The following is a 57,251-nucleotide window of genomic DNA, read 5'->3' as shown; positions in this document are numbered from 1 at the left end:
CCTTTACTCTGACAGTTTGTTCTCTGTTACTGTGTTTTTATTTTATAAAGTTTTTTTATTTTTTTATTTCTGTATCACGTGTAAAATCAGAACAGGAGTGTATCCGACTACATCGACAGGTATCTCAACCCCACTTTGAAACGATTTAATAAATCAAATGATCCCGAGGTTTGCCCGTGTGCTCTCTGGCGACCGGTCCACACAATCTCTGACCAGATGACAGGACCCGGTTGATCGTTTGTATCTTCTGGATGTGAACATTCGAGCTATTGAAATAAACGTCAAACTAGTCGTCGCTAGAGCTTTAATATCGTCTATTTCACAACATGTGCAGTGCTTTAAAGAATAAATGATAATAATACTTAAAAAAAAACACTACATACAAGTTTACACACACTTCTAAAGGACATTCATTCATTCAAAAGATTTTAATGATTGTTATTCTTCAGAGACTGAATGATTGGAACATGCACAGAATTAATTAAAAGCAGTTAAAATTGCGAGGCACCGTCCAGTCTTAAAAGGCTGCCACGCTAGAGAGCCTCTGCTTTAAAAATAGACACCTTAGAGTTTGACTGAAGGTTGATGCTGAGGCGATTACTAGCTTGCTTGACTGAGGACAGTGTCACCCTACTAATCCATAGCAGACCTGTTTTTATAAATCCTGAGGATCATATTCATAAGGTGACTTTTTTTGACAGTGCTTTCATCCCGGCCTTGACAAAGAGACCTGCTTGTAACAGGTGCAGTCAAACACACCCTATTTATATGGGCACAGAAAACTCACCAGCCACAGTCTACTATAATTACTTATGAGAAATTAAGTGGTCATGACACAAATGTAATGATAAAACTTTTACCATCACAGTAATAATACATTTTTATATTTATACATTTGTGTATATTGGACAGGCAGATTTAGTTATTTACGCGAAACACACAATAAACTTACAAACATTCAAATTCTTCTAATTAATTTCTCAAGGACAAACTGCCCCCAGACTGGCCAGTTGGGACAAGTGTGATGAATACACTGGAGTGCTGAAGGACTGTTGTAAAAATAAAGGCTGGATTAATGAAATAAATAAGATCTATTAATAATGTTAATGAGCAAATGGAATTTAGCATGGTTATAATATAGTATAGAAAATCCAGTATACAAATACAAATATATGTTCACTGTCAGGTACCTTCACAACATGATCCACTGGGAAACCAACAAAAATAAAAACATTTTTTTGGTCAAAGTTAAAATTGGGGCAAGGCTATAAAACACATTTAATCCAATACATTTGTCTAAGGTTGATCTGAAAATAACGCTGGAGAAAACCAAATATTTTACAGATGATGACGACGACGACGATGATGAAGATGAAGAATACCATGAAGGATCCGTCTGCAAGCTCTGCGCCCACTGTGAGGTAATGCCATGCACACAGTACTGTACCTCAGTAATGTAGATAAAACATGACCAAGACGAGAGTACAGGTTCTCTTTTATTCTCTAGCTGCCTAATTGTATGTTGTATGTCCATTATTGTTGTTTATTTAAAAGTTCCCTCTGCCCCTTTATCTTTTTCAGCACTGCGACAGCTGTGACAAATGCCCATGTAAGAAGGGAGACAAGTCCGAGTACTGTGAATACTGTGAGGTGAGGAAAAAATAGTGCACAGAGTTACACAAGTCTATAGGCATTAGAATTAGAATAAATAAGTAAAATATTAAACAACAAGGATCAGAGAACAACAATATATCTAATATTGTGTCTTTGTATTGTTCTCAATTTAATTCAGACTAAAATTCAGACTAGTTTTTATCAGCAATTGCATCCTGTACAATTATTGGTTATAGGTTGGCACATTTAACACTGTACACAGCCTCACATTTTAACCTATAGCCTAAAATAACATACTGGTTAAAGGCCCATTCCTACTTTAGAATGTGGGTTAAGATAAAATCTTTATTTCTTTTCAGTCCTGCAACCTGTGTGCTATGTGCCCTGTTTGTGACACCGTGTGCCAGCCAGGTAAGCGTCCACCTGCTAGTAAATATATCTAGACGGCCTCTAACTGCACAGTCGCTTTGTTAACTTCTCACTTTTCGTCTTCAAAGGTGGTATTGTGGACTCTGTGACCGGCTCAATCTATAAGTAAGACACAGTTGCTTGACAATCTGTAGCTTCCTGTATTAATATCCCATCAGTATGTTACTTTAACTCTTATAACACTGTAGTAAGACTCTATAACCATGTTGTGCTTGCAGGACGGTTGCTGACATCTTCGATGATGATGATGATGATGATGATGATAACTAAGGCCACAATCGCCACCATGTGGTTTAAAGAACAAGATGCAGTTTGGGGTTGGGGGTCACTCGGGGTATTTAACGACTTTAGAATTTGAAAATGTGATATTTGGATACTAAATAGTTCATTTCTGCAACACTGTTTTGAATTTGATAATATTGCTTAAATTCATTCAGTAAATAAAACATGAATTTGATTTATTTAAGAGCTCACATGTTTTGTCGATGGGTTTACAGTGTAATAAACATTATAAGCTGTTATTGATGACATTTTGTCACAGCTGTGTGGTGTTAAATAAAATGATTGAAACATTTTACTGACGATAATTGTGTCACTTTTCTATCATACACCATCCAAACTGAAAAAGATATCATACACTCATGCAACTACTGTATTATCTGATGTAAACTTCAATAATAGCAAACAGGTTCATATAAATGTGCTTTTTTTCTTTTTTTTCTGCTATTTCAAGGAGAACTAAGCAAAACAACCAAACTAGTTATTTAATATATAATAATTATATTTCATACATAATGTGCACTTTCTGATATACAACAGACATATACCTTAGTGAGTAGTTTTAAAAATAATTAAGAGGTCTTAATTTAAGTGTTTAACGAACGGACTCTCAATTTATATATAGAAGTTGTGGATCATTTTGATTTAAAAGCATATTTCGAGGACTGTTTGTTTCATAGTAAAGCTCTCAATACCTGATACAGTTATTCCATTTTCACTGATGCTACTATCAGGGTCGTGTTTGAGTACCAACATGACAAAGAAACTGACAACTGACAAAGAAATATAATTTTAAAGCCCTATTAACTGCTTGTATAAAGGAAAATGTGCTTTAACTGTACATTGGCAAATATTTAAATATTACATAGGATTACATCAATTGTGTATAAAAACAGCATAGTTTATGTACATACAAGCATACAGAAAGAAATCGGGAAGCTGTACGTAATTAGTATTATTGTTATTATATTCATGTTATTAATATTAATAATAATAATAATAATAATAATAATAATAATAATCCTAAAAGTTCGAGTTTATGCTCACAATAAAATACAATACATTTTTAAAATTAAGTCTATTTTTGTCATCAGACTTCAGTGGTCCAAGTTTGTTGTTTATTATGTTGTTTATTATGTTATTTATACCTAACGAGTTTTTAATATGTAACTATATAATAAAAGCTTTTCGAAAGCGATCGATGAACTTCAATTTTGACAACTCTTAAAGCGGATGTCTATAATCCTGGAATCTCTTCATACGGGTAAACAAGCTTTGGATGCTTATTTAAAAGGTTCTGTTTGACTTATAAAACGTTTTTTATTCTCTAAGCAAATATTATTATTAAGTACTATTATTATTTTAACGTTTTATGTAATCAGTAGCAGTGCTACTTCTGAAGTCAGCTGATAAAATAGCTAGCGCTTGCTTAGAAGAAGCTAAGGCTGTATCTCAAATTGCTTGATAGTTTTAAAGGAGTGTGCTAGATAGGGTGCAATCAAAGGCTTTGTTGTCAGTAAAAGAGGGCGCCTATATAGAATGTACAGTGCTATTTGTGAGCCAACCTAGCTAACGAGTTCTCTGCAGCTGGTTCTGTGGCGTCGTGTTTTTAAAGTTCTTTATAAGTGAAACATAAATTTAACATAATTTTGCTTTGTTTAGGAGGTTGAAAATGACTCGACACGGGAAGAACTGTACAGCCGGAGCGGTTTATACCTACCATGAGAAAAAAAAGGACACAGGTTTGATTTCCACTAGCCGTAAATTCACAGTGTTCCGTACAAAACATCCACTCAAACCCTTTACATTCATCACCGATTTGTGTGGGGTGGGGATATGTTTAATTAAATGTGTTATAATTCATTTACGGATTTAAAATATGCATTTCATGGCAGTTCCTGTAGCAGCTCTTTACCTGTGATTATCCACAGTCAAGCAAGCTTTATATTGCAATGGCCTAAGAAGCTGCCATGCAAAATCTGGCACATTAAAGAATATCTAAACTTTTCTGATCAAGTAGACATGGTTAAACCCTGCTAAATTAGAGTAGTTTTCACGTCTAAATGAAACGTGTCAGAATCGTGTTGATGGTGAACAAAGGACCTAAGGGATATACAGTATATTCATATATTGTTTATACATATATATATGTATATTTGTGACCGAGCTGGTTTAGACATATTTCACAAAATCCTAACTTGAAAGAATTCAAGTTGACTTCTTGAAGAAGTCAAAGACGTTTCTTTTTTGGTTTGTTTGTCATACAGTTACATAAATGTTAACAATTCCAAGACTGACACAAGTATCATGTCCCTTACAAATGTATGTACATTTTAGACGGCAGCTATAAGCCACAGTGGTGCTCAGAACAGTGTGACCCTTTTTATTTATGTTTGCTATTGTTCCTCAAAGCTACAATGCTGTATTTTTATTTTTCTAAGCTGCATCGGGTTATGGAACGCAGAGTGTCCGCTTGGGGAAAGATGCCATCAAAGATTTTGATTGTTGCTGCCTGTCCTTACAGCCCTGCAGAGACCCTGTAGTAACGTATGCAGCTGTATTTATATACACCCTCACTAAGATCAATAATCTCAGTTTAACAAAAATGTGCTACATCGAATAAAAGAAACCAATAAAATCTACATAATAAGGAGTAGCTTAAATCATTATTGAAATGCTCTTGAACCACCCCAGTATGATTTACAGTGGGATGTTGTATTATTCGTCTAAAGCTTTTTGCTTTTATGCATTCTAAGCTGCTGTAATAACTGACTTTCCTTATGGGATTAATAAAGTAATCTAGCTACAGTATCTATCTATCTATCTATCTATCTATCTATCTATCTATCTATCTATCTATCTATCTATCTGTCTATCTGTCTATCTGTCTGTCTGAGTAAAAGTCTTAGTGTTTTTTATGGGATGAAGGAGCTGGAGATTTGCCTCACAGTCTGAGGACATGAAACTAGATGTACTTAATTCTGGTATTAATCAAACTACTTCTGAATGTTTTAGGCTGTATGTAGACTGTCATTCTGGAGTAGAGGAGCATAATCAGATACAGTGATTCCACCATAGGGTGCACCAGGTCCTGAAGATTTGTATCATGTCCAAAAGCTGTTAAACGACCAATAAGCAGTAATTGGAATTTAGGATTTCTACAAGAGCAGTCTGCTCTTAGTAATGTAGATTAGTAATATTAGTCATTATTTAGGGTGCCAACAAGTCCAAGAGCGTCAATCTCATCATGTATATTCTTCTGTCTTTAAATGTTATTTTTATGTAGTGGAGATGGGTACCTCTATGAAAGAGAAGCTATCCTGGAGTATATCCTTCATCAGAAAACAGAGATCGCTAAAAAGATGAAGGTTTGTGTGGTTAAACCCAGTGTTGCTCGTACCTCATGCTCTTTTTATTCTTTATGCTTGACTCACCTCTGATTTCCACTGTTTCTCAGGCCTATGAGAAGCAGAAACGGGCCCTGAAGAGCGAGGGCCAGCTGGAGTCGAGCTCATCGGAGAGAGAGAAAATCGAGAAGTTCAAGAAAAAAGAGGGCAGCATTGTCTCCAAACCGATCAACCCGTTTGTCTCAGGTACAAGACAAGCTGGGATACGTGGAAAATTATTTATTATTATTGTTATTATTATTATCAAGTGCTGTTGTAAATTGTGTTGTTTTCTTGCAGTATTTGGCCTAACTGAGCTTTAAATCAAGCCCAGAAAGCTTATTTTACAATAAAAGGTTTACTAGTGTACATTGGCTTCCTAAATACACCCAGCTTTATCGCTGACCTGGTCAGTGGAATGTATTTAGGCAGGGCAGAAAATCTTGTAATCTTGTCTAAACTGTTGGTCCAGCATGTTGAGTCATGACTAATTCTCATCCTCTTCTAACCGAAGGTCAGACTAAAGAAGCGCCGTCACCGAACGGCTCCGTTTCCTCCGTCGGCTCCTTCAGCTCGGCTTCGACCTCTACAGAATCCAGCTCGTCTTCGTCTCTCCCCAGCTTCTGGATTCCCAGTCTGACTCCAGAGGCCAAACCCACAATGCTCAAGAAACCAGTGAGTTTTACCCTGTCACCATCTCTGGTCTGAGATCAGCGTGTACAGTCCGGTCACCTCGTGTAGCAGATTAAGTAACATTCAACTCATATTTGCTTTGAAAGCGAGTCGTGCCGCCCGGTGCCGCTTTGGCCGGTCCAGGTGACCTTGTGACCAGGGAATTCTGGGAACAGCTAAAACGTTACGTCAGTTGAACTTGGTTCTCTCTGTTTCTCAGTCAAAGGCCGTGACGTGTCCGATGTCAGGCCGACCTCTGAAGATGAGTGACCTGATAACTGTTCGTTTCACCCCACTGGACCCGAGCCTGGACAGAGTTTCCCTTCTTACACGTCAGGTTAGTCCAGCACTCACTGCACAGAGACATTATTCTATCGATCGATCGATCTATCTATCTAGCTGTCTGTCTAGCTATCTGTTTGTCTGTCTCTGTGACCCTATTTTACAAACATAAACATGATACAATTTTAATTTTATTTTAAATTCTGTTCCATTTTCAGGACAGATACGTGTGTGCCGTAACCAAAGACACTTTGGGGAACTCTGTGCCCTCTGCAGTGCTCAAACCTTCGTAAGTTTGGCTTTATAAAAACTGATTTCTGTTTGCTGTAGTTATTACACTTTCCGTTTCTCAGCCTGTTTAATATTTCAGGGGCGTGGTGGTCACCCTGGAGTGTGTGGAGAAGCTCATACGCAAAGATATGATCAACCCGGTGTCGGGAGAGAACCTGGCAGAGAAAGACATCATCGTCCTGCAGAGGGTGAGTGTGTGTGTGTGTGTGTGTGTACAGTTAAAATTCCCTGGTGCTTCCTCAGAGATGCATCTATGAGCAGGTCAGTATGAATTCGGGGAGCAGTATTTGTGTCACAAACAAACAGATCAAACATATGCACGTTTAATTATAGTAGCTGTTTGTGCACAGATTTGCAGATTTCTTTTCTCACCTCGCTCATATCATGTGTGTGTTTGTGTCAGGGGGGCACCGGGTTCGCCGGCTCTGGAGTGCACCTCTGTGCTAAAGAAGCTCGACCCGTCATGCAAGCATGAGACAGGCTGGATACTGCTGCGAGGGTGCGAGCTGTGATTTTAAACCTTTATATATGTATGTGTCATATCACATCTCCGTGTTTTGCTTCCTTTTCCTTCTTCAGTTTGCAGTAGTGAGACTGTAGTTATTGTTTACTTTTTTAATAATATGTAACACAGATGAAATAGTGCAGCCAGCTTGTGCAGGTTCTGTTAAATGCTGTACAAATATGACACCCAGTGTTTTTGTTTTGTAAAATAAAACTGATCATGTATGTATCTACTCAGATTCTGTGACTTGATTGCTTTTTTTTTTTAAACATACATGTTCTCAGAGCTAAAGTTCATCATGATCTGCCATTAACAGAGTCCCGTAGTCTGTCAGAGTGCTGATTTTAATCATCTCCAGCTGGTCCATGATCTCGCTCATTGAGAGACGGCCATCCTGAGAATGAGAGCAGGGATGGGGGGACAGTTATGGCAGGGATATAATAAAACAGTGAAGAAAATAGACGATCCAAACCGTCTGAATGTAGGTGTAGTGTTAAACGTAGCAGATTTCTTTAAACTAGTTATGAGATTGTAATGAACTGTCATTAACATTCAATTATTGTAATTATTATTCAGGATTTCTCGAAAGTAATGATGCAGTCTGATACTTCACATTTAAAGGAAAAGTTTAGCCAAATTAATGCTCAACAGTGATGTACTTTCCATTTCTTATACAGACAGTTAGATTTTGTAATACAGAGGAACCTCGATTTAACAGACTAAAAGGGGGAGCACTGGTCAGTAGCAAATGCGAGGTGTTTTCCTAGAGGGTGTGAAAATATATTACACGACACGTGTGCAGTAGCCGACCGCATCTTTTCACTACCACGAGGCAAGTTCATATGCGGATCAGCTTTGTGCACGGAGAGCCACACCCTGATCAGCATTATCCCTTAACTCTCCATCAATCAGCCACCCGAGCGGCAAACAATATTTAACTGCAGAATTTAACAGATTGTTTATTGTTCCACATTCGTTTGATTGCGCTGATGGAAATAAACAGTCAGGCGTAAAAAAACACACACGCACACACGTGGCTTTATTTGGTTTCACAGAGAAATGTTCCACCAGTAAACTGTGACAATACTGACGGTCTTTATCCTCATACCTCCTCCGCTTCCTGCCCTGTCTCCTCGTCCACTCTCCCTCAGTCACAGATAATTTGCTGGCCGCTGAGTGCGGTGTGTAACGGTCAGTACAGGCAGTTCCTCAGTGCGTAACTCTGGTGCATCAGCGAGTGGAGTGTTTAAGAAATACTAACTGTGGTGAACTCTAGGTACTAAACACATTTGTATGTATGTACACTATATGGATACCTGACCATGAGCTTGTTAGGACTAAATAAATACAGTCGCTTTCAGTTGAGTTAAAGCACTGGTGATTTTCTGACCCAATCCATGACCATTAGATCTCGATCCCTCACTTTCAACCCCACCCTGCATCCAATTCTCCCATTGGTTCATGTAAAAATAAACACTTTAATGTAGTATTTAGTTTTAACCCCCCCTCCTGATCTATAAAACTCTTGGATTCAAACGGGAAACCGCATTTTCTAGCACGAGATCATCAGAGCTCGTCGTGTTTCCTGGTGAGATCTTCGCCGTAATTGGTGGCCTGGCTGCCGACAAACATGTTCCAGTTGTCCAGGATCTCTTTCTTGGTCATTTTCTCGTCCTGATTTACGTACGTTGATTGAAGTTAAGTGAAGGTTCATTTGGATAATTAAATAAATAGAGAAAGAGGGAGCAGGGGAAAAAGAAAGATGATTGGTTTAATTAGTTGATTAATTGATCATTATTAAGTCAATTATAGAGAATGCATTTAATTACAGCAATGCATTTAGTACGTTTCTATCATCTCATGATAAATACGTAGCGTTTAGCACTAATCCGATGTACTTACGTTGTCCTTGTCTGTCTCGTGGATGAGGTGTCTGGCCTCGTTCTCAGCCGGGTCGATATCATCTGGGAGGATCCACATGGCAACTTCGCGGGCATCGAGGAAGCCATCCTAAACGTACACCGAATATTTAAAATTGATTTTGATTTTAGCCTTTTAACCCAAAGTTCTGGTTCGATTCCAGTCTTCTTGCACTGTGGAAGTTACATGAAGCTAAAGATGCGAACCTTGTTTGTGTCTCTGTATTCTGAGAACTGTTTCCTTTCTGTTGCAACCCAGTCGGGTTCAGTCTCTCCATCCTCAGCAGTGAACGTATCACCTACAGGTCCAAGAAAGCAGCTGTATGTTAGATCACAAATATTAACAAATATTAAAGATGATCTAGTGCTAACTTACCGATGTATTCCTGTAAACTGATCTTGCCATCGCCATTCTTGTCAATATCCTCCACAGTTTCCTGTTGGGGCCAAAAAATGGACAAGTAATTAAACTAATTATATATGATTTTATTTATCACACACATTCATCATAGTATTTACAGTATTAGTTCATAAGTAGGTAATACCTATGAGAATGTGAACCAATGGTCAGTATAAACATTCATTGTCTGTTTTACCACCACTTTATCCTGGTCTGGGTCACTGAGGGTCTGATTTATTGGAAGAAAGGCAGGTAACACCCTGGACACAGACACCGACACAGGGTGAACTGACCCTGGCCGTCGGGCTATTGTTTAACTGGCTGCCTAGACAGACATAATTGGCTATGTCTGTTGAAGGAAGAAGGGGGTTGGTTGAAGCCTCGAGAAGGATTGGCACCATGTCTGGGGTGTCCTGCCTTGTGCCCAGTGTTTCCAGAAAAACCGGACCCTCCGCAACCCTGACCAGGATATATCAGTGGTCAAAAATATTTTTTTAGGAATTTTGTTTTTCAAATATTTACCATGATTAGAGGTGAATTTTTTTATTTGTTCTAATTAAAGTACATTAACTTCTCTTGCCAAATAAGGTAAATAACCTTTTCTTAAACTGCTTACCTGGACCACCAGCTCCTTCATGTAGTCAGACTCCTCTGGGTGAAGGAAGGCGGTGAACTCCTCTCTCGTAGCAATTCCATCCCCATCTTTATCTGCCTTCTTGAACCTTCTCTGGTCTCGGTTGAACATTGATTTGTACATTTCTCGGTCTTGTAAAGGCTCAGACTCATCATCTAGAACCGAGACGAATTAAAACATCAGTTTATCATTGCTATTAGGCCCAGAGGTCTGTACAATTGGGACTAACTACAGTGCAAGCAACTGAGATTTAAGGGCTTGCTCAACCAGCAATCTTCTGATCAATAGTTAAAATAAATACATATAACTAGGGCTAGTCTGACTGCACCAAATAAAAGAAAATATATATAAGAACAGATGCCAAGACCCATGGATGAGTCTTACCGGTGCTACCAGCCTGATCAGGCACTAAACAGACACTTGGCCATGTCTAATAGGAAATGGGATGGAGAATCATCTTTTTGCCAATGGACCAGCAATTTCTACTATTTGGTTAAGGTGCAGCAAAGAAATCAGCAAAGAAATAAAGAGAATAGTGTGGTCCTCCAAACATGCTGAAGCCCTCTGTGAGAATCTGCTGCTGACCAGTTAGAGAGTATTGCCAGAGTACACAAGGGAATTAAGTAAATTCAAGTTGGGACAATCTTATGAAACAACTCTGCAAATGTAAATGCTATCTGTCCAAACTACTATAACCAATAATAACCAATTTCTTGTGTGTTTCCTACGGGTACTTGTGGTTCCTCTGGCATCCACCAGCTTCCTAAAAAGAGTGTTTAGACAAAAGAATTAGGAACAAAAGCATCGATGTTTATATGTGCCTACCTAAATAGGTGCCATAAGTGGTGTTCTTATATTCAATCCAGGAAATCTTGTCGTCATTGTTCTGATCATACTCTTTCCAGTTCTTATTCACGTTTTCCTCGATGTACTTATTCTGCCTGTGCTTGATCCAGTGGCGCAGCTCAGCGTGGCTAACGAAGCCGTCTTTATCCGTATCAATTCGGTCCACGATTTTCCTAAAATGGAAAATCAAACTGAGAAATTCTTTTACACTATGAATGTAGTGAGACGATGCATGTTTGAATAGCTGAAGACAGATGCATCCTTCGCATAATGCCACTGTACAACGTCATCAACCAGTTTAATGCATATTGGAGGAGGGCATTAAGTGCCCACTTCCATAGAAATTACCTCACAGATACCCAGCCGGTATGTTTTGGTCAGATTAATGCTTTAATAAAACTGTTATTGTTTAAAGTTGTGGTGTGCCGTTGTACCCAAGCCGGGCCTGGCTCTCCTCGGGGGTCAGCTGGTCGAAGGTCTTAGCTTCCTCTTTTCCCAAGAAGGCCTCGTGGTCATACTGGAAACCATGGGCATCGTCGTGGACGTGGTCACTAAGTTCCTGCTGGTGGTGCACACGCTTTTCCCTAGGAGGCACAGCAAATGTGAGCCCCAGAAGCAGGGCGACGATGAACAGCTGCATTTCCTATAGTGGGACATCAAGAGACATGAGGTAGGTATGAACTGGTCTGCATTCTTCAGTCTTTTTGGACTGTAATTAGGCGTGTAATTAGGTAAAGTAGATAAAAAGGTAATAACATAGCTATGTATCAGAACTATTGATTGGGAAGATGTATAAGATAAGAATGTAGGCTGGTAGGGGAAATACAGTATATGGCCTAGGGTATGTGGACACCTGACCATAAGTGTTGCATTTAAGATATGTGGACACACTTCCTAAATATTGTTTAGGTGTTTCAGCCACACTGCTGCATGTGGCAACATGCCGTTTAAGGAAGTCCCATTGCTGCTTTAGCACACAAAATGCTCTATTGACTCGATCAGCACAACATTTTACAGACACAATTAATGTACATGGTTTGAAAATAGGATGTAGGTGCAACAAGCTTCTGGGCAGGTAATCACATACCTTTGGCTAAATAGTGTATGTTGTTAGTAAGGGTAATTATTGAGGTAGGTGGGAGGTTAGATGGGTTGAATGATAAATAAGTACAAAGTAGTGAAGTTTGTTAGGTAGTTAGCTAGACAAGAAGTTAAAAAGCTAGGCAGGTAGTTAGGTGGGTTGGTTGGTATGCAGGTAGTTTTAGCAAAACACAGAACAGTGGACAAACAATTCGATAATAAAAAAAAAAGAAAAGAAAAGCAACTGGGAAATTACATGACAGTACATGCAACTTGATTAATTACATAACATGCTTACAACCAAAGACAAAATCTTGAGTTTTTTTACCTTATATTGATTGATTGAATAGATTCAATAGATTAAATGAATACTGACGCAGATGCATGCCACAATACAGTAAAACATCATTTAAATCATTTAATAAAGACAGAAAATGTGGGACTATCGTGTGAATAATTAAAATGTCATTTAATTTTAGATTAAAACAATAAACTGACCAATTAAATCTGGTAATGCTGTAATTATGTGTAATTAAGTGTCCCACTTATTTAATAGTGAGAATAAACCAACTTTTTTGCTTTTCAAAATGTTAAACAACACATTTTATCACACTAAAGTGATTTAATATATTAATATAGAGGTTAGATCATGTACAGTGGAAATATTAGAGTAAATCAGAACGATGCTTTACAATGTAAACGCCCCTGAAAAGTTCTGCACAAACAAACTATAAACTAAACAAACACGACAAATTCTGCACATCAATCTTGATTTGCATGCAAATAAAAAACTCATGTAGATAGTCTTCACTTTCTGAAACTCACCAAAAGTCCTGAGATTAAAACTTTCTCCAACAAGCGCGTTTTCTCCTCCTCTGGTCCGCGTCGCGTTGGCACTCTGCCTCTTTAAATCGCGCTCCTGGTGGGCGTATCTGATACGGTTTTAATACTGTACTGACAGGAACATTGACCAATCGTGTCAGGTCTGTGGGCGGGACTAATGAAGGTAATGAACGCGACTGGCTGCAAAACGCCACGTTGACACGCGAACGCGCATGTAGCAACTGTAGCCACGGGGATTTGGCGTGCCCGCGCATCCTCCCGCACAGCCTGCGTTCTGTAGAGCTGATTTTGGAATCGATTCTGATTTTGGAGTCAATTCATTTGATTCTCCATTCTCAGGACTGGAGTCTGAGAACCGACTCTTAGAATCATCTCCCAGATTTACCTGTTGGTAGTTATCGTGTTTGCCTGATTCAAAGTCATAGCAAATCTGCTAGCGCTAAATATGATGAGTTGAGCTGTAAACGAAGCCCCGTGAATGTTATTAGAAAACAAATAAAGTTTATTTTTAATGGATATATCACAAAACAGATGAACACCCCACGACTTAAAGGAAATTCCTTAACAACTCTGGCTAACTATTAGCCCAGTATGTGGCTAATTCACTAGTACCAATTTTTTAATCATTAACTTTAAGCCCAGAATCATAAATATTGTACAAATAAATACCAAATTGTTTTGGAACTACTATACAAATGCAAATTTGAAACAAATTAGTTGACAAGTCTATTTTCCATAGAACCTTCCAGAACATTGCATTCTGTTATTAATAAATTTAATTGTCTTGCCACAATTTAAAGCAGTTTTTTTACTTTTGTAATTTTTTCATTGTTGTATCTGACTGAAACTAATGTATTTCAGTCAGCTAAACATAAAACAAAACAAATACATTTGTACATTATTTAAAAGTTACATTTGAAATGCAGGTGAGATTTTAGTCTTTTTTATTTAAATTTGTGCCTTATATACCTTTTTTCACAAATATAATTAGTTTGACAGACAAAGCAATTCACTACAGCAAAAACACCTTTTCCACATACGTTCTAACAGATAAATATGTACTCTAAAGCCAGTTTATAATACTTTCAAAAACAGCAAGAATTAAAAACCAAATAAAGTGTTTTGGTAAAACATTCTTCGATTTCTTTGTATTAAAAGTATTTCTTCATATGTCTCAATAATCTCCACGTACATTAGGTAGAACAAGATATAGCTAACTGGATTATAGATACATTAATTCATTCATTCATTCATTTTCCTATCCGCTTAACCAATAAGGGTTGCGGGGGGTACTGAAGCCTATCCCAGCTTTTCAATGGGCGCAAGGCACACAGTAACACCCTGAACGGGACACACACACACACACCTATAGGGCAATTCAGTGTCTCCAATGAACCTGACTGCATGTTTTTGGACTGTGGGAAGAAACTGGAACCTCAAGGACCCGGACCGCCCCGCTTGGGGATCGCCCAGGACCTTCTTGTTGTGAGGCGACAGTGCTACCCACCAAGCCACCGTGCCACCGGATTATAGATACATAGAAAATAATTTAGCACTGTTGCTTGCAGACATGCTTAATGTTTAATAATTGTTAAGTATAATTCTTTGTACTTTATTAGACAGATAATGAACAAAAAATGATAAAACAAGTGGGATCATTGGACATGCTCCATAACCCACAATGCACTTGATTCATTTGAATAAAAAGGGTTAGGAAATTAATATCAGTGTTTTTTTTTAATCACGTGGCAAAATCACTGATTTCATACACCTGTTAGCAATGTGTCTGGCTAACACACGAATATCAAGCTGGACGGTGTCCACATACTTTTGGCAACAAAGTGTATGTCCAAACTTTGTTCTAACACCTGCTTTTCTTTACCTCTGTTTTTTTCTCCTAGCATTCTCTTTTTTCCCTTTCTCTTTATCTCTGTACTCTCCCCTCTTCCTTGGCCCGAGGCTGTATGTCTACCAGTGTGGAGCGATTGGAGGTGACAGGGCCGGAGAGAGAGCAGAGTGGAGGGAGAGCTGGAGCGAGGACGTGCCACTCTGTAGCCGTGGGGCACACAACAGCACACAGCGAGAGAGGGGAATGGTGCGGGGAACGAGGTGGAGAGAAAACAGATGAGAGGAAGAGTGGAGGAGACTCGACAAATGACAGAAACGTTTTTTAGTAACAAATAATTTATGCTTTAATCTAAAAGTAGTTTCAACTCTGTTTTGAATGACCTTTGACCTTTAGCCTGGTCAGGTTGTGTACGTGTGTGGGGTCTCATATCTGTATTAATGGCCAGCGCGTACACACCCACAGACGGGTGCACACTTGTTTTCATTGCGTTTGATGTTAAGTTGGTCCGGCATCGTTGCTATGGTGACCTCTCCTCCCTTCCCCTCCAGCAGAGAGAGACAGGGGGTGACAGGGATGAACTAACAAGACACGGAAAACAGTGGCCTGAAGCAGTGCACATTTCAAGCACCACACACGCACACATACACTTGCGTCCACTCGCAGCACAACAGCATGCACATACTCACTTTGTGACCTAAAATATGTGGACACCTCTCCTAATTACGGAGTTCAGGTATTTAATAACAGGTGTGCTTAAGAACTGATGCTTAACAGTTCTTTGGAAACAGGTTGGAAAGCACCTTTCCTGTTCCAGTGTGACTGTACACAAACCGACACTAAAACAACACCCTTACTGTTGGAAAATAACATATTTAATTGTGTATTTTTAGTGTTTCTTAATCCTTAACTCTATTAACAACATTTGGGCTGTGTTGAAAAGTCGATTAGGAAAGAACACTTGCATATTGTGCCAGAAGCTTGTTGTTGGCCATTAAAAGTGACTGTTCAAGTTGAAAATGACAAATTAGGTTGTCAAACACATATAAAGTGTGTTGTAATTTTATTTAAGTTTTTTCACCACTGGGCCCAGGGCAGGAACACACCCAAGACAGGGCGCCAAACCACCGCTGGGCCTCTGCTCTGGACATGTCATGTCTGTGTAGGTGCCTGGCCCACCGATAGCACTAATAAGATTTGAATCCAGATCTCATCATTGATAACAGACCGCTTCACCACTTGAGCATCTCATATTCTTATGTATATTTATAAATGTATATATATTTGCCATATTTTTTTTAGAAAACCCACACTAAACCTAAAAAGTTAATTTGTAAATGAACGTAGACCTTTGACTTTAAGCGTATAACACATTAACAAGCACACACACACACACACACACACACACACACACACACACACACGCACACACACACACACATATTGGTCATACATTATTTTTTAATTTGAATTTTGATTCCCATTTTCATGTCATTGTCTTTCCTTGTGAATTCTTTGAAGCTACTGACCGAGAGAGAAGGACCAAGTTGGAGGGGGGAAGCGGCTGAGGCATCGGAGGGTTTCCTCAACCGGAAATAAATAAAGTTGGCACCCTCCTTCTCCTCCTCCCCTCCCATCCTGCTTTCTTGTACCCTCTCTGTCCCCTTTTTTCTCATCTTCTGTCAGGGCTCAGCCGTGCCCTCGTTATGTCTTTCTTTCTATTTATTCCTCTCCTCTTTTCCCCATACTGAGCCCGGACCTTACAGTGTCCCTTTATCTGCACCAAAACATTTTCACTTTTAATTGCATTATTCTGGACAAGGTTGTGGTGGGTTTGGTTTGGTGCCACCTGGAAACAGTGTGCAGGAGGCTAAATTGGAGGTCCGTTTGGGGTTTTCTACGGCTTTGAACTGCTCTAGGTGTAAGTGAGAGAGTAAATGTGTGAGTGTGTGTTGCCCTGTATGGGGTTCGTGCCTCCACAACCCTGATCAGGACAATGTGGTCTGTGAAAAATGGACAAGTGGTCCCAAACCGTCCCAGTGCAGAGCAGACACCATAACCCAGCTACTTGACTCCCTTCTCTTTTAAAGCTTGTTAGTAAGTTGTTAGTAGAAGCTTTTTGGATCCTGAGGTGAATCCACAGCATTTTAGCCCTGATATGAACCTGTATGTTTCATTACAACTCCCCTACCCCCTCGTCTCTCTTTCTCTCTGCTCGTTCCATTGCTTTTACTCCTGAATTTTGGTGTTTGACAGGCTCTTTGGTTTTCTGACTTAATCCAATAAAATATGTAAATGTAGCGTCAGGATTGTGACAAAGTGCGGCGGAGGGGAAACGTGGACTACATGCTCTGACACGCGTGTGCATCTCATCAGAGCAAGAATCACCACCGAGCAAGAATTGTTTGAATAAAGCATTTATAGCTAATTTAATTATACTGTAAATAATTTATAAAATACTGTAAGGGTGTAGAGCTTGTCTGTTAAAATAGTCAGTGGTTATTTCTTTTTTTTTCTGAAGACTAAATGATTGAAACCCATATTTAGTTTGTTACATTTGTTGGTTCTATGGCACAGATCTGACTTCTCAGTACAGTACATTTGGGTTGAGGGATCAGGATCAGGACTTCTGCAAGTCTACTCTCCAATTGACATTTAGATCTACTCCATTTAGCAGAGCAATTGAGGCTTTGTGGCCTTGCTTAGGGGTCCAACAATGGTGACTTGGTAGTGATGGGGCTTAAACCAGCAACCATCCGATCACTAGTCCAATACTTTAACCACTAAGCTACGACTGCCTGATAAAACTCCCAGTTTCATTTCATTTCATTTAGCAGATGCTTTTATCCAAAGCGACTTACACAATGAGCTGAACACGATGAGCAATTGAGGGTTAAGGGCCTTGCTCAGGGACCCAACAGTGGCAACTTGGTGGTGGCGGGGCTTGAACCGGCAACCTGCTGTTTACTAGTCCAGTACCTTAACTATCACTGGCACCGTTTAATATTTACTCTCCAGGCTGAAGGTTTGAGGTTGATCTTTCTTTTTCAGTGGTTCTTTTTCTACAATGCACCACTTTACTGGCACTGGCAGCCTAATACAAACTTCCATTAATAATAGTAATAATAATAATAGATGGGATTTATTTGGCTCTTTTTAAGGACCCAAAGACACTTACATATACAAATATACAATACAAGAGGCAACAAAGAGAACAATAAACATAATATAACCAACATAACAACATTGAATAAGACAAGGAAGGAGCACAGTGGAAAGTCAGGGATGGATTAAACTTAAAAAAGATAAAATGCAGCTAAAAAAAAGACAAATTTTAAGGATTAAGAGAAGTGGATTGACAGATAAACATGCAGGTTGGATGTAGGAACAGTGAGCAGACCAGCAGAAGAAGACCTGGAGAGCAAGAGGGTTTGTAGTAAGAATGAAGCTCGGAGAGATAAGGTGGGGTGAGATAGTTGAGAGCTGTTGTAGATGAGAAGGAGAACTTTGAAGTGAATGTGGTGCTTTACAGGAAGCCAGTGCAGATCTTATAGAATGGGTGTAACATGCTGGTGCAAGTAAGCATTAAAGTGCTGGTTTTGGGTGCTAATTTCTTCCTAGTATAAGGTGACAAAGTCCTACCCACTGTTCCATGTACTTTGTACTTTTGGAGGGTTGTTGTTGTTAGTGCAAATCTTGAAACCTGAATTTGTTTAGAAATTACTCCAATTGACATTTATAAAATATATCAACCGCTTACAGGTCTAAGATCTGTACAAATCGTTCTAGATGTTCCCATTGTTGTGCCTGTGGCTTAGAGTAAAGTGTGCAGTCAAACTAGTCTTATTTATACGACACAAAAAGGCCACCAGCTGCGGTCAATCATCATAACCACTAGACTCCCCAAACAAGTGTGTAACTTTGACTGTAAAAACAGACTTTGGCATATTTAGGCTGGTGTACCAATAGGTTATAGGCAATGCCTTGGGTGAATACTTGGGTTGTACTAGTGTCTTTGTTTGTGGACAGTGTGTGTTGGCGTAACCCTTTGCTCCCTATAAAAGAAGCCGTATTTGTGCTATTTCTTGTTCTTGTTCTCACATTAGTAGTGTGACTAGTTTTCATTGCGGTGAAGGTTATGAGTAACGGAGGACGTGTGATGACCAGCCGTGTGAGCGAATTCACAACGTCCAGCCGTGAAAAGCACATATCTTTACGACGGGCCTTTTGTAAATTGCTGTGGGTGATCTTCTGCCCCCTTCTCTATCTCTGTTTCTGCCACTTTTTTTGTTTCTCTCTTACCCCCCACCCCCCCCAATGGCATTAAGTGCAGACCTGACACTGACACTGACTCTGTATGTCATCTCTCTCTCTCTCTCTCTCTCTCTCTCTCTCTCTCTCTCTCTCTCTCTCTCTCTCAGAACCCGAGTGCCTGCAGATGAGTTTCTTTCGCTTGCCCCCCACCTCTACCACCCCCAATTCGCTCTGTCTAACTCTCTTAATCTCTCTATTTCTCTTCATTCGTCTTCTCGTCTTCTCTCTGAAACACATTCCAACATCAAACAAGCAACGAGCGCAGAGGGATGAGTGCACCCATCCAGAGGATCGACTGAACCAGTCCGGCCTTCTCGCATCAGCATCCGAGTACACAAGGTGAGACGTCATCATTTATTCTCTGTTCAAAATATAGATTCTGTAAAAAAAAATAAAGAGGAAAAAGTTAGAGAGGAAAAAACTCAATGCAATGATCACAACTTAACTTGAGGGTTGAAGTAAAGATGGGAAACTTATAGTAGGTTTTTTTGAAGTCCTAAACAGCAAATATTTTGAAATAAAGCCTAGCTGTACATCATGTTGAGGCAGGGGAACTTTATGTAGAATAAATAAGCCATTTATAATGTACACATATAGAAATCTTTGTGTATGTTTTGTACCTTTTCTTGAAATATTTTCACATGACGAAGTTCAATATTGAATCTTAAGCTCGTTTTATATGTAGAGCACATTGCTGTACCTTATATGACTTTTACATTACAATTAAAAAAGACGCAAACTAAAGGTGCAAAAGATGCACTCGTGCAGGTACCACCAGTCAGGTCAGTTTCTGAGTGTTTTCTGTAATTTAATATCAGCATTTAAAAAAAAAAAAAAAAAAACTACAGCAAGTCACGCCAATATAATAAAAGATACACAGGTTAAAGTTAAATAAGAATAAAAATAATAGAAAAATTAAAGAAAGAAAGAAAATAAAAATAATATAAAAAAAATTAGGATTAAAAAAATGAGAACGTAAGAACCTAAGTCACTGATGTACTAGGGATTAACGTACATTTAGAATTATGGTAGATGCTTTTATCCAGAGCGACTCCTGATTCATAATTTCCTCAGTAGACGTTTCATTATTCTGTTATGAATCTGTAACAGTGAGAACGGTTCAGCCAAAACATGTTTAGATTGGAGTATCAGTAAGAACAAAAACAAGACATTTCTGGTTTGTTGATTTTTATTTATTTATATTTATTATTAAAGGTACAATTGAAGTTAAAAGTTTCAAAACACTTGTAAGGTAATTTGAATTTATTTTTTGTTGGTTTTGGATTTGAATGATTTCTGCACCTCTTCTTTTTGTGTTTTAATATTGGATCATTTCTCTTTCAAAAAAGCGTCCATGAATTTAGGTTCTTATTTAAGGTCATTGTGAGTTGTCTAATCAAATACAAAATACAATAAAACTGCTTTAGTGATGTAGAAGATCAGTTTGGTGGTGTAGAAAGTTAAATAATTTCATTTGATTAGGTTTGATTGTAGCTGGTGGCTTTTCTGTGCCCGAATAATCAGACACTAGGTTAAGCTTTTAGGCTGGAGGCAGTGTAAAGTGTTCTAGCTACGTTTCATTATCAATTATTGGTGGTTTTAACATTACATCTGGCATAACCTGACAGGAGTTATAAGAGACCACTGTTCCATGTCTTTTTTATGGGTTGCTGTATGTATATTTTCAGCAAGGCTGTAATAACAAGAAAAACATGTTCACCCAATGCTTAGATATAGTTATAATTTCCCCCCCAATGTACTGATGTAAAGGATTCGCACAACAGCTCACGTCCACTGCAGGTCTGTAGGGGTTCTAACGAGCTCCTTCAGCACCAGAAGGAAGAAGGAGCGCTACTGTAGGTCCTTCATTCCAGCAGACCCTAACACCAATAACTCAATAACCATTTCAATTCCGTCACATTCCACCTATATAAGTGCAATACAAAGGTGCAATAACATATTTGTATAACATTGTGTAATATATTACTCATATTATACATGTATTTCTTATATTCATAATAATATATAACAAAGTATGTTCACTTGTTTTGAAAGGGAATCATTTAGTCTAAATAACTACACACTGTGTGTGTACTTTGTCTAGCAGCTCTTAAGTCTATATTTTATGTTTTATTTTAATTTTCAAGGTTTTGTCTTAGTTTTCTTTCCTTTCTGGATCAAAAACCTATCCTATCCTATCCTATCCCATCCCATCCCATCCCATCCCATCCCATCCTATCCCATCCCATCCCATCCTATCCTATCCTATCTAGGTGTGAATGAGTGTTTTGTTCTCTGTGATGGACTAGTGTTTTGTTAATGGTGCACCCTGAGTTTTTGAGATGCTCACTGTGACCCACACCAGGATAAAACGGTTAGTAAAGATAACTTAGTAAATAACACCAGGGAAGCTCTAGCAGGACTGAAACTGGATGAAGTGGCGGCATTTTTATAGCTCATGTTACAGCTCATGTTGATGCTTTGCTCTTGTATTATTGAAATATCTATCAGTGTGTAAGTGAAGTGTGTGTGATTATTGCTGCAACAGCAAATGCAGGTTGAGACCATATAATGCACAGTGGAAGCCATACAAAAACAACTACTTGCCGTGGCTAGTAGGTCAGCTGTCTACTGCGCTGACCCACCACTGCTGAGAGTTCAGGCTCTGGTCAGCTTCTCTACAGACAAAATAGAACTTTACTAAGGTGTTTAAGGTCTGATAGGGTTTCTCTTCACTGCTCATGCAACAGCGACTAAATCTGTGTGCTCGAAGTGGCACACAGATTTAGTCGAGTAGTGGAGTCACACAGAGCGGTATAGTCCATATGTGATAAAGCTCTCTGTGAGACTCCATCGCTGGCTTCATGTGTGTTAGAGTTTCTTTCCAGAAAACCAATAAATAAGGTCGAACTCAAGCAATTCTGCCAAGAGGTCCAACCTGAGTAGTTCCAGAAGCTTGTGAATAGCTTTGCCTTTACTTTTCACACTTTCTTCATGTCTTAATGGCATTAGGAGCTCAGTGGTTGGGATACTGGACTAGTAATTGGAAAGTTGCTGGGTCAAGTACCCACCACAGCCAGGTTGCAACTATTGGGCCCTTGTGCAAGGCCCTTAACCTTATTGCTTGGATTGTATTCGGTCACAGTTGTAAACATAAATCTGTGTTCCCGCTCTTTCTCCAGGAGGAGCAGAGGGAGGAGAGGACCGAGCAGATCGATGCCCACAGGCAGGTGAAGTGGTGACGTGTTATGTATGAGGAACGCAGCATGCTGAATCTCCAGAACAGCTCCAGCTGGATGAGTACGGACTCCTGGTACCACCAGTCCAACACCATCACTCCACAGCACGGCACAGGTACGCCAGTCCAACACCATCACTCCACAGCACGGCACGGGTACGCCAGTCCAACACCATCACTCCACAGCACGGCACGGGTACGCCAGGGCAGACAGGAAACAACAGAGGGAATGTAAGAGATGAAAACACACAGGCAGTGGGGTTAAAAAAGACTGAGATAAAATTAAAAATGTATAAACATGAAAAACACATGTATGTACACTGATTTACTTACATGAGATGCAATGTGTAAAATAAAAGCCCAAGTCATTGGGGGCAGGTAATAATCTTGAGTTGATAAGCCACTAATATATCCCAATATTTCATTTAATTTCATACTAATGAACCACTTTATCCTGATCAGGGTTTCATTGTGTCCACAAGGGAAAATACCCTGGAGGAGGCACCAGTTCCACGCAGGGCTATAGCCAGCCCTCTTCCTTAGACATAGCCAATCAGGTCTGTGTAGACGCCCGGTCGGTCAATAGCACATTTGAGATTAAAACCTGTAGTTTTCACTTGAATTGTTCTGCATATTATATAAACTTTACCAAACAGAAGCATTTCACTGATGTACAATTGTACAGTGAATATATACTGTAGTGATCTATACACGCAGTGTCTTTATAGAGTTCGCTTTGTGCTCAATCATGCTGAAAGAGAAAGAGGACTTCCCTAAACTGTTGCCACAATGTTCTATACCATATATCATTTTATACACCTGTTATACATTCACTCATTAGGAAGGGTGTCCACAAACTTTTGGCCATATAGTGTGTCAAGGTGAAATAGAAATAAAAGTGTCAGGTTCTTATACTAGTGCTATAACCATGATTACTGATCTCACTCTCACTATCAGATGGCTGTATGGATGATATGAACGTACAGACGATGGCGGGGGCAGACAGAGGGGTGCAGGGAGAGAGGGACGAGGTGGACGAGGCGCAGCTGCACCTCCAACTCAAACGAAAACTTCAGAGAAACCGCACCAGCTTCAGCCAGGAGCAGATTGACGCTCTGGAGAAAGGTGTGGTACAACCGGTTCCACCAACATACCACATAAATCAGAATAGTGTGTGTGTGTGTGTACCCTGGATTGTGTGTGTATGTATGTGTACCCTGAATTGTGTGTGTACCCTGAGTTGTGTGTGTGTGTGTGTGTGTGTGTGTATGTGTGATCCCTATTACAAATCCTCTGCCACTTACATTTTGCTCTAATCACAAGCAACTTTATACAGTCTTAGCAACTGAGGTTTAAGGGCCTTTTTTAGGGGCCCAACAGTGACAGCCTGGCAGTGATGGGGCTTGAACCAGTGACCTTCTGCTTACTGGTCAAGTACCTTAACCACTAGGCTACAGCTGCCACTTGTATTGTGCCTGCGCTGGCAGTGGAGGACCGCGATTGGAGAATGCTTGACATGAAGTGTAAAGTGATTTTCTTTTCCATCAGCCAGCGGTGGATCCTCTGTGTTTTCTACTCATGCACTTCTCAAAGATCACTGATAACTGGCTCCTCATCTCTTTTTCAGAGTTTGAAAGGACACATTACCCGGATGTCTTCGCCCGAGAGAGACTAGCTGCCAAAATCGACCTTCCTGAAGCTCGCATCCAGGTCTGAACTTCTATTAAACCACTCAGACGTCTCACATGAACCTTTTCATCAGCATTTATTATTTCACTGTGATTCTCTTTAATTCTGTGAGCGATTAAATAATGCATCATCCCTCCTGATAATAAAACCCACTTCTGTGCACTGACCTGTGCTGAAACCGATGATTGACAGGTGTGGTTCTCCAATCGGAGAGCTAAGTGGAGGAGGGAGGAGAAGCTGAGGAACCAGAAGAGGTTGGGGGGCGGGATTTCCTGTTCTCAAACGCACACACCCCTGAGCACGTCCTTTAACCCGCCTGTCTATCATCCTCACCATGGAAACACCTCTGGTAAGCACATGTGTATTGTCCCCTGTTTTGCTTATAAATACAGTATAGAGGGAAAAAAAAAGTATTGGGACACCCGACCATGAGCTTGTTGGACAAGTCATTTCAAAAACAAATGGTATGCCTGTGGGAATTTGTGCCCGTTCATTTAAAAGAGTATTTGTATGGCTGGGCACTGATGTCGGTCAAGAAGGTCTCAGTTGATGTTCCAGTTTATTCCTGAGCTGCTGAGTGGGGCTGAGGTCAGGGCTCTTTAAACCGGGTTTTGTGCACAGGGGTCAGGTCATGCTGGAGCAGGAAAGGGCCTTCCCTGTTAGCCATTGCTCTGTCTGAAACACATGAATTCAAACATTAGAAGGGGTGTCCCAATACTTTTGTCCGTATAGTGCATGTCTGTGGGTGGATGGATGGATGTTTCCTGAAGCAAAGATAAAGAACACTTGCAGTTTTTTTTCAGTTCAGCTGCTGTGACCTTTCTCTTCTCTTCCTCTCTTTCTGTTCCAGGTTCAGCACACAGTCGGAGTGACTCGTCTCTCTCCACCTACGGGTCGCTGTCTGTCTTCTCCACGGTGCAGGTAACCAACATCTAACGTCACATGCAGCGCTGCAAAGTCCAAAAACATTGGATTAATTAATTGGAGCAATTGAGGGTTAAGGGCCTTGCTCAGGGACCCAGTGAACAGTGGCAACTTAACTGCTAAACTACCACTGCCAGTAAAATTTGCCCTACGTGTGAATGTGTGTGTGTGCACGCTTGTGTGTGGTTATGTTTGTGTGTGTGCCCTGAATTGTGTTTGTTTGTTTGTGTGTGTGTGTGCCCTAAATTGTGTATGTGTGTGTGCTTACGTGTGTGCCCTGAATTGAGTGTGTTTATATGTGTGTGTGCCCTGAATTGTGTGTGGTTATGTGTATGTATGCCCTGAATTGTGTGTGCGTGTGTCCTGAATTGTGTGTGTGTGTATATACTGAATTGTGTGTGTGTGCTGAATTGTGTGTGTACTGAATTGGGTGTGTGTGTGTGGTTAGGTGTGTGTGCCCTGAATTGTGTGTGTGCTAATGTGAGTGCCCTGAATTGTGTGTGTGTGTGTGTATACTGAATTGTGTGTGTACTGAATTGTGTGTGTGTGTGTGTGGTTAGGTGTGAGTGCCCTGAATTGTGTATGTGTGTATACTGAATTGTGTGTGTATGTGTGTGGTTAGGTGTGAGTGCCCTGAATTGTGTATGTCTGTATACTGAATTGTGTGTGTGTGTGTGGTTAGGTGTGTGTGCCCTGAATTGTGTGTGTGCTAATGTGAGTGCCCTGAATTGTGTGTGTGTTTATGTGAATGTGCCCTGAATTGTGTGTGTTTGTTTGTGTGTGTGCCCTGAATTGTGTGTGTGTGCCCTGCGTTGTGCTGAAAAGCGCCTGTGTGTCTGTGTCCCAATTGTGTGTGAGTTTGTGTGTGTGTGCGTGTGTCTGGGTGTCCTAAATTGTGTGTGTGTGTTGCCAGTCGTTAGATATGATGAGGTAAAGGCAGAACTTTAGATTAGATTCAGTGACTGTTTTGCTTAGTTGACAAGACAGTTTTATTGGACCAGACGCACCCTGTGGCGCAAACCTCTCAGTAAAAGATTCTCAGATCTCGCAAGGTTGGAAATGGTATCAGATGGTGGGATATAATAAAAACACCAAAACAGACCTGTTGTTTATTAACAGCTGCTCGAAAACAGGTATTACGATGCACAATCAAGCAAGCTTTACATGACTACAAGCTCAGAACAGTGGCAGAAATCACTCTGTGTGAAGGTTTGACCTCAGTGATGCCAATGGTAGCTTAGAGGTTAAGGTATAGGGCTATTAATCAAAAGGTTGCTGGTTCAAGCCCCCTATCTGCCAGGTTGCCACTGTTGGGCCCTTGAGCAAGGCCCTTAACCCTCAAGTGCTTGCAATGTATGTGGTCACAATTGTAAGTCCGCTAAATGCCGAAAAATTAAAGTAAAGCTGTGTTTGTTAAAGCGGGTGTAAACCAAACTGTAGTGGTTTGTCTCCCTCTTGTGGTTGTTGGTGGGATCGTTTCTTTCTGTTTAGTATCCACACAAACTCATTCCTGTATTTCGCATTAATCTGACAAAATAACGGATAAGATGCATCTTATTTTCTGATTGAAAGTGTTTATTGTCTCTTTTTACTTTACGTGATGTAAAGATTATTTCATTAATTGTCAATCACCTACATGTAGCACCAGGTCACCAAGGAGGCTAAAGCTAATCTGTACTGTAAACCAAAACGTAAATAAACACGAGTCAGCAATAAACTTAAACATATATGACGCTTTACCTTATAAGATTTATTTATATCTTACATATATCATAAATGTAAATTTATATATTATCTTTATGTTTACATTTATTATTTATGTAAATATCTGCTCATTTAGCATTTATCTGCTAATGCAGCATAATGTAAAAAAAAAAAAAAAAAAGTTAAGAAATAACCAAAAATATCTGTTTTAGAACTCTATTTTTATGATGAAAAAAAAATCGTACATATCTTTGTATTGTTTTCAGTTGAGTACAAGTTAAAAATAATCACTGATTTATTGTTGGGACTCAGAAATTTAGAAATTGGGGTTGTATTTTAAAAAAACACAACAATTTTAATGTTGGGTGGCACAGTCGCACAGTGGGAAGTGCTGTCACCTCACAGAAAGAAGGTCCTGGGTTCGATTCCCAGGTGCAAAGATCCAGGTCCTTTCTGTGTGGAATTTGCATGTTCTCCCCGTGTCTGTGTGAGTTTCCTCCAGGAGCTCCGGTTTCCTCCCACAGTCCAAAGACGTGTGGTTAGGTTAATTGGAGATACAAAATTGTCCTGTGTGTGTGTGTGTGTGTGTGTGTGTGTGTGTGTGTGTGTTTGCCCTGTGATGGACTGGCAACCTGTCTGGGGTTTTTCCAGCCTTTTGTCCAGTGAATCAAACCACCCTCGACCCTAAAAAGGATAAAGCGGTGGTAAAAAAGACAATGAAGTAATACATTTTAATGTTTTATTATTCATTTCAGTCACAGAAGAATAACAGCTGTACATTTAATTAAAATCCCAATATAGCCATAACGCACAAACTTGTCACCTTAATGTTTCAAGTGTTGGTTTAAAGTGAAAGCAAACTAGTCACTAAACTTGTCTCGACTGATTAATTTTATTTGAAAGGAAAAGCTGGTACAGACCTTGTGCTGTGGGGATTGATGGCTGTTTATTAAATGAACTCTGTATAATCTAAATGCTAATAATTTGGAATGTTCACTAAGCAGTTGTTGTTGGATTTCCAACGTTTTGATTTGTCTTTATAATCTTACACAAATGATGGTATCAGAAATTCATGCTAATACTGATGTTTCACTTCTATCTGACCCAGTTTCACTTCTCAGTTTTGGGACACACCCTGTCATTAAAAGAATAATGTCTTGAGGAGTCATACTGAGTGCACCTGAAAGGTGGAGGCTACGGTTGGGGCATAAACAAGCTTATGCATTTTGTTGCTCATTTTGTTGATTGTTTTCAATCCCTCAGTTTGTAAAATCTAAAAAAAAAATTTTTAATAGCACTGTTGTGTTCTGGTTTTCTATTTTCATTCACTATCCTTCTCTCTTCCCTTTTCTCTTTCTTTAGTCTTCCGCTGTACTCCAGTCTTTGCCCCCTCAGTCGACCTCTTCCTATTCGAGCATGTTACCTCCCTCGCCTTCTGCTCCTCCTGCCCTACCTCGAAAATTTGACCCCAGCCCTTATTCCTCCCCTCACCTCCCACCTCCTCCAACAGCCGGCACAAATACAGGTGAGTGGCACAATACACAACACGTCAGATTTCACACCGTGTGCCTATGGTGGCCTGTAAATGCAAAATCATGTTAATGTGATTGTGTTTTTCGGATCTGTTGGTGTGTTTTACTCTTACAGGCCACCAAACGTCACAATGATGTAACCACACATAACAATCAGTCATGATATATTTACATTGTATAAAAAAACGAGCATTTGAACTACTCCTTTGCAGGTTTTCTCCCTGGCTTGTCAGTAGCAGGACCGGTGGGAGTCCATGCTGGTGATCAGGACATGGGTTTGGGCCAGTACTGGACCAGGCTGCAGTGATAGACCCTGCAGCACACTAAGACTAAACCAGCACGACTGAACACATCAGTAGTGTGACAGCAGTGACCTCAACGATCCTGTAATCAGTAACACAACTAACGTCCCCTGCACCACACCTTCAACAGCCTGCAACAGTGAACAGGTCACCAGAAGAGACGAATCAGGACAGAGACTGTGAGCCATACTGCAGCAAAATCTGACGACCCAGGAACTGAAGAGCATCAAACACACCAGCAGAGAGACGAAGACCGGCGTGATAAATAATCACTGTGGAATCTACAATAATACGTTCTGATGTCACAAAGTGACCGGGGGCCCTGACTCAACAAGGTCGGAGCTTGTAATTCCCCCTGTGCTGAGAGGAAATTTGTCTGAATGGTCAGTTAGATCCAGACAGTTTTGCTAAAACATTCTCAAATGTGCATGACACTGTCCACAGTCTAGCAAGCTTTTCACCACCAAGGACTTTGAGATTTGTCATGCAAATAAAACAGTTTATCTAATCAGCAACAAACTTCAGTCGAGCTTTAATGTGACAGTTTTTCTTCTGCTGAAGTCCATGGTGATAAAAAACTTGCTTGACTGTGGACAGTGTCAATCATATACAGTGTATCACAAAAGTGAGTACACCCCTCACATTTCTGCAAATATTTTATTATATCTTTTCATGGGACAACACTATAGACATGAAACTTGGATATAACTTAGAGTAGTCAGTGTACAACTTGTATAGCAGTGTAGATTTACTGTCTTCTGAAAATAACTCAACACACAGCCATTAATGTCTAAATAGCTGCAACATAAGTGAGTACACCCCACAGTGAACATGTCCAAATTGTGCCCAAAGTGTCAATATTTTGTGTGACCACCATTATTATCCAGCACTGCCTTAACCCTCCTGGGCATGGAATTCACCAGAGCTGCACAGGTTGCTACTGGAATCCTCTTCCACTCCTCCATGATGACATCACGGAGCTGGTGGATGTTAGACACCTTGAACTCCTCCACCTTCCACTTGAGGATGCGCCACAGGTGCTCAATTGGGTTTAGTCCATCACCTTTACCTTCAGCTTCCTCAGCAAGGCAGTTGTCATCTTGGAGGTTGTGTTTGGGGTCGTTATCCTGTTGGAAAACTGCCATGAGGCCCAGTTTTCGAAGGGAGGGGATCATGCTCTGTTTCAGAATGTCACAGTACATGTTGGAATTCATGTTTCCCTCAATTAACTGCAGCTCCCCAGTGCCAGCAACACTCATGCAGCCCAAGACCATGATGCTACCACCACCATGCTTGACTGTAGGCAAGATACAGTTGTCTTGGTACTTCTCACCAGGGCGCCGCCACACATGCTGGACACCATCTGAGCCAAACAAGTTTATCTTGGTCTCGTCAGACCACAGGGCATTCCAGTAATCCATGTTCTTGGACTGCTTGTCTTCAGCAAACTGTTTGCGGGCTTTCTTGTGCGTCAGCTTCCTTCTGGGATGACGACCATGTAGACCGAGTTGATGCAGTGTGCGGCGTATGGTCTGAGCACTGACAGGCTGACCTCCCACGTCTTCAACCTCTGCAGCAATGCTGGCAGCACTCTATTTTTTAAAGCCAACCTCTGGATATGACGCCGAACACGTGGACTCAACTTCTTTGGTCGACCCTGGCGAAGCCTGTTCCGAGTGGAACCTGTCCTGGAAAACCGCTGTATGACCTTGGCCACCATGCTGTAGCTCAGTTTCAGGGTGTTAGCAATCTTCTTATAGCCCAGGCCATCTTTGTGGAGAGCAACAATTCTATTTCTCACATCCTCAGAGAGTTCTTTGCCATGAGGTGCCATGTTGAATATCCAGTGGCCAGTATGAGAGAATTGTACCCAAAACACCAAATTTAACAGCCCTGCTCCCCATTTACACCTGGGACCTTGACACATGACACCAGGGAGGGACAACGACACATTTGGGCACAATTTGGACATGTTCACTGTGGGGTGTACTCACTTATGTTGCCAGCTATTTAGACATTAATGGCTGTGTGTCGAGTTATTTTCAGAAGACAGTAAATCTACACTGCTATACAAGTTGTACATTTACTACTCTAAGTTTTATCCAAGTTTCATGTCTATAGTGTTGTCCCATGAAAAGATATAATAAAATATTTGCAGAAATGTGAGGGGTGTACTCACTTTTGTGATACACTGTACCTCACACACACATAATTTTCCTCCCAATCTAGTCGTATCCAATCACCTGATTCTATTTCTCCTTAACTGCTGCTGCAGACCTCTATCCTAATCGAGGAGGGCCGTGAGTAACACACGCCCCCTTTGACATGTGTGCAGCACCTGAACCGCTTCTTTTCACCAGCACAAAGCGGGTTCATATGGGGATCCGTATTGCACACAGAGAGTCATGCACTGATCTCCATTATCCCCCGTCTCTGTGCAGCAGAGCAAGCAGAGGTTGCAAATACAGCAGTTAGTTTTGTATAGCAAAAACCCCAGTTTTATTAGGTAAAAGCAAGATTAGTGTTTGTTTATCTAGTGAAGGCTGGGTGTTCAGTCATCATTCAAAGAGAGCATGAGCTTATCAGACCATGAGAACTTTATTCTACCAGGCTCGATGCTGGTCTTCCTCGAGTCAGAAAGGTCAAGTCAAATCGAGACCTGTTTCAGAGCTTTAAAATATAAACAGGGTTCAAGAAGTGCTTTCATTTAGGTGTGGGTCCATGTATGGCATCATAAGCAAGCAATGTTGTTTTGCATCTGATGCGGGCAGGAACAGGAAGCAGGTGAGTGGTGATGTGGCATAGAAAAGCAGACGTGTGGCGTGGTTAAAATCAGATTTTGAACACGGGAAGATCCGCAAAAAAAGAGCTGAAGTAGTTTCAAGATGACAAAGTTACTTCACCAGCACCTGAGTGGCTTCTGTGGAGAGAAATGATCAAATCCTTCTGATGAACCTGCACTGACAGTACAAATTAGATAAGTATTTTTATAACAAACTAGCTAAAATGATTCAAGCTTTTGGAGCGTCATCAAACCACATTGTTCTGTTCTCAATCAGCCAGTTAAAATCATCTTCAGCTCTGCCCTTGTTGACCCAAAATGCCCATCACTCAGCAATATTAGTACTTGCCAATACAACCATTTAAATAAATTCTATTTACACCCACAATTAGCAAAGACCAAGACCTCAACAACTGAAGAATAGAATATAGAACGCCTTTATTTGTCATATATACAGGTGTACAGTACAACGAATTTCCCAGCTTATTTGGAAGCTGGGGTCAGAGCGCAGGGTCAGCCATTGTATGGACAGAGCCAAGAGGGTTAAGGACCTTGCTCAACCTTTCAATTGAGAGTCCAAAGCCTCTCCCACTGTCCCTAACTGCACATATGCATCAGACAATCAACATAAAATCCAGTCAAAGACAAGTTAAAGCCTGCGTCCACAAAGACTGGACAGCTGGACATATCGAACCAGTCAGCATCTAATCATTACCAGCCAGATCCAACCTCATCAAGTTTACATCAAGTGACTAATGACAATCAAGCACCAATGGCCTGAGAAGCAAATGTTGTAACCTTTACATGCTAGCAGCATTAATCAAATATCAAAGATCTACTAAAAACCAAATAATAAACCAACCGTTCAGACAATCAACCGTTTAGAGCAGCCAATCCACCTTCTGCATTTTCAGAAGAGGTGAGGAGAAACCAGAGTGCCTGAAGGACATCTGCTTATTTACAGGAACACTGTGCCATGATCTAGGAATCGAGGAATTTGCTAGATTTTTAGATCAGGCACTGATGCATGAAGAGAAGGCCTGGCTCACAGTCGATGTTCCAATTCATTTCACCGTGTGTATAAGGGCACAGGTTGTGACGTGAAGTTGGACTCATTTGGATGAGAATCAGCATACTCTTGGATGTGTAGTGAATGTTCAATCCTACCACCAAAGTCACACAGTCACTGTACAACAATGTGAAGAAACGACAAAAGAGCAAAGAACAAAAATATAAGCTAGTCTCATAGCTCCAGCGCAACAGCAAAAAACCAAACATTAGATAACAAACGTCTTGCTGAGCGACTACATTTGCTGACGGGAAGATTTATTTATTTAGTGAATTTGAAGTTATTGATCTGATACTGTGATTTAGTTTCTTCCTCTTGACTGTTTTCTGTAAAAAGCCCACGATGACCCTCACACTGTATTAAATGTGTGTGTAACAGAGAGGGAGTGAACGTGTGATGTGTGTACATAGGGGCGCAGCTAGACTAACCGTGTTATTGTGTTTGTCACTAGAATAGTGGACGTTTTACCTGTGAACCCCTTTTGTGCAGCGATTAAAGTTTAAAATGCGTCATGATTATGAACTGCTGAGTTGTTTTCATTTCTGCCTCCTTCAGTCACTCAGTTTACTGCACACAGGACTCACAGCAGCTCCAGATGTGGAGAGACGCTCAGCGCCGAGCCGCTCTGTGCGCCGATGCTGCTGCTGTTTACGTCTCGCTGTCAGTGAATAGTAGCATTTCCTGTCTGTGAGCCTGTGGGTTTCCTGTTTTTGTTACTTGCATTACCACACCCCACTACAATAATGCTTAACTGTGAGAAGACCGAGGAACAGCGGCTGTATAAACAGTTTGCTCAAACATGTCATATATTTTACACCAAAATGTGTGTAAAATGCAGTGTTGTGCCTAATTCCACTTCAAATTCACACACGCTATGTCTTTTAATGTTGTAAAAGTACGCAATTATGACATCACACATTTATTTTAACATTAATATAAACCCTATTTCCTGGAAAGCTGGGACGTTTGGTAAAATCCAGTGAAAACAAGACGTATGCTGCTTCTTTTAAACTGTATTTTGTAAATATAAACATATTTGGGAGAGTTGGGATGGGGCGAAATAATAGTTAAAGGTTTGTATTGAAATGTTTTGAAACGTTTTCAAAATTACTAACAGGTGAGAGGATCATAATTGGGTATAAAAGGAGGATCCACCAAAGACACAAAGTCTTTTACCATCTACTGTTCATTATATTGTGGAAGGATCCAGGGAATCTGGAGAGATCTCAGTCCCTGTAGGTGAAAATCACTGTTGAATGTGCATGACCTTTGAGCCCTCAGATGACACTGCATGAGAAACCATCATGCTGCTGTGATAAATTAGCCACATAGGCTCAGAAGTACTTCAGAAAACTTTTGTCACTTACAGTGTATCACAAAAGTGAGTACACCCCTCACATTTCTGCAAATATTTCATTATATATTTTCATGGGACAACACTATAGACATGAAACTTGGATATAACTTAGAGTAGTCAGTGTACAGCTTGTATAGCAGTGTAGATTTACTGTCTTCTGAAAATAACTCAACACACAGCCATTAATGTCTAAATAGCTGGCAACATAAGTGAGTACACCCCACAGTGAACATGTCCAAATTGTGCCCAAATGTGTCGTTGTCCCTCCCTGGTGTCATGTGTCAAGGTCCCAGGTGTAAATGGGGAGCAGGGCTGTTAAATTTGGTGTTTTGGGTACAATTCTCTCATACTGGCCACTGGATATTCAACATGGCACCTCATGGCAAAGAACTCTCTGAGGATGTGAGAAATAGAATTGTTGCTCTCCACAAAGATGGCCTGGGCTATAAGAAGATTGCTAACACCCTGAAACTGAGCTACAGCATGGTGGCCAAGGTCATACAGCGGTTTTCCAGGACAGGTTCCACTCGGAACAGGCTTCGCCAGGGTCGACCAAAGAAGTTGAGTCCACGTGTTCGGCGTCATATCCAGAGGTTGGCTTTAAAAAATAGACACATGAGTGCTGCCAGCATTGCTGCAGAGGTTGAAGACGTGGGAGGTCAGCCTGTCAGTGCTCAGACCATACGCCGCACACTGCATCAACTCGGTCTGCATGGTCGTCATCCCAGAAGGAAGCTGATGCACAAGAAAGCCCGCAAACAGTTTGCTGAAAACAAGCAGTCCAAGAACATGGATTACTGGAATGCCCTGTGGTCTGACGAGACCAAGATAAACTTGTTTGGCTCAGATGGTGTCCAGCATGTGTGGCGGCGCCCTGGTGAGAAGTACCAAGACAACTGTATCTTGCCTACAGTCAAGCATGGTGGTGGTAGCATCATGCTCTTGGGCTGCATGAGTGTTGCTGGCACTGGGGAGCTGCGGTTCATTGAGGGAAACATGAATTCCAACATGTACTGTGACATTCTGAAACAGAGCATGATCCTCTCCCTTCGAAAACTGGGCCTCATGGCAGTTTTCCAACAGGATAACGACCCCAAACACAACCTCCAAGATGACAACTGCCTTGCTGAGGAAGCTGAAGGTAAAGGTGATGGACTAAACCCAATTGAGCACCTGTGGCGCATCCTCAAGTGGAAGGTGGAGGAGTTCAAGGTGTCTAACATCCACCAGCTCCGTGATGTCATCATGGAGGAGTGGAAGAGGATTCCAGTAGCAACCTGTGCAGCTCTGGTGAATTCCATGCCCAGGAGGGTTAAGGCAGTGCTGGATAATGGTGGTCACACAAAATATTGACACTTTGGGCACAATTTGGACATGTTCACTGTGGGGTGTACTCACTTATGTTGCCAGCCATTTAGACATTAATGGCTGTGTGTTGAGTTATTTTCAGAAGACAGTAAATCTACACTGCTATACAAGTTGTACACTGACTACTCTAAGTTATATCCAAGTTTTATTTCTATAGTGTTGTCCCATGAAAAGATATAATGAAATATTTGCAGAAATGTGAGGGGTGTACTCACTTTTGTGATACACTGTAACACAGTCCGCCGCTGCATCAAGAAATGCAAGCTGACACTCTATTACAAGAAAAGAAAGCCGTTTTTTAACACTATGCAGATGGTGCCAAGTTCTCTGGGCATGAACTCATTTCAGATAGACTCAATGACAGTGGGATGAGTTTGAGCTGATATGTTAAGTTCTCAGGGCCAAAGATGAAAAGGACCATCCAAACTGTTATGATTGAAATGTGCAAAAGCCAACATCTGTCATACAACAGAATAGAACACGCCTTTCTTTGGTCAGAGCACAGGGTCAGGTATTGTACGGCGCACCTGGAGCAGACAGGGTTAAGGGCCTTGCTCAAGGGCCCAACAGTGGCTGCATGGCAGAGCTATGATGCGAACTCTCAACCTTTCAATTGATTGCCCAAAGCTCTACACACTAGGCTACCACTGTTCCTGTCATTGTTGGGGGGCATTTATATTAACACCATAATTAAAATAAGTATTGAGGAGGCACGGTGGCTTGGTGGGTAGCACTCTCGCCTCACAGCAAGAAGATCCTGGGTTCGATCTCCTTTCTGTGTGGAGTTTGCATGTTCTCCCTGCACCTGCGTGGGATTCCTCCCACAGTCCACAGACGTGCAAGTTAGGTGAACTGGAGATACAAAATTGTCCATGACTGTGTTTGATATTAAAGATCTGAACTGATTAATCTTGTGTAATGAGTAACTATCGTTCCTGTCATGAATGTAACCAAAGTGACGTTAAAATCCTAATAAACAAACAAACAATAAGTATAGATATCACTTTAAATCCTGTAGGTTCTGTTATAATGTAAACATTTATAAAGTTTTTGCTAAAGACTGAGCTGTTCGTTTGAATTCTTCTCATAATCATGAACAAAACCCCATGATACACAATCTTAAAGGATCCAAACATTCTATCACATCAATTCTTTGTAAATATTCCTTAAAAAACACATCACAGTCCCGTATCTGACCCAGCATCTCCTCTGGAGCAATAAACCGTTCCCCCATTCCTGTCCTATCATACTTATTCTGTTCGGTTTCCGCTCTCATAGGCTTAATGACCATAATTAGGGGTCAGTGCTAATGAGCTGGAGAGGGCCAAAGCTCGCTATCGGACCCTCGATCAGGCAAAGATCACGTCTCCCAAATCCTTTACGGTCACGAGAGACACTTATCTAGTCCGTTTAAACAGCCAGATCGGTCCCATCTCTAACCCACCCTCTATCTGTTCATCTGTTCACTCCCTAGGAACCACAGAACACAGAACACACCCCGCCCTGCCTTCCTCATGAGCTGATTAAGACATAGACGTCCGATTAATCCAATCCAACCAAATATTAATCCAACCAGATATTAATGCAACAAACTTACAGTTCAGATCTTATAACAGTGTTGACAGGTAAAGTTCACTATTCATATGAAGAGGATTTATTTATTAGGATTTTAACGTCATGTTTTACACACTTTGCTTACATTAATGTAACCAGATAGTTACTCCTTACACAAGATTCATCAGTTCAAGTTCAATATCAAATACAATCATGGCCAATTTTAAATTGCATTTTCGCTAAACCTGACTGCACGTCTTTGTACTGTGGGAGGAAACCAGAGCTCCCGGAGGAAACCTACACAGACACGGGAAGAACATGCAAACTCCACTCAGAAAGGAACCGCTCCACCTGGGAATCAAACCCAACATTCTTGCTGTAAGGTGACAGTGCTACCCACCGAGCCACTGTGCCTCCCTGTATTCATTGTGGATATTTCTTGTAACTTATCTGTGCTAGTTTGATTGCACCTATTAAAAAGTACATGGAACAGTGGTCTTTTTGTCAGGGTCTGGAAAAAACTCGACATCAACCTGCTCTAAGATGCTGCTGCGCAAGAAAGTCAAAACAAGATTAAATGATCGACTGAAGTCTGAAATACCGGGAGCTTCTGTTTAATCGTTCAGTCTTAGAAAAAGAAACGTTGCAGATTCAAAGTCAGAGGTGAAATGATTTCTCTGACTTTGATCTGTATTTTATAGATTTTAATATTTTTTTAGACCCATTAGCCCCCTGAAGAACCGCTGAGGAACTTCTTTCCCTCTGTGTACATCAGCAGCGTTTACAGTTTCTCTTTGTTAGTCAGTCTTAGTTTGTGTTTTCGGCTGGCTTCCTGTTCGAGAGGAAGTGCCCCACCCAGCTGTGTTGGTCCCCGGGTTGGGGGTGGACAGTGATTTTGTGAGTGTGGGTGGGGGACCGAAATGAGTGACTCCAAAATTAAGGGAACGAGCACAGGCCGGGGTGAAGGAAAGGACTTCAGGGGCGGAGCGGGTGGGGGGAGCAGGAAGTTCAGCTGCTAAATAAAGCAAGAGGGGATGGAGAGGGCGACGGGGACGGAGGTGCAGAGTCGAGTCTGTGTCCGCTGAGGAAGCAAGACGTCCCAGACAGAGATGGGACAGTGAACCACAGGGAATGGCGAACGAAGACGAGGGGACGGACGGATCAGACGGAGAGGGATGCATCACACACCGACTGGTGAGTTAATGAAGGTTTGGACTGATTGGATTTGTAATGCAGGGTTTGCACTTTACTGTGCACAAACATTATTAACATTAGAAGAAACTGCAAAAACTGAATAACAAATCCAATCAGTTGAAACATTCATGAGTCTCGATGTTCAGTTGTTCGGTTTGTTCGTTGTATTTGTCGTTTTCCTGCCTCTCAACATTTTCTCACGATCGTGATCGGACGCTTGTTCCCCTCCCCCTCTTCCTCCCTCCGTCACCCCAAACTGATCACCAGCGCTTCTATTCGAACCGTAGATCTTTTAATACAATAAATTAATGGCTGTTTTTATTAGGCACTTTGACTAGTTCCTTTCCTGTCTGCAGTTCTAAAGAATGTGTGGACATCTGATCATGACCGTGCACAACCCATCCCAAAACCATGGGCGATTATATGTCAGGATTCGTAACCTAGGGGTTTGGACACCCAAGGGTCCCTGTAGAGTCGTGGGAATGCAGGGAACACAGAGGAAACACATTTGATATTCTGTAAAAACCTCACAGGTCACAGACTCATTCTGACCATGAGCTTGTTGCACAACCCATCCCAAAACCATGGGTGATAATACGGAGCTGCCTCTCTGACCAGTTACTCCTCTGTTCTCCAAATTCTAGACTGTGTCCGGTGGAATCTGCACCCATTTAGACAAAAGAGGGTTTCTGAGGTCGGGCACTATTTTTGGATCAGGCGCCTGGCTTGGCTTGACATTCCAGTTCATTCCAAAGGTGTTCAGTTGATTTAAGGCCAGAGCTCTGTGTAGATCACTGGAGTTCTCACACCAAACTTGTCAAGCCATTATTGGAGGTGCACGGTCAGGCAGCTGGTAGGTAGGGTACCAAACAGCAACATAGACAAAATGGACCTCACGATCGGGCACTGTCTGTGTCTGTGAGGAGTTTTGTTTGTTCTCTCTGTGTCCGTGTGGGTTTCCTCACACCTCCCAAACACACAGGAGGAATATTGTCTCCTTGCATCCTGTCCAGAGTGTCTTCATCTGTATACTCAGTATTTCTGGGTGGAAACGAACCTACCTACAGGGACCCTAACAGAAGAGGTTAGCTTTAATAAAAGAATACAAAAATTAATGATATGCAAACGTGTTGACAAGAGAAATGAGTGAACTGCAAATATTAGTGCCGTGGGAATCGGTGCTGTGTGTGTGTGTGTGTGTGTGTGTGTGGGCCCCCTGGTGGTGATGAAGAAAAACGACTGAAGAACAGTTTTGGCTGAGCCTTTTCTGTAATTAAATTTTACCTTTTTAAACATTTTACATGATTGTTAACAGGTTTTATGACCTCTATCAAATAAGATCAATGCAGATAATACTTGTATTGTGCTCAGATGATTGCTGACACTCATGCAAACTTTAGGTATGGTGTTTTTCATGTCAGTATTTTGTGTTGTATTGTTGCATTTCTTAACAAGAGGATGTATAAAGCAGCATTTAGCAAACTTTAAAATCACTGCATTGGTAAAAACACAAGAGCCACACTTTACTAGGCACACTCTCTAAAACAGGGATTCGTAACCTAGGGGTTTGGACACCCAATGGTCCCTGTGGAGTTGTAGGAGTGCAGGAACTGCAGAGAAAACACATTTGCTATTCTTTAAAAACAAAAAAATATGATTATGTCACACACAGGCCACAGACTCTCATTTAATTCTTGACAGTTTATTTCTAGCCTCAATAGCTGAGCAAAATTTTAAAAAAGGAAACACTGTGCACTGAACACTTTCTCTCTTTTCAGGCCTTCACGAGAAGATGCACAAAGAAACACCATCATTCGTCTAAGTCCAGCTTGGGCAAAGCGATCCATCTATTGAGATTCTCCAGAACTCCTTTCTCCATCCTCTCCCAATCCTTGTACCAGTGTCTAGACTGAATTTGACGCTGGGCGGGGTTTGGGGGGGGGCTGAGCGAGGCCGCACATCCAGTATTCAGACCCAATGATCTCCATCAGGATTCATCAGAAAGAAATGTTATTAAACATTAATAATAAAAGTGTATTTGTATTGCACAGTGATCCAAAAACAAATCAAGTGTTTCTGCTTCTATTTGCTTCTGTTATTGCATATTTGTAACACTATAATTTCAGACTATCAAACCAAACCTGATACTACCCAAAAGAAAACTGGAGTAACAACACATTTTGCCAACTGAATGTAAAAGTGTGAAGCAATGAATGTAAAATTACAAACACATAAACAAATATACATAAAACTGTGTGCCACCATTGTCACCAAATACACTATTAACTTTATCCTACCTGCTGTTACAAGTGTAGAATAATCAAACCCTCACAGCACAGCAGCGGCGTTATCAATATTCTTAGGTCTTTTTGACATTTTGGTGTTCTTCTGTGTTTTTATTAAAGCTTCCAAAAAGGGACGCTGCATCCACAGTGCCTTACAGTGAAGTGTGACCATTTTGGATCATGGTGCTTCACAAGTGTTTACTCACCTCGGTAAACAGCATAACAAACATGGCATGTGGATAATAATAATAATAATACATTTTATTTCATAGGCACCTTTCTGACACCCAAGGACACCTTACAATCACCACAACAATAAAATACAAAGAAACAAACAAGCAGCAATTAAAGCAGTTAAAACTATGACACAGCAAAAGCACCAATCAGGTGTTATAGACTGTCCTAAACAGGTGAGTCTTAAGTGAGGATTTAAACTGTTGGAGAGAGCTTACGTTCCGTAAGTCAGATGGCAGAGAATTCCAAAGTCGGGGAGCAGAGCGACTAAAAGCTCTGCTCCCCATGGTGGTGAGATGGGCAGAGGGTACAGTAAGGTGAATAGAGGAGGAAGATCTGAGAGAACGAGAGGGAGTAGCAACAGTGAGAAGATTAGAGAGATAAGTTGGAGCGAGATTATGGATGGCCTTGAAAGTGAGAAGAAGGATTTTGTAATCGAGGCGAAACTTGACCGGGAGCCAGTGGAGCTGTGACAGAACAGGAGTGATATGGTGGAAAGAAGGGGTTCTAGTGATAATACGGGCAGCTGAGTTTTGGACCAGTTGAAGCTTATGGAGAGATTTGTGTGGAAGACCGAAAAGGAGAGAATTACAATAGTCTAGACGGGAAGTGACAAGGCTATGAACAAGAATGGCAGTGGTATGTGGAGTAAGAGATGGGCGAAGACGACTGATATTACGTAGGTGGAAATAAGCAGACCGGGTAATGTTATTGATATGGGCTTGGAATGATAAAGTAGTTTCGAGGATGACACCCAAACTCTTTACCAGAGTTGAGGGGATAACAGAAAAATTGTCAATGTCAATAGACAGGCTGTTGGTTTTGGATAATGTTGTTTTAGTACCAACGAGGAGAACCTCAGTTTTATCACTGTTTAATTTTAGGAGATTTGCCGAAAACCAGGATATTATTTCTGTTAAACAATCAGTAAGGGAGGTGGGTGGGATGTTGAGATGTGGATGCAACATAGTTGGAAATTTGGCAAATCTTGGGCATTTAATTGCAATCATCCTTTGATTATTATTATTATTATTGTTATAATTCTTATTTCCTCAACACATATTTTTATTAAAAAATTAAAAACAGGACCTGGAAGAGACCCATATCAGACAAACATGCAAAACTTCTCACTGGCAAGAATGAACAAGCTCAACTTGTTAGCAACACTGTGTTACCAGTAATAGACTACAGTAAGGTCACGGTGTTCCATAACCTTCTGTACAGACTCAATGCATCTTTCCCAAGCAAGCGTCAGTGTGACGACACAGCAGCTGAATAAATGTAATTCATCACTGAGTGAAGCATCTTCACCACATTCCTCTGATAGCTCTGATTTAAGTCATGACCGATCAAACTCTAAATGCCAATATCTACTGACTGTCCTGCTGTGTAAACGTCAGTGCTTATAAAAGAAATCCATAAATGCCATCATGGTCTCCGTACACCTTAATTAGAACCAGTCAAGATCACCATCCATGTATAGTTTATATGTGTAAGACAGATTCACCATTAGAAGCTAACTGACCAGAATACACACCACATATTTAATAAACATCTGTACAATGCAGTAATATATCAAATTAATTTATACAGATAATTCTACAGTGGATAAATATTCACTTTCTTGTGTTGTGGATTTGATTCGGGATGAATATAACTGACATTTCTACCTATATTTAAATCTATATTTAATTAACCACATTTGCAAAAGTAGTCATAGATTCTTTGGCAGCAATCACATCTGCAAATCCTCTTAGATGCATCTCTACAAGTTTTTTCAATCCTGGATTTGGGCAGTTTATCCAATTCTTCATAGGCACCATCAAAATGAATAGCGAGGATCTGTGAATGGCCTCTTTAGATCTCTTTACAGATGTTCATTAGGATCTCGTCTTAGACATTTAGAGACTTGCCCTGAAGCCTAGGACACGTCAGTGTTGTGTAACTACTTACTTTGGTTTTGTATGTAGGCACTCATTCTAAATTGAATTTCTGCTATACATTCCAACAACATTAGGTCAGGGACATGTTTACTACTGTGTCACGTCACCTTTCTAAACCTATGTTCTGTAATTATTCGGGAACTGGGGACACCAGCTGTTAAGAAAACATGATTTCAGCTGTGTGACACTTATCAGACTGTAAGGAGCTCTTATAAGAAGAGGAAACGTGTTACAGGTAATCAACAAATAACCTGCAGTGTGTGTGTGTGTGTGTGTGTGTGTGTGTGTACTAAATGTAAGGCTGTGTATGTAATATTACAATACTAAATTCAAAATATTTGTTTTTTATTGCCAGTTCTTGTGCTGGAATGAAGGTTTTAGATAATATACCAGCCCTGTTTTGTCAAATCACAGCTAGTATAAATAGCACAATCTCAGTGGAGCTTTGGAGGAATGTGCATGAGCATTGAACTGGTATTTACGGTAATTTTGTAAACACAGGAACGTATATTAAAGACAGTACGGGCGCGTTGTGACGTTAAATGTCAAAGTTTTAAATTCGTTTACATAAACATAAAATTGTCTTTAATTATTTAGCTATTTTACTTACATTATAAAACTTGCCTTTTAAGCATTATCTGCCTAGCATAGTGTACTAAACTCGATGCATTCCTTCCTATCCTGTTCTACACATGCTAAACCAATACGCACTACCTTTTTATACTACATAGTATGGTAGTATACAGAAATGGCGTTCGCTTTCTGTGTTTGAACTCGGCGTTGATTGGTAGCCGGAATCGCGTACTACTTTGACATACTGCTTAGTATGCTAGTATGCTGTTTGAGACAGGGCAATACAGTATGGGCGGGGCTTGGATGACGCTATTCGAGAGGAGTCACTGATGCTGTTCATTCATGTTTACAGAACAAAAGTTAAAACAGCGGCACATTTAGTTACTTTTAACAAGTTTTCTCCTCCTTTAAAGTTTAACATCATTAAGAAAATTAAGTGGTTTTACTGTTCATAATTGCTGCCATTTAAGATACCAAAAGCTTCGTGAATACGCCGTAACTTGGAGCTAAATGGACTGTTCATAGTCGAGCCGAGCCGAAACTCACTGCTAAAGGTATGAAAAACAGCTTTACTATAGACTATTTACGTTTCTCGTATTAAATGTAATATTATATATAGAGTCGAATTGCAAAAATATAAGTAGTTACCTGGGACTTAATATGAGAGGTGACAAAATAACACGCAGAGCTGGACAGGTAACTTGGGACTGTGAGTCGATAACAGAATCGACTCCTGGATTCCAGTGACTCCTGGATACAAATCTTGCTAGTAACATGTACTTAATCAAAAGTTTAATAAATATATATGTGTGTTTATTTCAAAGTTAATATTAAAAGTAATAGTCAATAAATTCAGTTATCTCCAGTTTTGTGGTTTGTAATATGTGTAATGGCTCAATAATTGCTAGAGAGGCTGTGTTCGAATCAAGACAAAACATTGCTTCGGAATCGCATAATAACTTCAAGTATTATAAACGTATTTGTGTATGTAGCGCAATTCTGGTGGTATTTGGAACAATCGAGAAAACTGTGTGAAGTCGACTTTACAATTTCCAGAAGAGCCGTTTTGGGCTGGGAGTCGACGCTGGAGAATCGACTCCTTAACTGCAAAAATGTGTGATTGCAGAGTCGACTCCAGAGCTTTGAAGAATTGTGTATTTTGTGAGAATGTATTGAGTAAATAATGATATGTATTTAATTTATAATATTAAGCTTAAATTGTTTTTGTTTTTTTCGTTCTTGTTTTGTAGTTCTACAAAACACCGTAGTTCTAGAATGGAACAGATTTACTGATACTGAACTTAGTGTCTCTTGACGCCCTCTGTAATGAAACTGGAGGAACAACACACATGTAAATGTGTTTAAAACACCGTGTCTTTATAAATACTGACTAGTGTGTTGCATTTGTGTCTTAAACAGTTTGTTTAAACCAATTGTTACACTTTTTGATTGGCAATAATCTTATTCTGCTCTGTTATACTAAGCATTGTGCTTATATTGGGGCCATAAGACAAAATAACATCTTTATATGTTCTATTTCTATACTGTATATTAAGGACGCAGAAACACTTAGTTATTGTAATTATACTTTATTCTAGTAGAATATATTTGCCAATAGTAGATTTTACGTTACCAGGTTTGCTCAAGAAAACCAAACAAAGTGTTTTTGGTAAGAAACTGGTTATGGTTTGACTTAAGCACCTTCTAAAATGCTTAATGCTTCTGATTATGAACAAAATCAACATCAATTCTGGTACAAATAAAGAAATTAATCTTTAACATGGGTTTTACTTTTGTAGATGTATTGAAATGCAGTTTTGGTTTGGTGCTAGTAGTTTTAATAGACCTGCTGTTTGATAGATGATAAAAGCGTTTAACCATATAAAAACCTTGAGTTTTCATTATTAAAAATAGTTAAAATATTTAGGTTGGAACCGTTAGGTGCTGCTGTGTTGTTGACCTGTGTATATTAGATACGTCTAGTGTGTATCGACCGTGAATAATAATTTATTGCCGTATGGTTTCGCTTTACATTATATAAAAGTTTGACATATGAGCCAATTCGATTCTGACTCCTGTTGAGCACATGGATAGTGTTTCTCTCCAGAGTATCCTCTCTTTCTCTGAGTTCTATCCATCTATCTTGTTGCTGGTCATCCTCGTCCTCTTATACCTTCAACTCTTCCAAGCATGACTGTCATTTCCAATGTGCTGGTTCTTCTCATAATGTGTCCACAATAAGAGGAATTTCTTCTCGGCCAATGTCCCTGCTCTCTATAGAGAGACAGACAGTCTTGTGTCCGTGTAGACGCCCAGTCGGTCGATAGCACAGCGGATATTTTAACTCCTACCACAATGTTGGTGGTGGGTTATCACCTGAGTGCCCACTGTGTTTTTTGCCAGACGTTGTGCTTGCAGCAAAGCATCTGAATACTTTTGTGAATAAGATATTTCAGTTCTTGATTTTTATGTTCTTTGATTAATTATTAAAAAGCTCTAAAATGTTTTCACTTTGTCATTATTAGTCATTAAGTATAGATTGAGGGAAAAAATGAATACTTCCTAAATCCATTATAGTTAATTTTTATTTTTCTGTATCTCTCTTCAGTTGATTTGACCTTCTAGTCAGAACTGGTTCATCTTAATGTCAGAAAGCTCTAAACCGCTGCCAGTTTCAGCTTCAATACCACAAGCATAAAACAGTCCATCATTCAGAACGTCCTCATACTGCTGGGCTCTTGTTCTTATTCAGGCTGAATGTTTTCCTGCAATTAAGAGGGCGGAGGTGTCTTTATCTATGATTTAATGATGAGGACGTGTTTCGTGTATTTATAGATATAAAACTTGTTCACAATATACAGTTGATCTGAAGGTCTTTGAGAGCACAGCAACAAAAACTCATCAATAAATCTGTTACAGGTAAGTAAAGCTGTAACTTTTTTCCCTACAAAGAAATTACTTGTATTTATTTACGTTCTTATAAAGCTCTAGTACGTTTATTCTAAAAAAAAAAAAAAAAAAAAACTGCTACATAAAATATACATACAGCACAATGTCATTGAACCTTGTGGCCTGGTGTCCTACACGGGTGTATCTATATAAATTAGACTAGTTTGTCTATGCCTGTTTAACGGTGCATGGAACAGTGTGCTCTGCCAAGGGGCTGCCACACATTAAAAATTAGCACTTTTAAGCTCGACTGAAGTTTGTCGCTGATCACTTGAACACAGGAAAAACAGGAGCTCGGGTGCACGTGTCAAGCTTGCTCGATTTTGGACACGCGTTCCATCAGCTTCTCATTTACAGTAGGACTGGGTTTTGTGTGTTAGATAAAATTTCACTATTCAGACAGATTTCCTCTCAGCATGAGGTGACTGTGTAGGATTTCTGTTTACCTTGGTGAGAGACCACTGTTCCTGGTAGCTTGAGACTCGAAGATAGTAGGAAAGTAGGCTGTAAGATTTAGTTTTTACAATAAAAATGTACATTTAATTGTAAAATTTTAATTATTTTCCCTCTAGTTTCTCACTAGTTTCCTTTCTACCAATTTGCGGTAACTATATTTTCTTTAAAAATGAGACCTGATGCTCCTGTTCCCACTCTATCATGTACCATTCACGCCTAGTATGAGGGCGGAACAAACCATTTTATGTAAATAAAAGAAAGAATTGGGGGCACAAATAAGCTAAGTGGGTAGCACTGTCACCTCACAGCAAGAAGGTCCTGGGTTCGATTCCCAGGTGGGCCGGTCCGGGTCCTTTCTGTGTGGAGTTCTCCCCGTGTCCGTGTGGGTTTCCTCCGGGAGCTCCGGTTTCCTCCCACAGTCCAAAGACATGCAAGTGAGGTGAATTGGAGACACTAAATTGTCCATGACTGTGTTTGATATAAACTTGTGAACTAATGACTCTTGTGTAATGAGTAACTACCGTTCCTGTCATGAATGTAACCAAGAGTGTAAAACATGACGTTATAATCCTAATTAACAAACAAACAAACAATTGTTTCCCTCTATTTTCTCTCTTTTTTCTTTGTTTCCTTTCTTCCCATTATTGGTAACTAGATTTTCTTTAACAATGAGACCTGATGCTCCAGTTTCCACTTTATCAAGTACCATTCATGACTGGTTTGAGGGTGGAACAAATAAAAGAAAGAATGGGGGGGGGGGGGGGGGGGGGGGTGTAATACAGAAGTTTCAATACAGATGTTTAACCATAAAACACATACAGAATGCCCTAAATATACCAAGGAGAGACAACAAGAGCACATACCTGGAATAATAAAATAAACTCTTACTCAAGACAACACAAGAATAGATCTTAATCTAGGTTATTATTCCTATTTTGCCATAAAATGACACTTATGTGTTAAACATGGCATTAAAATGTATGTTTGTGGCATTTAACAGCTGCTTTTATCCAAAGCAACTTACAATTACGACTGATACAGTTTGAGCAATTGAGGGTCAAGGGCCTTGCTCAGGGGCCCAGCAGTGGTAACTTGGTGGCAGTGGGGCTTGCTAGGACAGTTGTAGTCTAGCGGTTAAGGTACTGGACTAGTAAGCAGAAGGTTGCTGGTTCAAACCTCACCACTGCCAGGTTGCCACTGTTGCCACTGCCAAAGTCGCTTTGGATAAAAGCATCTGCTAAATGCCGAAAATGTAAATGTAGTTCACTGAGCTACCACTGTCCCAAATAAATAAATTATACACGTTTACTGTTTGCCCAACAAGTTTTAAATAAAATGTTTGGGTTTTTTGTATTGCTTATAGATTCATAAATTAATATTGGGAAAAACACATGATTAATAAATCTGATATCTAACATGATAAGTGACGTTTGCTGGGCTGAATATTCTTGTAGGTTCATAAGTCCAATTTATGATTCATATACGATCATGTGAGACATTTTAAACACTAAAACATGCAGGAAAAAACAACGGACTTTCCCTTTAATTGTTCTGTTCAGTTGCAGCCATGTAAATGCTCGGGGTGTTTATGTGGGGTGTGTCAGCTCAGATTCTCTTTTAGGGAGTGCGCTGGTGTTCGCCACCGTGCCGCACGCTTCAGAAACTCCAGCACGGTTCACTCAGACTGTTTAGAAATGACATGTTGAGAAGGTTAGCAGTGAGAGCTAAAAAAAGACGTGTCAGCATGTGCTATCGTCCGTATTCGCTTCTGTAGAAACGTATCAGCTGAATAGCTAGCTCAGGCAGGAATGCAGCATCGAGCAGTTGTTTGTGTGCTCGTGGTGGCGTATTATCGTATTATTTGTCGTGTGTAAAATAGCTGAAATGTGAACAAGCTGGAACTTCCAGGTCTGATTCAGCTTCTGATTGTGTGACACTCATGTGCATAACAAGAGCTTTTACTTTCAGTTCCCTCTTAAATTCTTCCAATATTTAATAACCAACCAAAGATTTTTTTACTTACATTCACGTTACTGTCGTTTTTACTCCTGCAGTGTCTGTTTATAACGTTATTTTATTCGTTTATGGTTTTAGATTTTCTAGTGAGCTGCATTTAGCAGACGCTTTCATCCAAAGCGACTTACAATTATCACTGAATGCAACTTGAGCAGTTGAGGGTTTAGAGCATTGATCAGTGGCCCAACAGGCGTTAATGGGGCTTGAACTGGCAACCTTCCAATGACTAGTCAAGTACCTTCACCACTGAGTTCCACTATCACTACCATTTCAATTGATTTTTTAGGTAACTGTACAGATCTTTGGATGTAGATCATAGATTTTCTCAAGCCATTTCTGAGCATGTTATCAGCTCCACTTACCATATAGAAGCACTTTGTAGTTCTACAATTACTGACTGTAGTCCATCTGTTTCTCTACATACTTTTTAACCTTGCTTTCACCCTGTTCTTCAATGGTCAGGACCCCCACAGGACCACCACAGACCAGGTATTATTCAGGTGGTGGATGATTCTCAGCACTGCAGTGACACTGACATGGTGGTGGTGTGTTAGTGTGTGTTGTGCTGGTATGAGTGGATCAGACACAGCAGCGCTGCTGGAGTTTTTAAATACTGTGTCCACTCACTGTCCACTGTATTAGACACTCCTACCTAGTCGGTCCACCTTGTAGATGTAAAGTCAGAGACGATCGCTCATCTATTGCTGCTGTTTGAGTCGATCATCTTCTAGACCTTCATCAGTGGTCACAGATCGCTGACCACGGGGTGCTGTTGGCTGGATATTTTTGGTTGGTGGACTATTCTCAGTCCAGCAGTGACAGTGAGGTGTTTAAAAACTCCAGCAGCGCTGCTGTGTCTGATCCACTCATACCAGCACAACACACACTAACACACCACCACCATGTCAGTGTATAATTTGCAGATCAGGTTAATCAACTAAAACGCAGCTCTGGTTAGTTGTGGCAATCAAAGCTAACCGTGCAATTTGGTAAGCCACAAGCAAACCAAACAGTAGAAAAAGTGTCGGACACCCTGTTTTTACTCTGTTTTACATTAATAAAGACTTAAAGTTCTCACAATAATTCAGGTTTACACTCCTGCTGTTACTCGGTGATGAAAACACTGTACCTGTTTGTTGAAATTGTATTTGTTTCTGGTCTTTGACCGGGCTAGGAAGGAAACTGTACCTACATGAGTAATTGTTTATGACTGTGCTGGACTTGAGCTCTTGTTTATATGCTGATGCTTCTGCTATGTGTTGTTAAACAGCTCAGTTTTACAGTAATTCAGACTAGTAAATAATAAAAGAAAACAATTCTCTGACTGATATTAGAGCAGTAGAAAACAGACGCAAGTGAGAGGAAAACAGCACCACTGTGACGTCAATAAACAGGAACAAAGCCGAAGAAAAATCCCTGCTATAAGTCAGCATTGTTGCGCCATCTAACCAGACGCTGTTTTTTTTTTTATTGGCACCCTGTCAAAACAACTACATTCAGATTGATAATTCCACTATTGCATACGTCAGCCTGAAGCTTACTCAGTGGAATTTATTGTGAAAGAGAGAAAGGGAAATATTTTAATCAAGTGAGTATATTTCTCTGGGTGAGAGGAAGTGCCGTGGATTTCAGTCCATCCTCTCACAGCGCGATAACATCTCCGTCTCGACCGGCCCGAGCGAGAGAGAAACTGGCTCATGGTGTTTAGGCGAGGAGGAATCTGGAAGAATGCCACCAAGCAGAATTCGTAAGTCTCCACGCTGGTTATTAGGACTCTGTGCTTTGAGTTGTGTGTGTGTGTGTGTGTGTGTGTGTGTGTGTGTGTGTGTGTGTGTGTGTAGAGGATCTGATTATCTGAGGTTATTAAAGGTGAGGCTTTGTGATGACATGATGGAAGAGTTTCACAAAACAATCAAGTCAGTGGTTGGAATATTTGTTTGCTGTGTTGTGTGATCGATCAGCCATAACCTTGTTTCTACACTCACTGTCCATTTTATCAGCTCCACTTATCATATAGAAGCACTTTATAGTTCTACAATTACTGACTGTAGTCCATCTGTTTCTCTACATACTTTTTAACCTTGCTTTCACCCTGTTCTTCAATGGTCAGGACCCCCACAGGACCACCACAGAGCAGGTATTATTTAGGTGGTGGATCATTCTCAGCGCTGCAGTGACACTGACATGGTGGTGGTGTGTTAGTGTGTGTTGTGCTGGTATGAGTGGATCAGACACAGCAGCGCTGCTGGAGGCTTTAAATACCGTGTCCACTCACTGTCCACTCTGTTAGACTCTCCTACCTAGTCGGTCCACCTTGTAGATGTAAAGTCAGAGACGATCGCTCATCTATTGCTGCTGTTTGATTTGGTCATCTTCTAGACCTTCATCAGTGGTCACAGGACGCTGCCCACAGGGCGCTGTTGGCTGGATGTTTTTGTTTGGTGGACTATTCTCAGTCCAGCAGTGACAGTAAGGTGTTTAAAAACTCCAGCAGCGCTGCTGTGTCTGATCCACTCATACCAGCACAACACACACTAACACACCACCACCATGTCAGTGTCACTGCAGTGCTGAGAATGATCCACCACCTAAATAATACCTGCTCTGTGGTGGTCCTGTGGGGGTCCTGACCATTGAAGAACAGCATGAAAGGGGGCTAACAAAGCATGCAGAGAAACAGATGGACTACAGTCAGTAATTGTAGAACTACAAAGTGCTTCTATATGGTAAGTGGAGCTGATAACATGGACAGTGAGTGTAGAAACAAGGAGGTGGTTTTAATGTTATGGCTGATCGGTGTATAGGAATTCTGGGCCGATGCCGATATTAAATGGTTCTCTTGTCTATACACCGATGGAAACAACTATTTCCCCATTTTTGTTTATTAATATAAAATATATGTAGCTCACCTGAATGTGAACATACACATCAGAACACAGCAGGAAAACCTTTGAGTGTTTTTTTTCTTTGCTAACTACTGTGGGTTTAAACAGCAGCTCTGATCAAACTTGTCCGATTGTTGCCGGTTTTAATTCTTCATGGATTTGATCTTCTCGTCTTGTTCAGGGATGTCTGAGGAGCTGGCTGGTCCTCCCTCCCCCACACCCTCTCTCATAGATGTGAAAGCAGAGACGCACCTGGTTCTGAAGAGTTTCCTCCGCCATGCCCTCTCTCTTCCGCTCTCGGATCGCCCCGGCAGGATCGGCGGTGCATATTGTGACCCCAACAAATACAGGTAAGACAATATCTGAGTCGAGCAACCAAGTCAGTTCTGTGTTTGTTGTTTGCTGCCTTAGTTTTTTATAGGAGCGAAAATGTTAATACCAAGTATTAGAAGTTTATATAGTCCAAAATCTCATCCATACACAGTTGTAGTCAAAGATTAAAATACGCTTCTAATAAGCATTAGGGGGATTTTAATGATTTTTTAAACTTTTTATAAGGGTAATACAGGGTAAATGTTTTGCTGAATGCTTTTATCATGTTATTATTATATTATATTAATATTTATATTATATTTATGCACAAATATCCTCTCATATTATTAAAGCTGTTATTTATGGGGTGCACAAGTGGTGCAGCATTAAAACACGTCAGCCCACCGCTGCTGAGATCTCAAGTTCGAGTCTTTTGTGCTATCGGCCAGCCGGGTGCCTACACACACTTGGCTGTGTCTGAGTGTGGGAGGGTCGAAGGGTTACCCCCTGCACAGGCAGGGGATTAGGAAGATCAGTGCATGACCCTATGTTTGCGATACTGATCCCTGTGTGAACCTGTTGTAGCAGTGGAGTGGGCGTCTTAAATACGGCCATCCTCGGTCAGGGTCTGCAGGAGTACAGAGGAGATACAACTGGGTAATTGGATACGACTACGAATACATTTAAAACCCTTTTTTATGTTCTCCGTCTGACATTTCTAGCGCGCTGGTGAAGGAGAAACAGAAGAAAGACGAGAGCGGGTGGGACTCTCTGGATGAGAAGATCAGCGCGGCGGAGGAAAGGAAACACGATATTAAAAACCTGATCAAAAGACGCCTCCGGCCCCGTCCGCGGCACGGCAAGAAAGATTCCGCCAATGACCCCACCCTGAAAGGCTCTGTGGACAAGCAGGGGGCGCCGGCTGCACCACTCAGGGGCGGCAGCGTTCCTTCTGTAGTGCAGAGCTTCACGGAGGTAAACACAAGTTTAGTCCTGCAGGTCCAGTTCAAATCACAAGTTTTTTGCAAAGGTTGTTTGCTTTCTTGACCAACATACACCGAAGAGGCATAACATTATGACCACCTTCCTAATATTGCGTTGGTCCTCCTGATCCGTCGAGGCATGGATTCCACTAGACCCCTGAAGGTGTGCTGTGGTATCTGGCACCAAGATGTCAGCAGCAGATCCTTTAACTCCTGTAAGCTGTGAGGTGGGGCAAGTTCCCAAGGTCAGCATGGGCACCCTGACTGGTCTGCGGCTATGCAGCCCCATACACAACAAACTGTGATGCTCTGTGTATTCTGACACCTTTCTATCAGAACCAGCATGAACTTCTTCAGCAGTTTGAGCTACAGTAGCTCGTCTGCCTTCGCTCCCCACGTGCATCAATAAGCCTTGGCCGCCCATGACCCTGTCGCCGGTTTAGCACTGTTCCTTCCTTGGACCACTTTTGATAGATACTGACCACTGCAGATCGGGAACACCCCACAAGAGCTGCAGTTTTGGAGATGCTCTGACACAGTCGTCTAGCCATCACAATTTAGCCCTCGTCACACTCGCTCAGATCCTCACGCTCGCCCATTTTTGCTGCTTCTAACATCAACTTTGAGGATCAAATGTTCACTCGCTGCCTGATATATCCCCCCCACTAACAGGTGCCGTGATGAAGAGATAATCAGTGTTATTCACTTCACCTGTAAGTGCTCAGAATGTTATGCCTGCTCGGTGTAGTTTACTGGTAATGTTCAGAGAGAAAATATTTGTACTTTATTTGTACTTGATTATTTTAACACGGTAATATTTAATACTTCTGTTTGTTTTGTTTCCTAAAAGGATGTAAAATCCTCGGCATCGGAGGAGGAAACCGAACAAAAGACTGACGAGAAAAAGAAAAAGAAGAACAAACTCAAGCTGCCGGAAATCTTCAGGAAAAAAAGCACTAAGAAGGAAGATGTTCGGCCGACGCGTCCAGGATCGCTGCCTATCGATAAGGAGGTTCAGCCTCCCAAACCCGTTCTGTCTCCAAGTAAGTTATCGTGTACAAGTGAGATTTATTATAATATTAGATAATTTGTGTTTGTTTGTTAATACTTTTGGCCATATATATCATTGGTACATACCTCATACCAAGATTTGTACATATCTCATGTGTTCATAATTTCCATCTATACCGTATACATCTGTCTATCATGCTTTATATATATATACATTCCTCTATTATGTTCATAGCCCCTTAATCTGTATCACCTTAATCTTAATCTGCACCTTAATCTGTATATTATGTCTATATATATATATATATCTTGTTTACAATACATTCAATAATATATTCACCTGTATATCTTGTTCATACCACTGCCCATATCCTGTAAACAATGTATATCGTAGATACTGTACATCCTGCACTTGCTGCTTATTGCACTTCTGGTTAGATACTAAACTGCATTTCGTTGCCTTGTACTTGTACATGTGTAATGACAATAAAGTTGAATCTAATCTAATCATATGGTGCATGTATAGTATGTGCACTTGTGCATGTATGTAGCTGTGTTCATGTTCATGGAGTTAAACGGGGATTTAATGTCTCAGTGGGAACAGAACTCACAACATTTGGAAGCATTTCTGAGTGTTTGTTTGTGTTTTAGCTCACCCTCCTGCATTCTACGACGGCGTGGCCGAGAAACTGGACCGGATCGCACAGCGAACCGTGAGGAGGAAGTCCCCGACCAAACCTGAAGCGTTCAAACCCAAAGGTAAACGAAGCCTCTCGTTTTGTACAGGACGATTCACACAGATCACGTTACAGAGTCCTGCTCATCTGGTTTCCCCTGGTTTTTTACCCATAATTCTTTTTGTTTGTGCACAGAGGAAAACAAAGAAAATAAAGAAGCCATCGTACAACAGCTGGTTCACCTGCTGACCATGGAGGGAGACGCTATGAATGAAAAGGTGAGCAGCACACGGTGCACACCCAGGTTCAGACTGTCCACATATTATGGAGTTATGAACTAATTATATTAATGAATAATGAATCTCACACACACACACACACACATCGTCATTTTGAATCTCAGCTCTGCCATCCGGCTGGGATGGGCGCCCACATGAACAATGATTGGCTGTTGTTCATACAGGGTGGGAGCCAGACCGGGGTTCCTCATGGCTGGTGTAATTGCGACCTCTGCTGGCTGATCGATGGCGCCACACAGAGTGCGGGTGTGGCTCTCCGTACACAAAGCTGATCCGCATATGAACTCGACTGGTGCTGCACACGTGTCGGAGGGGGCGTGTGTCGGGTGCGGCTCTCCTCACTCAGCACTGGAGGGTAGTACCGGTAGAGGGGAAGCGTTACGCAATCAGGGTAATTAGACATGACTAGACTAGGGAGAAAATTTGGGGGATATAAACACCCTGTATTTATAGCAGGCTGATATACTACTTTTTATATATTAGTTCCCTAAATTAAGCAGCTTCACTTCCATAATCTTCAGAGGTTTGTGTGGATCGAGAGCAGCAGAGCTCTCAGGGTCTCTAATCACACCTGAAGTTCATGGTTGGATCTTCTAATCTAATCCACTTGGGTTTGATCTGGTATTAATAATGCTGGGATATTTTACAGATTGAAGCGAACCCGTTCCTGCGATCCTCCCTGAACCGCCTGTCCTACGCCTCGTTCGCCAGACTGCTGGACACCTACGCCAACGAAACCATAGAACCTCCCCTCCCGGCTCCTGAAAGCCCCACCCTGCGGCGTGTGGCCATCACCATGGAGGTGACGCGGCGGGTGGTCACCGCGACGGGGGTCACGCAGCGCGTGGAAGGTTACGCGGAGCGCTACATGGAGAACTTCGCTCCCTGGGTGAAGAGTCATGGTGGATGGGTGAGTGTCATCCGATCGCTGACCTCCTGTAACGACGTTAACATTTCTGATATCGTTTTCTTCAGCTCCAATATCATGAATTGTTGCATGTTAATAATGCGTCACTTACCTTAATAACACAAAACATGTCGTTCTGATTGTTATGGACTATTACAAAGACCAGAGATCTGGAAGAAAATCCAAACCCTTGTCTTTTGCTGCGAGGAAACGATATGGACAAAAGTATTGGGACACCACTTAAAATCTTTGAATTCATGTGTTTAATCCACAACAGTTGCATACAGGGGAAATAAATCAGTTATGTAAAGGAAATTATATGCTTCAAACATTGCAACAACACTTTAGGGAAGGCCCTTTTCAGTTCCAGCATGAGCAAGTTCCATAACACTCCAGTGTCCTGCACAGATCCCTGACCTCATCCAGCCCCACTCAACAGAAAAGACCTCACAGAGGTTTTTTATACCACTTGTTTTTAAAACTGAATGTCCAACAAGCTCATGGTCAGGTGTCCGGATACTTTTGGCCATATAGTATGACTTGGATAGCTCAGATGTCGGACAAAAACACCAAGGTTGCCATGAATGAGAAGTTGCTGAAACCGAGAGTTGGCACTGTCCACATTCAAGCAAGCTTTACCTTGCCATGGGCACTGAGACTATGCCATAAAGAAAATCCCACCACCACTGAAGCTTGTTGCTGATCACGTGAAGAAATGAAAAGCAGGAACAGTAAAATAATTATAAGTTATAATATGTATAATAATTATAATATTATAAGTTCTGTGCAAAACTACAGTCCATGTTTTGTGTGTATCTGCCAGTAGGTGGCAGCATTGAGTCAGTAAAGTTAATGTGTTGTATCTGGGCTGCTTGTATTTACTCTTGTTTGTTGTTGTTGTTGTTTGCAGGAGAGCATCGCACAGATGGAGGCTCAGGAGTTCGACTAATGGAAGTGATTTGAGATGTGTAGAATGTTGGTGCTTTACCTCGTTTTAATACAGACTATGCAAAAATGTGCACAAAGACCTCGGACATCAACACTACTGATCACCAGTGTGACTTTTACACACATATATTTATGTTTATTTGAAAATGTGCTGATGCTGTTTTTTAATGTACATTTTTATACCAGAATATAAGTTTTACAAAACACCGCTGTCTGGGTTTTATTGTTTACAGAGTTGCAAACACCAGCTATAAATGTGCAAGCTGATTTGTTAACAGCACTGACTTTTAAATAGCAAAATATCGTCCAATCAGCGTTTGATTTGAGGCGTAATGAATAACAGTGCTCTTTATTCAGCAACTTTCTGACTTGCTCTGTTACTGCAAAACCTCTGTGAACATGCTGCTCATTCCCCAAAAAACCAAACCCTTTTGGGATAATATTGGACAGACCCATGATGACCCATGATGTGAAGTAGGAAAAGAGCTATTATGTCTCACAAAGAGAAGTAAAGAATATAATAGCAGTGTGAGCATTATAACAGTCAAACATAACAGAGGTGGTGTGATGGTGTCCAGTGTTTCTCAACCTTTTTCCATCTTAGACCCCTTAACACCGGTTGTGATATTATTACACCGTAGATCTGCATCAACAACTGCATTAGAATCACTCGTAGTTCCCGTCTGTTGACCTTTGCTCTTTTAAGGTGAGTGAATCCAG

At 40.8% G+C, this 57,251-nt stretch overlaps 5 protein-coding genes across 9 annotated transcripts in view; 4 read left to right on the top strand and 1 right to left on the bottom strand.

Annotated features, from left to right (window-relative positions):
- LOC134300102 (serine-aspartate repeat-containing protein F) overlaps nt 1-2,620 on the top strand; it is a 5,151-nt gene extending 2,531 nt beyond the window's left edge. Inside the window, exons 2-6 of the mRNA XM_062984758.1 lie at nt 1,345-1,421; nt 1,582-1,650; nt 1,974-2,025; nt 2,112-2,148; nt 2,262-2,620. Coding sequence (XP_062840828.1) covers nt 1,345-1,421; nt 1,582-1,650; nt 1,974-2,025; nt 2,112-2,148; nt 2,262-2,313 — 287 coding nt within the window. The 3' untranslated portion in view covers nt 2,314-2,620. The remainder of the gene's footprint in view (nt 1-1,344; nt 1,422-1,581; nt 1,651-1,973; nt 2,026-2,111; nt 2,149-2,261) is intronic.
- A 919-nt stretch (nt 2,621-3,539) lies between these two features.
- nosip (nitric oxide synthase interacting protein) lies at nt 3,540-7,696 on the top strand. 2 transcript variants are annotated; one of them, XM_062984762.1, is made up of 10 exons: nt 3,540-3,616; nt 3,985-4,064; nt 4,764-4,869; nt 5,609-5,690; nt 5,780-5,915; nt 6,223-6,383; nt 6,601-6,717; nt 6,881-6,951; nt 7,033-7,141; nt 7,357-7,696. In XM_062984762.1, the coding sequence occupies exons 2-10, from the start codon at nt 3,995-3,997 to the stop codon at nt 7,426-7,428; spliced, it is 924 nt and encodes a 307-aa protein (XP_062840832.1). In that variant the 5' UTR covers nt 3,540-3,616; nt 3,985-3,994; the 3' UTR covers nt 7,429-7,696. The 2 variants fall into 2 exon arrangements, with proteins under 2 accessions (XP_062840832.1, XP_062840833.1); XM_062984763.1 differs by having other exon boundaries at nt 3,552-3,586.
- rcn3 (reticulocalbin 3, EF-hand calcium binding domain) lies at nt 7,690-13,232 on the bottom strand. 2 transcript variants are annotated; one of them, XM_062984761.1, is made up of 8 exons: nt 13,163-13,232; nt 11,692-11,900; nt 11,237-11,430; nt 10,394-10,566; nt 9,754-9,814; nt 9,585-9,676; nt 9,361-9,468; nt 7,690-7,852 (listed from the first exon to the last, which is right to left on the bottom strand). In XM_062984761.1, the coding sequence occupies exons 2-8, from the start codon at nt 11,895-11,897 to the stop codon at nt 7,745-7,747; spliced, it is 942 nt and encodes a 313-aa protein (XP_062840831.1). In that variant the 5' UTR covers nt 11,898-11,900; nt 13,163-13,232; the 3' UTR covers nt 7,690-7,744. The 2 variants fall into 2 exon arrangements, with proteins under 2 accessions (XP_062840831.1, XP_062840830.1); XM_062984760.1 differs by lacking the exon at nt 7,690-7,852 and adding an exon at nt 8,469-9,132.
- Nucleotides 13,233-22,588: 9,356 nt separating this feature from the next.
- On the top strand, nt 22,589-28,734 carry pax10 (paired box 10). Its single transcript, XM_062984764.1, has 7 exons — nt 22,589-22,694; nt 23,536-23,703; nt 24,206-24,288; nt 24,460-24,616; nt 25,118-25,188; nt 28,276-28,420; nt 28,640-28,734. The coding sequence occupies exons 1-7, from the start codon at nt 22,589-22,591 to the stop codon at nt 28,732-28,734; spliced, it is 825 nt and encodes a 274-aa protein (XP_062840834.1).
- Nucleotides 28,735-43,469: 14,735 nt separating this feature from the next.
- On the top strand, nt 43,470-56,714 carry bcl2l12 (BCL2 like 12). Of its 3 annotated transcripts, none has more exons than XM_062984757.1 (8): nt 43,470-43,642; nt 51,576-51,744; nt 52,429-52,681; nt 53,540-53,732; nt 54,352-54,459; nt 54,573-54,655; nt 55,326-55,586; nt 56,494-56,714. In XM_062984757.1, the coding sequence occupies exons 2-8, from the start codon at nt 51,578-51,580 to the stop codon at nt 56,530-56,532; spliced, it is 1,104 nt and encodes a 367-aa protein (XP_062840827.1). In that variant the 5' UTR covers nt 43,470-43,642; nt 51,576-51,577; the 3' UTR covers nt 56,533-56,714. The 3 variants fall into 3 exon arrangements, with proteins under 3 accessions (XP_062840827.1, XP_062840826.1, XP_062840825.1); XM_062984756.1 differs by lacking the exon at nt 43,470-43,642 and adding an exon at nt 50,198-50,256; XM_062984755.1 differs by lacking the exon at nt 43,470-43,642 and having other exon boundaries at nt 51,328-51,744.
- The last annotated feature ends 537 nt before the right edge of the window (nt 56,715-57,251 follow it).

The sequence above is a fragment of the Trichomycterus rosablanca genome, chromosome 22, assembly GCF_030014385.1.
Source record: "Trichomycterus rosablanca isolate fTriRos1 chromosome 22, fTriRos1.hap1, whole genome shotgun sequence".
Taxonomy (NCBI): Eukaryota; Metazoa; Chordata; class Actinopteri; order Siluriformes; family Trichomycteridae; genus Trichomycterus; species Trichomycterus rosablanca.
This window is presented reverse-complemented; position numbering and strand designations above follow the sequence as displayed.

What these genes read in the sequence shown, in the direction of transcription:
- nosip (XM_062984762.1), top strand. Translation starts at nt 3,995, where the DNA reads ATGACTCGACACGGGAAGAACTGTACAGCCGGAGCGGTTTATACCTAC. An exon ending in AGATCGCTAAAAAGATGAAG is followed by an intron (nt 5,691 to 5,779) that starts GTTTGTGTGGTT and finishes ACTGTTTCTCAG; the next exon opens with GCCTATGAGAAGCAGAAACG. An exon ending in GATCAACCCGTTTGTCTCAG is followed by an intron (nt 5,916 to 6,222) that starts GTACAAGACAAG and finishes TTCTAACCGAAG; the next exon opens with GTCAGACTAAAGAAGCGCCG.
- rcn3 (XM_062984761.1), bottom strand. Translation starts at nt 11,897, where the DNA reads ATGCAGCTGTTCATCGTCGCCCTGCTTCTGGGGCTCACATTTGCTGTG. An exon ending in CACTTATGGCACCTATTTAG is followed by an intron (nt 10,567 to 11,236) that starts GTAGGCACATAT and finishes TCTCGGTTCTAG; the next exon opens with ATGATGAGTCTGAGCCTTTA. An exon ending in AATACAGAGACACAAACAAG is followed by an intron (nt 9,469 to 9,584) that starts GTTCGCATCTTT and finishes GTGTACGTTTAG; the next exon opens with GATGGCTTCCTCGATGCCCG.
- pax10 (XM_062984764.1), top strand. Translation starts at nt 22,589, where the DNA reads ATGTATGAGGAACGCAGCATGCTGAATCTCCAGAACAGCTCCAGCTGG. An exon ending in CACTCCACAGCACGGCACAG is followed by an intron (nt 22,695 to 23,535) that starts GTACGCCAGTCC and finishes TCTCACTATCAG; the next exon opens with ATGGCTGTATGGATGATATG. An exon ending in AACAGCCGGCACAAATACAG is followed by an intron (nt 28,421 to 28,639) that starts GTGAGTGGCACA and finishes ACTCCTTTGCAG; the next exon opens with GTTTTCTCCCTGGCTTGTCA.
- bcl2l12 (XM_062984755.1), top strand. Translation starts at nt 51,548, where the DNA reads ATGGATTTGATCTTCTCGTCTTGTTCAGGGATGTCTGAGGAGCTGGCT. An exon ending in TGAAGCGTTCAAACCCAAAG is followed by an intron (nt 54,460 to 54,572) that starts GTAAACGAAGCC and finishes GTTTGTGCACAG; the next exon opens with AGGAAAACAAAGAAAATAAA. An exon ending in TGAAGAGTCATGGTGGATGG is followed by an intron (nt 55,587 to 56,493) that starts GTGAGTGTCATC and finishes TGTTGTTTGCAG; the next exon opens with GAGAGCATCGCACAGATGGA.